This window comes from Canis lupus, unplaced genomic scaffold (assembly GCF_011100685.1).
Source record: "Canis lupus familiaris isolate Mischka breed German Shepherd unplaced genomic scaffold, alternate assembly UU_Cfam_GSD_1.0 chrUn_S1828H2025, whole genome shotgun sequence".
Classification (NCBI taxonomy): domain Eukaryota; kingdom Metazoa; phylum Chordata; class Mammalia; order Carnivora; family Canidae; genus Canis; species Canis lupus.
In genome coordinates, this window is record NW_023330687.1 from 1 (window position 1) to 67,540 (window position 67,540).

At 38.9% G+C, this 67,540-nt stretch overlaps 1 long non-coding RNA gene across 1 annotated transcript; it reads right to left on the reverse strand.

Annotated features, from left to right (window-relative positions):
- Window positions 1–10,237: 10,237 nt before the first annotated feature.
- On the reverse strand, window positions 10,238–39,359 carry LOC119878690. Its single transcript, XR_005387074.1, has 3 exons — window positions 39,141–39,359; window positions 27,087–27,174; window positions 10,238–10,405 (listed from the first exon to the last, which is right to left on the reverse strand). It is a non-coding gene; the product is annotated as an uncharacterized LOC119878690 (long non-coding RNA).
- Window positions 39,360–67,540: the final 28,181 nt, after the last annotated feature.

The following is a 67,540-nucleotide window of genomic DNA, read 5'->3' on the forward strand; positions in this document are numbered from 1 at the left end:
TTATACTCATGCTCACGCTTTAGCCATGACCATGGACTCCTCCAGGTCTCCAGGATCACACCCCAGGCTGCAGGCAGCGCTAAACCACTGCACCGCCGGGCTCCAATAAATTAGGTTTTAACCAAAGACTGTACGAAGAGATATAAAGGGGCGCTATATCATACTTAAAAGGTCTATACAAGAAGATCTAACAATTGTAAATATTTATGCTCCTAATTGGGCAGCCAATTATATTAACCAATTAATAACCAAAGTAAAGAAACACATGTAAGAAACATCAATCTCCTTTTTCTTAAGTACTACAGCAAACACTAGTGATTTGGTTTTTGACACAGACAAGATACGTTTATCTCCACTACAATAAGCAGGAAGATACAAGGCTCATATACTAGCATAGGAACTAGGACCCTGAATATATGACTTCCTACCCATGTCTAGTAAATAAAGCAATAGCTACCTAACATCTTGAGGTTCTGTGGGAAAATGAGAGCTGCAGAGATTATTAATAATCTTGCATTTCTAAGAGGAAATGTAATAAGCTCATTTTTCCTTAAGAGTTCTTCATCTAAACCATCAGAGACTCCTATAAACAAGCCAAATCCTCTGATTTGTCACTGAGGAAAAATAATGGGTTTTTTTTTTTTGGAAAAAGAAATGTTTAAGAATTTTGCTACTCAAGCAATAGGGAAGATTATAAAGAAGAAACAAAAAGCACCTGAAACCTATAATTGTTAATATTTGGTGACTATCCTTGCCCAAATATCCCCATTTATTCATTAATTCAGTAAATGATTTTTGAGTGCCTACTGTGTGCCATGGGACACAAAGCCTATGTCCTCAAGATGTTTATATTCTAGTCATATGCCAGGTGGTAATAGATGCTCTAAAGAAAAGTAAAGAAGGGTATTAGTATCAGAGATGTTATTTTGGGTAGGGTTGTCAGGAAAATCCTTTTTAAAGAGTGACATTTAAGCAGAAGTATGGAGGAGAGGGCAGGAAGATGGAGATGGCAAAGGGGATTGCAAAAGTACGAAAGTTGTGAGGTGACATGGCATTCGGCACATCCAAGGAATAGTGAAGACAAGTGTAGCTGGAGTGTCCTGAGGGAAGGGAGAGAATGACCTGAGATTAGAGAAGCTACAGGGGCCAGATTCTACTCTGAGTGAGATGGAAAGTACTATCATGTACTATCATGTACTCAGAGAGTACTATCCTGACAGTACTCATCAGAGAAGGATCTGATTTAGCTTTTCAAATAATCACTCGGGCTGTGTGCAGAGTGCCGCATGAAGGCAAGCATGGAAGAGGGAAATGAGAAAGAAGATTCTAAAGGGAATCCAGGGGAAGAGCTGATGTTTGGACTTGGGTGGGAGCGGTGGAAGTAGTATACACAGACCTATACATAGACATATATGTCAATTATTATTATTTTTTTATATGTCAATTATTTTACATGAATGGGACCATGTATATGCTGAATGTGTTCTTTAAACTTTTCTTGTGTACTCCTTTTTCTTTTATTTTCCTGTTCCCTAGTCCTCCGTCCCACGCTCCACACTCCTCCCTTCCAGTAACCAATGTAAGAAGCCAGCCATTTATGCAACCTTTCACATTTCTCTCCATTTCAGAAATCATCCATGGAGGACTGTTGTTTAATGTCTTGCTTTATGAAAACTGAACTATATTATCTTATTTTACTGTGTGAATTGCTAATACCTTTGCTTACTTTTCTATTTGGTTAGTTGTCTTTTTCTTACTTGGTAGGCACATTATAAGTATTGATTCTTTTTTGTGTTTTGTTTTCCTTTATCATATGAATTCCATAACCCTGACCTCCAAGCTCCTATGTGATCACCTCCTCCCTAGAATGACCTAGAACCCTAGATGGTAGAAGCTTCCTGGGGCTACTGATCTCTGGTTATTCTAACGCTCCCTTCTTTGTCTTCTCATCATTCCCATCACTGAGTAAACCAATTCCCTACTTTAAATTTCCTATATTTTCTTGGTTGAGCCCCGATACTCTTCAATAGTATTTATCCTGTGCCTCGATCAGAGGAAAAGCTAAAATATTTTTTTAAGCAATGATTATCATGGACGGCCTCCCACACTTCAGCAAATTAGTGGGAACTGTTCATTCTTACTTATTCAACACCCCATGCATCATAATCAACCAAACAGTGTTGACTGAGTATCACTCAATCACCACCTCGAAAAATACAGTGTCAAGTTTCCCCATCACCACAATGCTGGTACCATCTTCTTAGGGGCCAAAAGGCAGACCACCCCAGGATGGATAGCTACTTTGAGTTAAAATGCAATCAAAATGTAGAAGATTCAGGAAAAGTTCATCTCCCCCACAACTGACTAAAAATACTTTAGATAGACACCCTGCTCCAGGAAGAGAGCTATCATCAGAGCTAACTACAGTACACTACAAACTAGATACCATAGACAGGAAAGAACATAGCAGGGCCTGTTTGATCAAAGTCCTTTCTGTCCCACTGTTTCTGAGTGATAAACAACAGTTTACCAAACATCAATCCTCTTATGTCTTCCTGAGAATTGCATTCCTTCCCTTTGAAGTACCAGATCCCTATCTCTTTTTTCTTAGTTCAGAATGACTTATATATACCTCCCTTGGTTTGACTATCTTTGGTATTTCCGACTGTGTGGATTCTCCATATGTAGGAAATTAAATTTTATTTTCTTCTATTAATCTGTCTCATGTCAAGTTGATTTTAACCCACCTAGAATAACCTACTAGGGAACAGAAAATTCTTGCTCCATAACACCTCATTAATAGATTCTGAGGATTCCAGATTTAGTTCAAAATTTCTCTGTCCTCCTTCATTGCCATTCAGAAACATTTTTTCACCTAGGACTCTACTGAACATATTGGTTATTAAGGTTTTTTTTTTCTCCTTTGACCTTCATGGTTTCTACCACCCAAACTCAACTGTCAACATTTATTAAGTGACTGAGCAAGTATCTAGTGAGAGTCCAATATCTGCCAAGTACTATGCAAAACACAAGCCAGGTCCACCAAGAGATAGTACTTCAGGGATCTCAGCAATTTGGCAATTATAATGCAATGTGATAAAGGATATTTTGAGATGACTGATGTCTCAGTCATAAAGCAAAAACGGCAGAATTTTGAGATGACTCCCTAGATCCCCTACCCTTGGTCTACACACACAGTATGATCCCTTCCCGCTTAAGTATGGGCAGAATTTGTGAATATGATGGGAAAGTCACTTCCATGGTGATTTAATGTTACATAAGCTCCTATTTTAGCAGATTCCCTGCTGGCCCTGAAGTGCCACAACACCGTGTTGTAGAGGGCCACATGGTAAGGACTTGAGTTGAGAGTAGGTCCCAACCTACAGCTATGAAAGAAATAGGAACTTCAGTTCGACAGCTGCAAGGAAACAAATTCTTCCAACAAGCTAAGGAAGCCTGGAAGCCTAATTTCCCTGGTCAAGTCTCCAGATGAAGACACAGCTGGCCAACATCCTGATCTTAGCCTTAGTTCCTGAGCAGAGTGTCCAGGATACCTAAGGCACAAAAACTGTGAGAAAAGAAATTTTGTTGTTTTAAGCTGCTACATTTGTGGTGATTTGTTACAAAGCACTACATAAAGAAAACAAACTTCACAGGGGTAAGAGGAGGATATTAGTAGTACACACAGGAAAAGACCTAACCAGTCTATGGTCAGGGATGGCTTTTTCAGAAAGACCTAACACTGAGACCTGAAGACTTTGGGAGTTAGTTTAAGCAAACAGGAGGGGAATGGGGAGGGGATGGATAGAGAGGTATTCCAGATAGAGAATCCAGGAAGTGTGGTGGGGTAGAGGGAGGGGGAGAAAGAGGGAAAGAGGGAGAAAGAGAAACACAGACCATAAACTCTTCTTTGAACCTCTGGTAGTTTGCTAATTACCTTGAATCTAAACCATACTTAAACCACATTCTTTAGGACTCTTCACACTAGGTTTTTACCCTGCCCAACCACTCCCATCCCATTCTATGCTTTAGCCCAAAACCTTCATTGGTGCTAGGAAAGATCTGTGCATTTATTTTGCAACTCCTATCCCAGAAATTGCCATATTAAATATCCTAGGTGCAGAAAACAGCTTCTTTGACTCAACAACAGGTCTGCCTCATGTGTTTCACATAACAAGTGCTTTATCATCTCCAGGATGCTATCATATAGTACTTCCTTAGTCTCTACCCAAGACCCCATGCCTCACTCCCAACAACAGTGCACTTTGTAATACCCGTGTGCACCTCTGTTCACAGTATCCCTGGCTACATAGTCTCTTCTTCGACTTTTCCAAGGTTAGGGCCATGTCCGGTTGATGCTTTGTCTTGTTTTCGCGTGTTATCATATCGTTAACTGCTGCCTGGCTGCTTTACTTTCTTGTGAGAAAGCCTTAATGACATCTGAGCTATTCAAAGAAGAATGAAAGCTCTCACCCAGAGCCCCCAGACCACTCTTCAGATCTTCCTTTTTCATGGGGTATTTTTATGGTTTGGAGATATGGACAATGGGCTAGGAATTCATTTGTTTTGTTATCAGTCAAGTGTAAGTATAGCTAAGTTTTCCTGAGTGTGTATGACATGCCCAGCATTGTGTAAAATATTTTCCATGGATTACCTTGTCCCGTGCTCACAGCAGACCTACAGATATGTGTAGTAATATTTTCCTCACTATAGAGACAGGGTAACTAAAGCCTGGTAGGTAGCAAAGCAGGGATGCCAGCTTCAGCACACTGTTTGTCTAGAGCCCAGGGGTTCAACCACTATTCCATGATGTTTCTTCAGTCTCAACCTGATCATTACCCCCTCCCAGAGGTCAGCCATGATCACAGAGGCAACCAAATAATGTTGGGACTAGGAAGCTGTCCCCTCCCCAGAGGGTTATATATTCTGCAACAGAGCTGGGACCTGAATTGAGACTGCTTGGATTTTTCCACAGTTCTGCCATTGATCAACTTTGTGATCTTAATCCCTTAGCCTCAGTTACTTCATCTGTAAAATGGAGTCCATAATAACCATCTCACAGGGTAGCCATAAGAATTCAATAAGATGATGCACATAAAGTGTTTATTCCCAGAACTGGCAGTTTGTAAGCACTCAGGAAAAATGTGATTACTATTATTCTGGTCCTCAAGGGAAGTAAAGCAGATACAAATACTTCACTTAATGCACTTCCTACTGGTTGAAAAAGCAAAATCCCTCGAATCAGGCATTTCTTTCTTTTTTTAATTTATTTATTCATGAGAGACAGAGAGGAAGACAGAGGCAGAAGCAGGCTCCATGCAGGAAGCCTGACGCAGGACTCAATCCCAGGTCTCCAGGATCACACCCTGGGCTGAAGGTAGATGCTCAACCGCTGAGCCACCCAGGGATCCCCCTAAGCACATATGGTGAAAATTGAAATGTTCCTTTGAAACACTATCTTAACATTATTTAAATTATTAATAATAGCCAGAGGGAAGGCAGACTATAAATGAGTATCATTATGTTTCTGATTTTGAATGGTGAACATTAAATTACATTGTTGTAAACTGAAATATTTCAGTTGATTCCCAAATTCCCAATAACTCTTCAATAGGGTAAAGAGGATGGTGTTTAAGAGAGAGGCTCAAAAAGCAGCTGCAAACCCAATATATCAGAGAGGAACAGTATATTCAGGACAGGAGGTGGGACTGGCTCTTTCACTATTTTCACTGTAGCTAATGAAAGGTAAACCCCAAAATGTTCAGAGCTCTAGGACTTTTCAGATAAACACTGGAAATGGTGAGTATGATTCATGTCCAAGATTGATTTACTGAAAAATACAGATGTGGAGAGAAAATTTCAGCATTTTAATCTTTGCTAAATATGGTCTCCTTGAAATACAGTGGGGAAGGTCTCAACTGCAAGCCAAGAGATGTGGGCTCCAGTGCTGGCTCCTCCTTAACTAGCTGTGTGGTCTTGGCAAGCTGCACCATCTCACTAGGCTTAGCATCCTTATCTTTAAAAAAGAGAAGATGAGGAGCCCTGACTGCAGGACCCGACACACTCCCTCTAGCTTGAATATTCAATGGAATAAAGGACTTAGTATCTTTATTTATTTTTGGTGTTTCTTATTTTTAAAGTGGATGATCACCTTTGAAAGCATAAATCTTAAATAAAATAAAATATGGATTTGAGGCACCTTAGAAAGGCATCTTGATGGCCACTGGCTGGAAAAAAATAGATTGCAACCAGCAGCTGGGGTCAATACAAAATTAAATGACACAGCAAGAGTATTCAAATATTTTCCGAGGCATAGAAGGCATAGAAATAGACCTTTCAGAATTTTCATTTTTAAAATCATAACTATTTCAAAAGGTGCACGGTTAGTAACCATGTAAAAAATAATGTGTAGCATGTTATAAATAAAACATATCTTACATGGAAACCTCAATTATAGAAAGTAAAGGCTACTTATGAATTATTTTCAGACATTCAAGTTAAACTATAATTGATAACAGCCCAAATTTCCAATTAACTTATGTTTCAAAATAGTATACCATTTTTAAAATAGGCTTCAATATCATACTTCTGTAATTCCTCTGGATATTCTTGCTTCAGAGAGCTGTGCAGGGATCCCTGGGTGGCGCAGCGGTTTAGCGCCTGCCTTTGGCCCAGGGCGCGATCCTGGAGACCTGGGATCGAATCCCACGTCGGGCTCCCGGTGCATGGAGCCTGCTTCTCCCTCTGCCTGTGTCTCTGACTCTCTCTCTCTCTCTGTGTGTGACTATCATAAATAAATAAAAAATAAAAAATAAAAATAAAAAATTTTAGACAGAGAGCTGTGCAAATCCAGAGAAACAGACTAACCCTTCATACCCCAGTTTCACACATGAAATGGGAATATTAACAGCAATGCCGTACACAGTCCCTCAAACCTTCAGAGAAGAGTAATATGTTCCACTAAGCTAGACTGGAAGCCGGCATTGGAAGGACTTGTCAATGGTCTAGTGGAAAGCCATTTCAAAACTGATGAAATAGCATTTCCCTTGGTAACTCATGGGAATTTTACTGGTATCCTACAAAATCTCTGACTCCTGGTTTATGAATCAAATTTTTATTTTCTGTTGCTGTTGACAGTGTTATGTCTTTTGTTTTACTTTTGTTTTGGTCTTCCTTCTCCCAGAAACTATGATTTATGAGCAGATGTGTTAGTTTGCAAGCATATCTTGAAGCTATAACTTTCTTACCACTTTCTTTCTGTCAGAAGATGATCTAATCCTTGAGTCAAACTGTATTACAAACACCTAATCTTATTCTGGTCCTGATGAAATCAAACACTTCGGAAATATGTCTCAAGTCCTTAGATCTGTCCTCTCTGCATTCCTCAAGATACATAAACTAAATTGCCAAACTTCTACCAAGAGAGTTGGTAAACAAGAGAAGAAAGGTAGTCAACAAGTGAGAGGGTAAGCAAATCAAAGAGAGTCTACACAAGGAGAACACACAGACACAAGCACATGCATATGTACACATGGATACTTACCTATGTTTTGTTTGTTTTTTTTTACCAAATGCCACATTTAGGAAGTATCAGGAAATTATATATAGGTTATATCCATGGTACATATGGGATTACTATTCTGCAGTTACCCTCAGTAAATGGTAATTGTGTGTCTTCTAGGTGGTCTTGACAAAACTGATCTCTGAATGGAAGGAGCTGTCTTCCAACATGGGTGATCTGCTGCTTTGGAGCTTTTACTTTGATTGCTCTGAGAAGTTTAATAGTCATTTAGTCAACCCTCAAGTACTCACTGAGCAAGCTCTAACTAAATACATTGTGATTTGAGTGCTGAGATTAGTGAGATATTGCTCCAGGGAAATTGAGGTTTTGAGTGTTTCTAGGGCAACAGTTCATCTCTCCCAGCAGCAAGTCTGTTGATAATAAAGGGATGGGAATATTGAAACCCTTTTAAATTAAAGAAACACCATATTTGAAGATTAAAGTCAATGGAGAGATGCAAGCAAACATACACTAATGATAGAAAGAAATACGCTGTTTAAGTAATGACATAGTTACTCAGAACAGAAATTGAGAAAAATTCACTTGATTAAATGTTTGGGTAATTTTGGTTTGGTTTTGCCCATTACTTTCTGAGGTTTTTCAATAGAGTTTCATTATTGATCTGCCTATAGCTACCTAGGCTAGCTCTGTTGCTAGCCCTGATAGCATCAGAGAGGATTCTGGGGGCAGAGCTGTAAAGTATTTAAGCAAATATATAGAACAAAGGCACTATTTCTTTGCCTTTCTTTTTCTGTTTCGTATCATTCCACCATTCTTCTTAGAAATTAATTTGCTCTCTATTATTTAATCTCCATTATTGGTAAGCCTAGAAAACAGACATTCTTCTTTAAAAGAATATTCTCAATTATAGTATTTTCTCTTTTGAAGTCTGCAAAGGCTCAGATCAGGAACCAGCAATCTCTTAGAAATGAGTGTCCTTTTTCTACTTTGTTACTCATATTCCTGGTGATCAGGGGGTAGAGAAGTGGAAGACACAAGTAGCTTTGATGTCCTTAAAGGGAGGACAAAGGAAGTCTTTCCATCTTCAGGAATCCTGTTGCTTAATGCTATATGAAGTAGAGAAGATCAAATTGTTACAACTTACATAATATTTCATTAATTGATGATACTTCAGAGAGAGCAGATATTCAAAAGGCTTTACAGAATAAAGAGGGATGCTACAGAAGGAAATCTGGGAAGAAAATTAAAGGCAACAAATCACATAACCTATCAGCCACCAGATTAGTAATCTCCCTGGATGGGTAGTTTGTTTGTTGGTTTACTGCTTGTTTTGGTGGGAAGGGTTTAGACTATAGAGATTATGGTTTTAAGTGCCCCATATATTCAATTCAAGTAAAAAGGATAAGCTCATTTAACACTTGTCCTTGAGCCTTCAATGATAAGAAAGTTCTCAGGAAGTTTGTATCCAGGAGAAAATATAGATTCAAAGGTTTCACGGTAGGGAGAGTACTTAGTACTTTAGTATATCAGTTTACCCTACCTTCTTTTTAACAAATTTACATTGTAGGTACATCATGATCTCCTTCTAACATCCACCAAGAGGCAAACCTTTTTTTTTTTTTTTCACCAAAGTAGCTACAGATACAGAAGTGCTTTATTTTAATAGGGTAATTTGAAAAACAGTTCCCTAAAGAATCAGAGTTTAATCTTTATATACATAGAAAAAGTGAATGGAAATTTCCAAACAGTACATTGTGTGACTGGTGACCTCTGTAACATGTATATGCTTGTTTTTCTCTTTAGAACAAATGTGTTACTTTAATATCTACTCACTAATGAGACCTGTCAATGTTTCCAACTGACAAACAGCCAATGCAGAAGGATTAGGAAGAGCACGGATTAAGAATTTCCTTGGAGGCAGAAAGAAAAATTATCATGCATGGTGTGGTTAAAAGCAACCCTTCTGGAGCCTTAAGTTTTTCGGGAAAGGGAGAGTCCCCAGGGCTTTACAAAATAAATTTAAAAAATCAAAGCCCTCCACTTGCTTTACCTATCTGAGTACCTAGGCCTCTTAAAGCCAAGGAAACAGAAATATCATTTTCTAAATTTTCTCTGATCCAATCACTCTTTTTAGAACCTCATTTTTTCTCTTCATTGTTCTAGAGCATTGCCATTATGCTTCTCCTGTATTTGAGCAAACAAGAACATATGAGAGAGGACTAGGCAAGTTAAAAACTATAAGTCTGTCTGTCTATCTATCTATCTATCTATCTATCTATCTATCTATCTATCTATTTTACTTACTTCAATTTGCCAATATATAGTACATCATTAGTTTCATATGTAGTTTTTTTTTATTGGTGTTCAATTTACTAACATACAAGAATAACCCCCAGTGCCCGTCACCCATTCACTCCACCCCCGCCCTCCTCCCCTTCTACAACACCCCTAGTTCGTTTCCCAGAGTTAGCAGTCTTTACGTTCTATCTCCCTTTCTGATATTGCCCACACATTTCTTCTCCCTTCCCTTATATTCCCTTTCAGTATTATTTATATTCCCCAAATGAATGAGAACATATAATGTTTGTCCTTCTCCGACTGACTGACTTCACTCAGCATAATACCCTCCAGTTCCATCCACGTTGAAGCAAATGGTGGGTATTTGTCATTTCTAATAGCTGAGTAATATTCCATTGTATACATAAACCACATCTTCTTTATCCATTCATCTTTCGTTGGACACCGAGGCTCCTTCCACAGTTTGGCTATCGTGGCCATTGCTGCTATAAACATCGGGGTGCAGGTGTCCCGGCGTTTCATTGCATTCATATGTAGTTTTTAATAATTCACAGTTGCATATAACCCCCAGTGCTCATACAAGCCCTTTAAAAAAAGATGACAACTCAGTAAAGATTACTGGATTATGTTCTTTAGTAAATCTATTTCTTGGCTATTTCCTAAAAAGAAAAGGTCACACCCAAGGACCATGTTAGAATAAATTTATTTGAAAGCACTCCTTATCAGCTGCCAATTAAAAATATTCTCAAGCAGCAAAGAATTTAATCAACATAGACCTTCTGAGACCCAGGCCTGAGATGATGAAAGGAATGAATAAAGTTAAGAAGCTTTTACTTGTAACTTTTCATTCTGGCAGATTAAACAACTAAGTCTCTTTTCCCTAAATTATTAATAGTTCCAGGTAAGGTGGGATTAGTCAGAGGATATTTTTCATATAATTCCCAAACTCTGGCACAGGATTAGCAACATCCTTCTAATTCTTTAATTTAAAGAATGGTGGGAAGGAGGGGGGAATAAAATCATTTAGTTATACACTGTAAACAGTCTAGCAGATAAAGAGTTTTTGTAGGGATATTTGTTTTGGGTGAAATAAATTGGCACTGATGCATAGAAACTGATTTGAGGGAAAAGGGATACCAAAGAAGACACACTCCAAGAATATAAATTAAAAAGTAATATAAGGAAAAGGTTTAGTGACTGGGGCAGTAAATCATTATTTATTCATGGCCATTTATTGATATTCTACTTCCAACAACATGCTACAAATAATACTAAAATCTTTATTTTCAGAGACACATTTATTTATCTCAAAGGCTTAAGGAACTATTCATTCCATTTAATACACTTTTCCAATATATTTGGTGTAAGATTCTAAATAGAGCAAATATAGTATAATTTTCCCATTCTTATCCCTACTATGTTTTCATTTTTTCTAGAGGCATTTGGAGGATCCTAAGACAGAATATTTGAGGTTCCACGTCCACATTAGACAACTGATTTGACAAACTCTTAAGCTGTGAAGATCATTTTACAGTTTTTATAAATTCATCCTTGCCAATATGCTGGAGCAGAGTCATTATGCATTGTAAGAACTAATTATTAAAACTTTCAAGAGGTTTTCAAGCCAATTGACATCCCAGGGGTAGTCTGAAACTGGCCCCATGTAGGAGTATTTACATCATGTTAATTGTCAAATGCTATGAATCAGGACTTCTCTAACCCCATTTCCAGAGCTAGTTAATAAATATTTACCAGTAAGTATAAGTACACCGTTGGTCCGAGCTATTTGTTGACTTTTTCATAATATGCCAAGGAAAATAAAGCCTATCATATAATACAACTTTGACCAAAAAAACCTTCTAAAATATTTTATGTTTATTTTTTGTATTAATAATTTTAAAATTTCAGGAATTGGTACTACTAAACTTAAAAACATGGGCTAGTCAAATCACATTAGATTCGGCTTCTCTGTTTTTATTTTAAAGTTGGAAATGATGTCCTTCAAAGATATATATTCATTTTACTCAGACACAGTAAGTTAGTGAATTTCTCCATTCACTCTAGTCTCTTCCTGCTGTCCCACCTGTTCTGAGGAGTTAACTCTGCTGATACAGCAATTTGACATCCGAAGAACACATTATTTTATAAGTAACTATATAAATGAAATATGTATATTTACATAGTCATTTGACATTACTCTGCTGAAGTAAGACAAAAAAATCAGAAGGCAATGGTCAAATCAATAGAAATTAGAATAAACAATTAAAATGCAAAAAAAACCTTAGGACGAGACAGCTTCCCAGGCCCAACATTATTGGATAACTGTGCCGACCAGGGAGGACTTCCAAGACAGAGGAAGGACCAGATTGAGACCTAAAGCAACACCATGCTTTACTAAATAAGACCTGAACTCTTGGCAGTTTCTAATAGGCAACCAACACATATTTATACTGTTTGCACATCAACTTATTACAGTGTTCTCCATCTAAATTGCCATAGGAAAAATAAGGTTGTTTCATTCATTTCGGCTTCAGTTTCACATCTGGGCAAAGCACAATGCTGGTAAAGACAGCTTTTATTTTCCTGGTGAAAAATGGACCCTGGGTCTCTGCATAGGAAGTATTTAGCGCCTTTGTGGCAGTGTTCAGTTTAAGCCAGACTCCAAATGAGAGAGTCATCTGTGTTTAAACATGGAAAGGGTTCACAGTAAGGGAAGAGATCTTAAACTTTTCTCTTTTCCTGGGTGTGGCTCTTGCTTAGTATCCCTGAGGAAATGAGCTGTTAAGGGATGTGCTGCTCTGTGCATCACAGCTCTGAAAGGAGATACCTTCAAACCACCAAAGTAAACCCTCCTTTGTGGATAATTTACTAGGCTGATTAGAGCACATTTCATCACTGACCAACAGAACAGAAACAACTACGAAAGTGAAGGCTCATTCCAGAAACATCTCTGACCAAAGTTTTCTCGAGCTTTAACTTCATGGTTTATATTTAATCATTTCAGCATTTTGCTAGTTAAACAATTCTGATATGAAATGTGAATCCCAGAAAGTGCGGTTTCATTCCACATAGCAGGAAAATTAGTAACTCCTTTTTCTCTGCCACTTGTTATCGATTCGAAAAGATCTTTCCAAATCCCCACTATTTATTCTGTTCATTAAATTGTCTTATTCCATGGTTTTTCCAGAAACTTTACCACAGTTCTAATATCTCTTTGTAAATGTTGTCTCATTTGAAATAACTGCATTAAACAAATATTCTAAACTCACTACCAAATTAGGGCAGCAGATTCAGACTCGAGCCCTCCAGATCACTTGTCTACAATCCATATGACACATAAGAACAAAGTCTTCCAGGGGCACCTTGGTGGTTCAATGGCTCAGGTCATGATCCAGGGTCCCGGGATCGAGTCCCACATTGGGCTCCCCACAGGAGGAGCTTCTCCCTCTGCCTATGTCTCTGCCTCTCTGTCTCTCATGAATAAATAAATAGAATCTTAAAAAGGAAAAAGAACAGACTTCTAGTTCAGGCAGGGCAAGCCCTCCAGATCGCTGAACTGTTTGTTACCTCTTTGATTCACATCATCACCATTACTTACAGATTTTCTCTAAATTTGTATTAAAGAAATCAAGTATCTTTGTAAAACTGTATAATGTAGACATTATAACAGTACTAATTTTCTTTATTAAAACCCCACCTCAGTGACTTTAACTCTGAAAAGTTAAATGACAAATGTTTTTTCTTAGAACGTACCAGGTATCAGAGGTATTGCTGTTTTCGTGCAACAGTGATATTCATGAACTTGATCAATGTGTCATCATTTAAGAATCCATAAGAATAGCATATAAGCTGGTTGGTGTGGATCTGGCTGTGTCCACCACTTTTTCTTGTCTGGGAGGGCAACTGGGCAAATGCTGAATTCTCTCTACAGTGAACAGCAGGTGACCAGTAGGGACAGAAATGCAAGGGTTCCCTGACCATGTCCCATTGATTCTGAATAATTTGAGGCCACGTATTATAACACTAGAACTTAAGAGTGTCAAAGTATGAGGTGGTCTAGTCCAGACTGAATCCTAATCAAGTAAATCTCTGAATGGCGCCAAGCAGAACCACCCCTTTCTGTCCTTTTTCCCAGGGATGGAAGAACTGGTGGTGGTCTTGGAAAGCACTCCAGCTCCAGCTTTAGCTCTAGTCCTAGACTCTAGGTCTATCCCTCTTATCTACGGAACCATTTTTAAACTGCTAGGAAACTCTGGTAGACCATATGGTAGACCATATACCTATATGAACTGCATATTTATATAATCACTCTCTGGATGTGTTTAGATTCTTTACTATGAAAAAGGCATTGCAAATCTCATATAGCCATCTGATGCCAGGTTAGTTCCCTGTTAGATTCCAGGAGTTTTATTAAGCAAAGGAAGAAGCCCTTCACAGTTGATCTTACCTTCACATGCTGGCATATAGTTCTAGGTATCGATATATCCCCACAGACATAAACAACAGTTAAGTCTAGCAAAATATTATATGATGCACAGTCTTTCTTCATGTTGGCAGCAATAGTTTGGATACTGAGAATACAGTTGTGGGGTTTTTCCTCCTGTTGTGTTACACATTTTGTCAGCAATCTGAAAATCACTATATTAACACATTTGAACTGCTTAATCAATGCTAGTAAGTTGGCACAGTCAGCCTTTTCCCTCACTACTTATACTTAATATTCTTTTTGGGTGTGTTTTTGAACGGAACAAAGAAGGATAATTCTTCCTGTTTTTCTATTTTCCTTTTCCATCTCCCTGTCCTTTGGCTGCTATTTTACAAAACACTCTAATTTATAAAAGAATGGTCTCTTACAATGAAGTACAGGAATTTTAAACCCCTTAATTGCACTGTGTGTTTCAAATCTTAAAACTGAATTCTAAGTTAGTGCTCAACATTCTAAATCAACATTCCAGGAAAAATTTTTTAATCTTGCAATGATGCAAAGTATCAAGTTGAAAATCAACCACAAGAAGACATAACATTTCCACACAATCTAGGGTTTGGTTTTTGTGTGTGTGTGTGTGTTCAGGTGCCTACAAGAACACTAGGGAAAGAATGTAGGCCATTTTCAGGTCACTTCAGCTTTCATTGTGCAAGATACAATCAATTAAAAAGAATTATTTTTAAAAAAGAAATTCTAGCCTAGATTTTCATTTAGTGAGATATAGCATGTATATAAATATGTCAGTTTATGTCTAATTTTCCCCAAATTTATGATATTATACTTTTAATTTACGGGCTAAAAGTGGAAAAAGATTCACATTGTTTGTATTTGCTTTTGCCTGATTAATGGCAGTTATATCAGAAGGCCCTGGCCAACATTTGGGGAAAGCAGCCAAGTACACACAGACAAGCCAAAAGTCACTAAAGATGAGCAAGTCACAATGCACTGTCTGTGGTGGCACCGGATACCTGCATAAAATAATTCCTCAAAATAAGAGAAAATTCACTTAAGAGAAATGCAGCTTTTTTTTAAATAAACTTTCCTCTGGTAATTGATATCTTTTTAGGAAATCCCATAAATATCCTGCTGGACATTCATGATTGTTTGGGCAGCTCATGAGGGCCATAAGTAACAGGGAGACACAGTTTTGGTTACCTCTGTCCCACACAAAGACAAATTGGGACCCTTAAATAATGCCTTGCTTTCAAATTAATGTAAAATGTTATTACATTAACCCAGTAATCAATTAAGCTATTTTTAAGAAATAATAGATTTTTTACAATAACCAGGCTTTAGTTGAATAAGCTGAGCTGAAGTGTGGCTATACTTCCAATAATACTTGGATGAATTTAACCATTTACAACTTAATAAAAATAGATGAGGGGGGATCCCTGGGTGGCGCAGCGGTTTGGCGCCTGCCTTTGGCCCAGGGCGCAATCCTGGAAACCCGAGATCGAATCCCACGTCAGGCTCCTGGTGCATGGAGCCTGCTTCTCCCTCTGCCTGTGTCTCTGCCTCTCTCTCTCTCTCTGTGTGTGACTATCATAAATAAATAAAATTAAAAAAAATAGATGAGGGACATCTGGGTGGCTCAGTAGTTGAGTATCTGACTTTGGATCAGGTCATGATCCTGGGGTCCTAGGATGGAGTTCCGCATCAGGTTCCCCATAGGGAGCCTGCTTCTCCCTCTGCCTATGTCTCTGCCTCTCTCTGTGGGTCTCTCATGAATAAATAGATAAAATCTTTAAAAAAATACAGATAGATGAGATTACATCAGAGCACATGGCAAAATATTTTCTTTTATGTAGTCTGTTTTAAAATATGTTAACTCAGTCTTTGGAATTTTAAAGACATTTTTATATCTTCTATAATATAATCATTTATATGTGCACTAATACAACCATCACATTGGCACATACTCACTAGACTCTTTCTAAAGTTAGGGTTATGAATTAAAATTATTGCATTTGACCACATTAGTTGAGACAGCTCTACTTTCAGCACTTGAGCCAAAGGATCAGGAATGGCCACACAACAGAGGCAATGACTTAGGTCAACACCTCACTGACCTTGACTCACAAGTATCTCTGACTTTATCGCCCCTCCGGTTCCATTGTCTCTGTTTAATTCCAACCTTCATTAATTATAAAATGGTCCATGACAGTAACCTCCTCTCTAGCTTCTGGGCCTCCAAACTACCCTACACTGCATAGGAATGTGGCCATTTGACACCTGTCCTTACAGCTTTGGAAATTGTTCAAATGTCAATAGCCCTTAAAGTTCAAACTCTAGTAAGTCAACAATTTTCTGTTGAGCAAATCAATTGATAAACCAACCTCTTCACAATTTGTCTCCAACCTATCTCTTTGGCCTTATGTCTAACTATCCATATGCACTCCCAAATACCCTAAACTGTAGTTTTTAGCACAATGGCAAATTATAGACTATGTAATCAGGCTCCCTGGGTTCTAATCTCAATAGTAACACCTTCAAGATGTGTTAGTGGGAGACCAAATACTTAATTTTTTGAAATTTCAGTTCTCCCATCTGTACCATTGGGATCAAAAGGTTGTTATCGATTAAATGACACACACTAATACTCAATAAAGAGTAGCTAGTAATAAACACAGCAAACAAACACTTAATCCATGCCTTTACCCCAACATTTCTGGCCGATGTGTCCTCCCACCTGGCATCCTTTTCTCAATGAACTCGTATATGTCCCTCAAAGATTAGTTCAAATGGCATCTGCCTTTGAAAGCCTTCTTTTACCATTTCACTTGGGAAAAGGTAGCTTTGCCCACTGCAATACACTTACAGCATTTTGTGAATATTGTATTTACAACCTGCATCTTCATAAATCTCTATATATGTGTTCTTCCTATACTGTAAGATCTGCATGGAAAACAATAATATCTTTACATCCCCATACTCTGTTATGGGTAAACTGTACCATCCCTCACCCAAGAAAGATATAGTGAAGTCCTAATACCCAGTACCTCAAAATGTGGCCTATTTGAAAACAGAGTTGTTGCAGATGTCATTAGTTAAGATCATACTGGAGTAGAGTGGAGCCCTAATCCAAAACAAATGATATCCTTTTAAGAAGACAGCAACGTGAAGAGACAGAGTCACAAGCACCGTATGAAGCCAGAGGCAGAGATTGGAGTGATATATATCTCAAGCCAAAGAGTGCTAAGAATTGCTGGCCTTCATCAGAACCTATGAAGAGGCAAAGAATTCTGCCCCAGATCCTTCAGAAGGACTGTGGCCCTACCAATACATTGATTTCAGACTTCTAACCTCCAGAATTGCAAGACAATAAAGTCCTGTTGTTGTAAGCCACCAGTTTATGGTACTTCATTATAACGGCCCTAGGAAACCAATACATAGTCCCAGATTCAGGGGGAAAAACTAACATATTTGTGTTAAAGAAGCAAACGACTTTAAGAATTTTACTTAATCAATTGGGACTCATATAGAAAAATAGGAGTGTACACAGACGGCTAGATTTTTTTTTTGAAAAAATAATTATTTTATTTAAGTTAAAATAGGGAGACTTTGGCTTCAACCCAAGATGATCAGGGTTTCGATACAGTTTTGCACAGGCCCCAAAGACCCCACAACTGTTATTATGCCATGACAGGAAATTTGTAAAACGTTTCTGGTAGAAGGTTTCTTGTTGTTGTGTACATAAGAAGTGCTCTGTGTGCACCCTCAGCCCCAGCCAAATACTACTTCATTAAAAGACAAAACAAACATAAACAACTGAGAAGCACAGAAAGGCAGAAAGTGCCTGAGAAGAGAAGGCTCTGGGCTGAGGACACACGGATGAGGCTGTAGCATCTGTCCTGGCTGAGTTACATGTCTGTAAGGGAGGACACAGGTGCAGGAACATGAGCAAGGCTGATGGAAGAGAAAGAAACCCACGGAGGGGCCTGAGCAAAGTTCGAGAGGAAGCCTCTCTTGCTCTGATCTGAAAGCAGGAGCCCCTCCCGGACTCCTAAGATATGACTTTGTCCCCATCACCTTTGAGTTCTGAACCCCACAGAGATCCAGCCACAGCCTCCCCAACCCCCCACCCAGGCCCCTGGCCTCAGGCCAAGGCACTGGGATGCACCCCTCCCCTGCCCTAAATTCTGGCTTTTAGAATCTGTAAGTATGTGATTTCCTATTTAAGTGTCATATTTAACTTCCTTCCCCACCTAAAAATTTAAGGTTATTGATTCTTTTTAAGATTTTTTTTTATTCATGGGATCCCCGGGTGGCTCAGTGGTTGAGCATCTGCCTTTGGCCCAAGGCATGATCCTGGAGGCCCAGGATAGAGTCCCACATCGGGCTCCCTGCATGGAGCCTGCTTCTCCCTCTGCCTTTGTCTCTGCCTCAAAGAGACACACACACACAGAGAAAGAGGTTACTGATTATTGATTCTTAATACTTAGAAAATGTTGACATATTCCTCCTTGCCCTGTACCTACACTGACTGCTCATAAAATGGAACCTATTATTATTCATCAAAGCAATGACATAAAAGTTTTTCAACGGGTGATTTATAAAAAAAAATGGCATACTTATTCATATTTATATGAGAGCAATAGTCCAAGGACATTGTGTCTGAGACTCCAGAAAGTTTTCTTCCAAAGCATTTTTATTAACAACATGTTAGCTCTCAGGGATCTATTAATTTATTATAATGTAGTTATACTGATAGGCATCTTACCTAAAAACATTCATTTACATGGAAATAACAGTGTAAAGACAGATAAAAGTAATCTTATATTCTAGGCCAGAATTAAGGTCTACTCTCTACATTAGTAATTGCAGCTAAGAAGGAAGGGGAAAAAATCTAGAATTTGGAAGGAAAAATGTAATTTCAGTCACTGTGGTTAGAAGGGACATTTACTGTATAATTGAAAATTCTAAAGTACACAAGGAAGGCAAAATGCCATAATTATTTGGTGCCTAAAATAACATGTTATTATAAAGTAAAGCAATTTCATTTTTGGAGCATGGAAAATCCAAAACTATGAAAACTATGCTTTCTGAGATCTCTATGAGCCTTAACTTCAAAAACATGCAGTGAAGGTACTAAATCTTTCATGAAAAAGAAAGCTCTGGACTGAGTCAAACATCTAGTATCTGACACCTACATTTAATGTTGCCTCTAAAGAGATGTCTTATCTTTTACTGTTCAGGTCCTCGAGAACCAGGCCTCACAATGAAGGAAGCCAGTAGAGTCACAGTTTTGTTCTCCAGCTTGTGGAACTCCTATGAGTGCACACATTTGATCCAGTCATCTAATAATCCAACGGTCATTCAATAATCATGAGTTATGCCTTACCCTAGGCCCCCACTGATTTGCTGTTGACAGCTTTAATTTTTTTTTCTTAAGCTCACTATTCTCATCTGTCAGCAAGGATAATGATGGTATCTGCTTCCTAGGATTTGTTGTGGTAATTAAATAAGAGATGGCTCATAGTGCTTCACATAGAGCCTGGCATATGATAATTACCCAATACAAGTTAACTGCTGTCTTTATCATCATTACTGGAATACGTTATAAAACTAGTAAGCAAGTTGAAGGTAGGACTGTGTCTATTACTTAACGGACACCCACACTTAACAGCTGAGGCCAGTGAATGCTAAAGTAAATCTTCGTGCCAATTCCAGCCCAAAGCCTACTTCCGTAAATGTTTATTGGAACACAGCCCCTCCTGCTCTTTTATATGGTGTCTATGTCTACATTACCCAGCAGATGTACATAGTTGTAAAGAAAAGGACTGGATAGGCTACAGATTCTGAACAATTTATTACTTGGCTCTTTAAAAAATAAGTGTGTTAATCCTGCACTAGAGCTTTGCCACTTACTATGTGGTCCTCAGTTCATTAAAACTACAGACACTGGGATCCCTGGGTGGCTCAGCGGTTTAGCACCTGCCTTCCGCCTAGGGGGTGAGCCTGGAGGCCTGGGATCGATTCCCGCATCAGGCTTCCTGCATGGAGCCTGCTTCTTCCTCTGCCTGTGTCTCTGCCTCTCTGTGTCTCTCATGTATAAATAAATAAAATCTTAAAAAAAAGAAATACTGACACTTAGGCTCCCTTGACCTACTGAATCAGAAACTAGACATTTTCACAAAATCTTCAAATGATTTACAAACTATTAGGGGTTGAGAAGCAGTGGTCTAGGTCAGAGGTTAGCAAACTTTCTGTAAAGAGCTAGACAGTAAATATTTAAGCCTTTGTTTCAGGACAATTATATCTGCTCAACTCTGCCTTCCTATCTCAAAAACAGTCACAAAAAATATGTAAATAAATGGGCATGGTTCCACATCAATAAAACCATGTATGGAACCTCAAGTTTCAATTTTATAAAATTTTCATGTATCACAAAATATTCTTCTAATTTTTTTCAACCATTTAAAAATGTTGAAACCTTCCCTTCACTTGTGTACCATACAAAAACAGGCAGCAGGGCAGACCAGGTGGCTCAGTGGTTTAGTGCCGCCTTCAGCCCGGGGCATGATCCTGGAGACCCGGGATTGAGTCCCACGTCAGGCTCCCTGAATGGAGCCTGCTTCTCCCTCTGCCTGTGTCTCTGCCTCTCTCTCTATGTCTCTCATGAATGAATGAATGAATGAATGAATGAATGAATGAATGAATAAATAAATAACTAAATAAATAATATTATTAAAAAAAATAAACCAGGCAGCAGTTAGGATCTGGCCTGTAGATCAGAGTCAGTAGTCTTAGTCTAGGCTAATGCCACATCACTGTTTAGCCAACATGTTACCCCTCCTCCCATACTCTTCCCAGGACTCTAAACACCTATGTCTATTTTCTGACACATGTGACTTTATAGAAGTTATCTTCTACTTATCTAACTCTTCCTAAAAAAACATTTCTGTTCCTCCTTTATGACTTCTAACTTCTAATATAAAGTTCCTGTCAAATGATGTGATGGTGTAACTGTTTCCTTTTCATCGGCAGAATAGAACATACCAGAGAAGATGAACTAGGAAGCTATAGGTGGATAGACAGACAGGTGGACAGATAAGATACCTGCCTCCAAAGGAATAGGAAACTGATCACAATGAAAAACTCTGCCTCTAAATTCAACCAACTATGCTGAGCATTTCTAAATATATAGTCAGGATTCGTGTCTATTTGATCCACAATATCCTTCTCCTTGACCCTTCAAGAAGGCTGAAGCTCTTGGAAAGTAACATAGGAAGTCTGCACATCTTGCCCTTCCCCTTCCAGAGGCTAGTGGATCACAAACAACTGAGAAGAAACTGCCAGAGACGGTTCTCACTCCAGAAAAAGAAAGAGCTTTGCCCCACTCTCAGGGCTCTGGGACACACTGGTGGGAGAGAGATGGCTAGAGGAGGGGATCCACACCTGCCTTTTATTGAAGCCAGTATTCTTTGTTCCTGCTTATACTGAGATGATAAATCAGTTTCAGAAAAGAAGCTTAGTTCACAGAAACCTTTATGTTCAAAGTTTATTGAAGCTAAGCTCAATAAATGGTAGATAAGATGACTTTGTTAAGTAAACACATTAATAATTTAGGTTTAGCAATTTAAGAAACATGAAAGTACTCGAGATTCATCAGAAGCACAAACTATACGAACTATCTGCACACTCTTAGAGGAAACATAGACATATACACATACACTTAGGATATATATATATGCACTATATATATATGACATTTTTAAATCTAAACGAATGTGTTAGAATACATTCTGACTCCTGGTCTCAGCTACTATCACATCTTTTGTTGTTTAACCTTACTCAGTTTTATCTTTCTACCATCATCCAATTTTCCCTCTCCTTTCTAGGATAGTTTATTCTGTGAAAAAGACTGAGATAAAAACCTGTCTACATAGCCTGATAAACCTTTTTTTTTTCCTGATAAACCTTTTAAATGTAAATCATTCACTAATGAAGTGGTTGCCCTACTGTATTAATTAGGAAGATTTCAGCTACAAGAAACAGAAAATCCTGACCTAACTAGCTGATGTCTTAAGAAATTGATCATTTCGGGATCCCTGGGTGGTGCAGCAGTTAAGTGCCTGCCTTTGGCCCAGGGCGCAATCCTGGAGACCCGGGATCGAATCCCACGTCGGGCTCCCGGTGCATGGAGCCTGCTTCTCTCTCTGCCTCTCTCTCTCTCTCTGTGACTATCATAAATAAATAAAAATTTTAAAAAAATTTTAAAAAAAAGAAATTGATCATTTCATGTGAGAAATTCAGCAGTTAGGCAGCTACAGGGTTGCTTAATTCAGTGCCTCGACAACATCATCAAGGATCTTTCCATTTTTCTAGATTGCATTATTCAGGATATAGGCTTATCCTTATGTTAACTACCTTACACCATATGTGACAAAATGATATCCAGTAAAAATGCTGTCTTTTTGTGTCTCTTTAATTATGACAAAGTTTTTCCTTGAGCTCCCAGAATATTCCACTTCATAGCTCATTGACCAGAAATGCATCATACCTGTTTCTAAACTATGAGCAGCCAAGAACAATGAGATTACCATAATTGTGCTGAATGGGGAAAATATGCAGCCAAGAATATTTTATCTGGCAAGGCTGTCATTTAGAATAGGAAGAGAGAAAAAGAGTGTCCCAGACAAACAAAAACTAAAGGAGTTCATAGACCACTAAGCCAGCCCTGCAAGAAATATTAAGAGGAACTGAGTGGAGAAAAAAGATCAAAAGTAACAAAGACGGGCAGCCTTGGTGGTCCAGCAGTTTAGCACTGCCTGCAGCCCGGGGTGTGATCCTGGATCTCCAGGATTAAGTCCCACGTCGGCCTCCCTGCATGGAGCCTGCTTCTCCCTCTGCCTGTGTCTCTGCCTCCCTGCCTCTCTGCCTCTCTGCCTCTCTCTCTCTCTGAATAAATAAATAAATAATCTTTTTCAAAAAGCAACAGACTAGAAAGGAACATCACCAGAAACACCAACTTTACAGGTAACACAGTGGCATGAAATTCATATCTTTCAATAAGCAATCTGAATGTATATGGACTAAATTTCCAATCAAAAGACATAGGGTATCAGAATAGATTTTTTAAAAAGGCACATCTATATGCTACCTACAAGAGACTCATTTTAGACCTAAAGACACCCCCATATTGAAACTAAGGTGATGGAGCACCACTTATCATGCTAATGGATGGCAAAACAAAGCCAGAGTTGCCAAACTTATATCAAACTAGATTTTAAAACGAAGACAGTAACAAGTGTTTGAATGATACACTAGACCAGATGGACTTAACAGGTATATATACTCAGGACATTTCATCCCAAAGCAGAATACGCATTCTTTTATATACAATGGAGTATTACTCAGAATGAAATCTTGCCATTTGCAACAATGTGGATGGAGCTCGGGCATATTATGCTAAGTGAAATAAGTCAGTAAGAAAAAGACAAATGCTATATGATTTCACACTCATATGTGGAATTTAAGAAACAAAACAGATGAACATATGGGAAAGGGGGGAAAAAAGAGAGAAGGCAACAAACTATAAGAGACCTAATGACAGAGAACAAACTGAGGGCTGCTGGAGGGAGATGAGCAGGGGATGGGCTAGATGGGTGGTGAGGACACTTGTCAGGATGAGCACTGGGTGTTGTATGCAAGTGATGAATTACTGAATTCTACTCCTGAAACCAATATTACAAATGTATGTTAACTAGAACATAAATACAATTAAAAAAAGATTACCATAATTGGATTAGGAAAGCATATGGCCATATGAAAGAGATTAAATTATCTGAATGAAAATCAGCATTAGAAAGAAGTGGGGAGGGGTGCAGGAGCTATACTCAGTAGTCACACAATACTCAATACTACAATCAATAAGAGGTATCCTGTTCATCAGCCTTTGAAGGTAGCCAATTAATTTGCAGTAATTAATTTACTAACTGGGAGATTCTGACTGTGACTATACAATTTTATTACTGGAGTAATGAAGATATCTGAAGCAGCCTAAATGTAATTACAGAATAAAGGCACATACCACAATCTAAGAATAGTTATAGAATTTGGCAAAACCTGGTCCTAACACCTTTCACTAAACCAATGTTCATCAAGTACTCAAGCAGTTGGAATTTGTAACTGCCACTCAGGCCCCAGCCAACTTTCCCCACGATGTGATCAGTTCCAATTAATATAATACATTTTATATAATAATAATAATAATAATAATAATAATAATAAATAATATTTTATAAAGTGTATTTAATACACTTTGATTTGTGTATCATTCTGTATTCAAGTATGACGAATACTTGAATACAAAGTTTACTTTATTTTATTTTTTTAAATTTTTTTTATTTATTTATGATAGTCACACAGAGAGGAGAGAGGCTGAGACACAGGCAGAGGGAGAAGCAGGCTCCATGCACCGGGAGCCCGACGTGGGATTCGATCCCGGGTCTCCAGGATCACGCCCTGGGCCAAAGGCAGGCGCCAAACCGCTGCGCCACCCAGGGATCCCCAACGTTTACTTTAAAACAAGCAAAGAACAAAAAAGCAAAGTTGAATTTAAAACAATTAAAACATTCTAATGTGACCCAGAAGCTATAAATTTGTGAATGTTGGCGTGGGGTGGGGGGTGGTGTTCTCTTACAGCTTCACTTCAGGGGGCTGCAAGTGGGCAGAAACAAGGCTTGGTCATTCATAGCCGATAGATGATAGAAAACTGAAATGGAAAGAGAAGTCTGTGTATTCTGTTCCTTCTGTCCCTCCCTGTCCACCCACAGTGTCCACCTAGCGGCACAAGTACAGAAACTTGGTTTCCGTAAGCCAAGAGGAAGAGCAGAACGCTGTTTCTGAGACCCAGTGGATGGAGGAGGGGCCATGGCACACAATTCCTATTTACTTTTTCAACTATTTCTTCAAACTAAGAAAAAACCCTATTCTAAATCTAACCTATTCTAAAATTATCTTAAGTTTTGCAAAAATGAGAAAGCATCTCAAACAAATTCCCTTTCATAATTTGAAACCACAAGTTAGAAACTGATGTCTGTTAATAGATATCAGTACTTCATGTGTTTCAGACACAGCTATCTTACCTTCCAGTTATGTTTTGCTCTTTCTTATACGAATGTACTAATGCAGCCAAGTAATTTAGGATGGGATCAACTCTAGTGGACTTCACAAGCAGGTTTAGTTTTGTTGGACAGCTACTTCTTTTAAGTGTTCTGTTGCTAAAAATGTGACAGAGTTACTGTTTCTCCCATGAGTGTTCTGAAGACATATTTAAACATTTCAACCTGTAAGAATCTGCTTAATTCCTCTGCAGAATATTAAAGGGAAAAGAAGTTACTCTTTGACCAGGAAAGTTTAAGGCATTTAAATATGATCAGATATTCAGAAATAAAATAGTACATTCCATGAACAAACTAGGAAATCACAACACAGATACATTCATTGTACATGAACAGCTCAGAAACTTAGTATAAAAGAAAAGAAATATTAAGTGATATTATTAAGGTAAGCTAACCAGAATAAGAAAATAACACCAATACCACATTAATTCTATTGGTTTTTCTTGCACAGAACAGAGGAAAAACAACGATAAAAATTGGACATATTAAATTTCTCCATTCTTTCCACTTAAGGGTAAAGTCTAGATTGAAAATGTCCTAATAATTTCCTTTTATATTATTATTATTATTATTTTAATAATATTTATTATTATTTATATGGAGCCCAATGCAGAACCTGAACTCATGACCCTAAGATCATGATTTGAGCTGATACCAAGAGTCAGACACTTGATCAACTGAGCCACCCAGGTGCTCTGAGAATGTTTTGAGAATTTAATGGATAATTATTTCTCTTAAATCCAAATTTTTCCTTAATAGATTTTTAGAGAACCATATGTTCCTCAATAGTACTCAGTTTTGGCTTATGAATAAGATGAAAAACATTTGAGGGATAATGGCTTTTATGTATGGACCTGGGTGTGCATTTTTTTTTTACAAAACTTTGTTTTTTTTAATATATATACACAGTACAAGGCTGAAGCACCTTTGACTTTTCTCTCAAAATTTACGTTTGTATGAAAACACAGCCCACTGCAGTAACAATTTGGTGGGTGTGAACATATGTATACATAGAGCTCTGTACATTTTCCCCCACGGAGTAATAAAAAGGTACCTTCAGTTTGTTGATGCACTTTAGAGGAGAGCTTTTCCAGGGAAAAGCATTTGGGTGAGGCTTTAGTACTGTTGCTTTGTGTGCTCTTAGCACACACACACGTGTGTGTGTGTGTGTGTGTGTGTGTGTATATCCATCAACTGTTTATAATGGAAGTGTATCCAGAATAAGGATAAAACTACTGATTGGATTCTTAAACGATATAACTACTGCCTCAGAGTCTTAGAAAAACTGTTGCTCAGAAGCTGCCAGGATTCTAAGAAATCAACCAGGAAATCTAGAAGCAAATGTGCAGAACTTTTATTAAAAGTCCACTACCTAATCTAAGGTGATTTGAGTACATCTATAGGTGTTTATGAGATTTTATCACATATCACTATGGTTCATAAAACACATTATTTATACAAACAATAACCACAGAAGTCCAACTCTCTAAACTTTCAAGTTACCCCTCAGTAAAGCAATCAATTACTTTGATTTAGTACAATGCTCTGGGTTTTTCCTGGATGGCAAAGCCTAGATATTGGGAAAGAAGCTAAAGACACGGCCAAGATTCAGACCTTATCCTTTCTCCCTAAAAGGCATTTAAATAGTACCTACCTGTTGCAGACAGATATGTTGGTTTATGTAGATTTTCTTCTATATCAAGTGTTAGCACCTTGCAGTACAAAAGATCATTTTGGTCTTCCTAAAAAACAAGGGAAAAATTGAGCAAAGGCATTCCCCATATGTGTGCTTTACTCAGTTACTTTTGCCACTTTGGCTTTGGACTTTTTGGAGTGGAAGGTGAAATCTAGATGAAAATCAGACCCTTTTCGTACCCCATGAACTCTTAACTCCTTTTCTTTTAAGTCCAGTACAAAACCTACTTTATTTCTTAAAGTCCCTTCCAGTCCTGTGTAATCCATGATCCCATGAAGACTTCTACAGACCCTGACCACAGCAAATTCAAATTATTTGATAAGAAGACACACTTCAGCTAAATGGGACTTTCGTGCTGCTCTTTGGAATAATCTCTGGGACCCGGTCTTGTTATTGTTGTTTCTTTTTTTTTTTTTAATTGATGTTCAATTTACTAACATACAGAATAACACCCAGTGCCCGTCACCCATTCACTCCCACCCCCCGCCCTCCTCCCCTTCTACCACGCCTAGTTCGTTTCCCAGAGTTAGCAGTCTTTACCTTATGTCTCCCTTTCTGATATTTCCCACACATTTCTTCTCCCTTCCCTTATTTTCCCTTTCACTATTATTTATATTCCCCAAATGAATGAGAACATATAATGTTTGTCCTTCTCCGACTGACTTACTTCACTCAGCATAATACCCTCCAGTTCCATCCACGTTGAAGCAAATGGTGGGTATTTGTCATTTCTAATGGCTGAGTAATATTCCATTGTATACATAAACCACATCTTCTGTATCCATTCATCTTTCGACGGACACCGAGGCTCCTTCCACAGTTTGGCTATCGTGGCCATTGCTGCTATAAACATCGGGGTGCAGGTGTCCCGGCGTTTCATTGCATTTGTATCTTTGGGGTAAATCGCCAACAGTGCAATTGCTGGGTCGTAGGGCAGGTATATTTTTAACTGTTTGAGGAACCTCCACACAGTTTTCCAGAGTGGCTGCACCAGTTCACATTCCCACCAACAGTGTAAGAGGGTTCCCTTTTCTCCGCATCCTCTCCAACATTTGTTGTTTCCTGCCTTGTTAATTTTCCCCATTCTCACTGGTGTGAGGTGGTATCTCGTAGTTTTGATTTGTATTTCCCTGATGGCAAGTGATGCAGAGCATTTTCTCATATGCATGTTGGCCATGTCTATGTCTTCCTCTGTGAGATTTCTGTTCATGTCTTTTGCCCATTTCATGATTGGATTGTTTGTTTCTTTGGTGTTGAGTTTAAGAAGTTCTTTATAGATCTTGGAAACTAGCCCTTTATCTGATATGTCATTTGCAAATATCTTCTCCCATTCTGTAGGTTGTCTTTGAGTTTTGTTGACTGTATCCTTTGCTGTGCAAAAGCTTCTTATCTTGATGAAGTCCCAATAGTTCATTTTTGCTTTTGTTTCTTTTGCCTTCGTGGATGTATCTTGCAAGAAGTTACTATGGCCGAGTTCAAAAAGGGTGTTGCCTGTGTTCTTCTCTAGGATTTTGATGGAATCTTGTCTCACATTTAGATCTTTCATCCATTTTGAGTTTATCTTTGTGTATGGTGAAAGAGAGTGGTCTAGTTTCATTCTTCTGCATGTGGATGTCCAATTTTCCCAGCACCATTTATTGAAGAGACTGTCTTTCTTCCAATGGATAGTCTTTCCTCCTTTATCGAATATTAGTTGCCCATAAAGTTCAGGGTCCACTTCTGGATTCTCTATTCTGTTCCACTGATCTATGTGTCTGTTTTTGTGCCAGTACCACACTGTCTTGATGACCACAGCTTTGTAGTACAACCTGAAATCTGGCATTGTGATGCCCCCAGATATGGTTTTCTTTTTTAAAATTCCCCTGGCTATTCGGGGTCTTTTCTGATTCCACACAAATCTTAAAATAATTTGTTCTAACTCTCTGAAGAAAGTCCATGGTATTTTGATAGGGATTGCATTAAACGTGTATATTGCCCTGGGTAACATTGACATTTTCACAATATTAATTCTGCCAATCCATGAGCATGGAATATTTTTCCATCTCTTTGTGTCTTCCTCAATTTCTTTCAGAAGTGTTCTATAGTTTTGAGGGTATAGATCCTTTACCTCTTTGGTTAGGTTTATTCCTAGGTATCTTATGCTTTTGGGTGCAATTGTAAATGGGATTGACTCCTTAATTTCTCTTTCTTCAGTCTCATTGTTAGTGTATAGAAATGCCACTGACTTCTGGGCATTGATTTTGTATCCTGCCACGCTACCGAATTGCTGTATGAGTTCTAGCAATCTTGGGGTGGAGACTTTTGGGTTTTCTATGTAGAGTATCATGTCATCGGCGAAGAGGGAGAGTTTGACTTCTTCTTTGCCAATTTGAATGCCTTTAATGTCTTTTTGTTGTCTGATTGCTGAGGCTAGGACTTCCAGTACTATGTTGAACAGCAGTGGTGAGAGTGGACATCCCTGTCTTGTTCCTGATCTTAGGGGAAAGGCTCCCAGTGCTTCCCCATTGAGAATGATATTTGCTGTGGGCTTTTCATAGATGGCTTTTAAGATGTCGAGGAATGTTCCCTCTATCCCTACACTCTGAAGAGTTTTGATCAGGAATGGATGCTGTATTTTGTCAAATGCTTTCTCTGCATCCAATGAGAGGATCATATGGTTCTTGGTTTTTCTCTTGCTGATATGATGAATCACATTGATTGTTTTACGGGTGTTGAACCAGCCTTGTGTCCCAGGGATAAATCCTACTTGGTCATGGTGAATAATTTTCTTAATGTATTGTTGGATCCTATTGGCCAGTATTCTGTTGAGAATTTTTGCATCCATGTTCATCAGGGATATTGGTCTGTAATTCTCCTTTTTGGCGGGGTCTTTGTCTGGCTTTGGAATTAAGGTGATGCTGGCTTCATAGAACGAATTTGGAAGTACTCCATCTCTTTCTATCTTTCCAAACAGCTTTAGGAGAATAGGTATGATTTCTTCTTTAAACGTTTGATAAAATTCTCCTGGGAAGCCATCTGGCCCTGGACTCTTGTGTCTTGGGAGGTTTTTGATGACTGCTTCAATTTCCTCCCTGGTTATTGGCCTGTTCAGGTTTTCTATTTCTTCCTGTTCCAGTTTTGGTAGTTTGTGGCTTTCCAGGAATGCGTCCATTTCTTCTAGATTGCCTAATTTATTGGCGTATAGCTGTTCATAATATGTTTTTAAAATCGTTTGTATTTCCTTGGTGTTGGTAGTGATCTCTCCTTTCTCATTCATGATTTTATTAATTTGAGTCTTCTCTCTCTTCTTTTTAATAAGGCTGGCTAATGGTTTATCTATATTATTAATTCTTTCAAAGAACCAACTCCTGGTTCTGTTGATCTGTTCCACAGTTCTTCTGGTCTCGATTTCGTTGAGTTCTGCTCAAATCTTTATTAACTCCCTTCTTCTCTTGGGTGTAGGATCTATTTGCTGTTTTTTCTCTAGCTCCTTTATGTGTAAGGTTAGCTTTTGTATTTGAGTTCTTTCCAGTTTTTGAATGGATGCTTGTATTGCGATGTATTTCCCCCTTAGGACTGCTTTTGCTGCATCCCAAAGATTTTGAACAGTTGTATCTTCATTCTCATTAGTTTCCACGAATCTTTTTAATTCTTCCTTCATTTCCTGGTTGACCCTTTTATCTTTTAGCAGGATGGTCCTTAACCTCCATGTGTTTGAGGTCCTTCCAAACTTCTTGTTGTGATTTAGTTCTAATTTCAAGGCATTATGGTACGAGAATATGCAGGGGACAATCCCAATCTTTTGGTATCGGTTCAGACCCGATTTGTGACCCAATATGTGGTCTATTCTGGAGAAAGTTCCATGTGCGCTTGAGAAGAATGTGTATTCAGTTGAGTTTGGATGTAAAGTTCTGTAGATATCTGTGAAATCCATCTGGTCCAGTGTATCATTTAAAGCTCTCGTTTCTTTGGAGATGTTTTGCTTAGAAGACCTATCGAGTATAGAAAGAGCTAGATTGAAGTCACCAAGTATAAGTGTATTATTATCTAAGTATTTCTTCACTTTGGTTAATAATTGATTTATATATTTGGCAGCTCCCACATTCGGAGCATATATATTGAGGATTGTTAAGTCCTCTTGTTGAATAGATCCTTTAAGTATGATATAGTGTCCCTCTTCATCTCTCACTACAGTCTTTGGGGTAAATTTTAGTTTATCTGATATAAGGATGGCTACCCCTGCTTTCTTTTGAGGACCATTCGAATGGTAAATGGTTCTCCAACCTTTTATTTTCAGGCTGTAGGTGTCCTTCTGTCTAAAATGAGTCTCTTCAAGAAATCCCTGACTTTTATGGGGAGGAGTATTAGGGTAACAGCAGACCTCTCCACAGAGACCTGGCAGGCCAGAAAGGGCTGGCAGGATATATTCAGGGTCCTAAAGGAGAAGAACATGCAACCAAGAATACTTTATCCAGCAAGGCTCTCATTCAAAATGGAAGGAGAGATAAAGAGCTTCCAAGACAGGCAGCAACTAAAAGAATATGTGACCTCCAAACCAGCTCTGCAAGAAATTTTAAGGGGGCCTCTTAAAATTCCCCTTTAAGAAGAAGTTCAGTGGAACAGTCCACAAAAACAAAGACTGAATAGATATCATGATGACACTAAACTCATATCTCTCAATAGTAACTCTGAATGTGAACGGGCTTAATGACCCCATCAAAAGGCGCAGGGTTTCAGACTGGATAAAAAAGCAGGACCCATCTATTTGCTATCTACAAGAGACTCATTTTAGACAGAAGGACACCTACAGCCTGAAAATAAAAGGTTGGAGAACCATTTACCATTCGAATGGTCCTCAAAAGAAAGCAGGGGTAGCCATCCTTATATCAGATAAACTAAAATTTACCCCAAAGACTGTAGTGAGAGATGAAGAGGGACACTATATCATACTTAAAGGATCTATTCAACAAGAGGACTTAACAATCCTCAATATATATGCTCCGAATGTGGGAGCTGCCAAATATATAAATCAATTATTAACCAAAGTGAAGAAATACTTAGATAATAATACACTTATACTTGGTGACTTCAATCTAGCTCTTTCTATACTTGATAGGTCTTCTAAGCACAACATCTCCAAAGAAACGAGAGCTTTAAATGATACACTGGACCAGATGGATTTCACAGATATCTACAGAACTTTACATCCAAACTCAACTGAATACACATTCTTCTCAAGCGCACATGGAACTTTCTCCAGAATAGACCACATATTGGGTCACAAATCGGGTCTGAACCGATACCAAAAGATTGGGATTGTCCCCTGCATATTCTCGGACCATAATGCCTTGAAATTAGAACTAAATCACAACAAGAAGTTTGGAAGGACCTCAAACACATGGAGGTTAAGGACCATCCTGCTAAAAGATAAAAGGGTCAACCAGGAAATTAAGGAAGAATTAAAAAGATTCATGGAAACTAATGAGAATGAAGATACAACCGTTCAAAATCTTTGGGATGCAGCAAAAGCAGTCCTAAGGGGGAAATACATCGCAATACAAGCATCCATTCAAAAACTGGAAAGAACTCAAATACAAAAGCTAACCTTACACATAAAGGAGCTAGAGAAAAAACAGCAAATAGATCCTACACCCAAGAGAAGAAGGGAGATAATAAAGATTCGAGCAGAACTCAACGAAATCGAGACCAGAAGAACTGTGGAACAGATCAACAGAACCAGGAGTTGGTTCTTTGAAAGAATTAATAAGATAGATAAACCATTAGCCAGCCTTATTAAAAAGAAGAGAGAGAAGACTCAAATTAATAAAATCATGAATGAGAAAGGAGAGATCACTACCAACACCAAGGAAATACAAACGATTTTAAAAACATATTATGAACAGCTCTACGCCAATAAATTAGGCAATCTAGAAGAAATGGACGCATTCCTGGAAAGCCACAAACTACCAAAACTGGAACAGGAAGAAATAGAAAACCTGAACAGGCCAATAACCAGGGAGGAAATTGAAGCAGTCATCAAAAACCTCCCAAGACACAAGAGTCCAGGGCCAGATGGCTTCCCAGGAGAATTTTATCAAACGTTTAAAGAAGAAATCATACCTATTCTCCTAAAGCTGTTTGGAAAGATAGAAAGAGATGGAGTACTTCCAAATTCGTTCTATGAAGCCAGCATCACCTTAATTCCAAAGCCAGACAAAGACCCCGCCAAAAAGGAGAATTACAGACCAATATCCCTGATGAACATGGATGCAAAAATTCTCAACAAGATACTGGCCAATAGGATCCAACAGTACATTAAGAAAATTATTCACCATGACCAAGTAGGATTTATCCCTGGGACACAAGGCTGGTTCAACACCCGTAAAACAATCAATGTGATTCATCATATCAGCAAGAGAAAAACCAAGAACCATATGATCCTCTCATTGGATGCAGAGAAAGCATTTGACAAAATACAGCATCCATTCCTGATCAAAACTCTTCAAAGTGTAGGGATAGAGGGAACATTCCTCGACATCTTAAAAGCCATCTATGAAAAGCCCACAGCAAATATCATTCTCAATGGGGAAGCACTGGGAGCCTTTCCCCTAAGATCAGGAACAAGACAGGGATGTCCACTCTCACCACTGCTATTCAACATAGTACTGGAAGTCCTAGCCTCAGCAATCAGACAACAAAAAGACATTAAAGGCATTCAAATTGGCAAAGAAGAAGTCAAACTCTCTCTCTTCGCCGATGACATGATACTCTACATAGAAAACCCAAAAGTCTCCACCCCAAGATTGCTAGAACTCATACAGCAATTCGGTAGCGTGGCAGGATACAAAATCAATGCCCAGAAGTCAGTGGCATTTCTATACACTAACAATGAGACAGAAGAAAGAGAAATTAAGGAGTCAATCCCATTTACAATTGCACCCAAAAGCATAAGATACCTAGGAATAAACCTCACCAAAGAGGTAAAGGATCTATACCCTCAAAACTATAGAACACTTCTGAAAGAAATTGAGGAAGACACAAAGAGATGGAAAAATATTCCATGCTCATGGATTGGCAGAATTAATATTGTGAAAATGTCAATGTTACCCAGGGCAATATACACGTTTAATGCAATCCCTATCAAAATACCATGGACTTTCTTCAGAGAGTTAGAACAAATTATTTTAAGATTTGTGTGGAATCAGAAAAGACCCCGAATAGCCAGGGGAATTTTAAAAAAGAAAACCATATCTGGGGGCATCACAATGCCAGATTTCAGGTTGTACTACAAAGCTGTGGTCATCAAGACAGTGTGGTACTGGCACAAAAACAGACACATAGATCAGTGGAACAGAATAGAGAATCCAGAAGTGGACCCTGAACTTTATGGGCAACTAATATTCGATAAAGGAGGAAAGACTATCCATTGGAAGAAAGACAGTCTCTTCAATAAATGGTGCTGGGAAAATTGGACATCCACATGCAGAAGAATGAAACTAGACCACTCCCTTTCACCATACACAAAGATAAACTCAAAATGGATGAAAGATCTAAATGTGAGACAAGATTCCATCAAAATCCTAGAGAAGAACACAGGCAACACCCTTTTTGAACTCGGCCATAGTAACTTCTTGCAAGATACATCCACAAAGGCAAAAGAAACAAAAGCAAAAATGAACTATTGGGACTTCATCAAGATAAGAAGCTTTTGCACAGCAAAGGATACAGTCAACAAAACTCAAAGACAACCTACAGAATGGGAGAAGATATTTGCAAATGACATATCAGATAAAGGGCTAGTTTCCAAGATCTATAAAGAACTTATTAAACTCAATACCAAAGAAACAAACAATCCAATCATGAAATGGGCAAAAGACATGAACAGAAATCTCACAGAGGAAGACATAGACATGGCCAACATGCACATGAGAAAATGCTCTGCATCACTTGCCATCAGGGAAATACAAATCAAAACTACAATGAGATACCACCTCACACCAGTGAGAATGGGGAAAATTAACAAGGCAGGAAACAACAAATGTTGGAGAGGATGCGGAGAAAAGGGAACCCTCCTACACTGTTGGTGGGAATGTGAACTGGTGCAGCCACTCTGGAAAACTGTGTGGAGGTTCCTCAAACAGTTAAAAATATACCTGCCCTACGACCCAGCAATTGCACTGTTGGGGATTTACCCCAAAGATACAAATGCAATGAAACGCCGGGACACCTGCACCCCGATGTTTATAGCAGCAATGGCCACGATAGCCAAACTGTGGAAGGAGCCTCGGTGTCCAACGAAAGATGAATGGATAAAGAAGATGTGGTTTATGTATACAATGGAATATTACTCAGCTATTAGAAATGACAAATACCCACCATTTGCTTCAACATGGATGGAACTGGAGGGTATTATGCTGAGTGAAGTAAGTCAGTCGGAGAAGGACAAACATTATATGTTCTCATTCATTTGGGGAATATAAATAATAGTGAAAGGGAAAACAAGGGAAGGGAGAAGAAATGTGTGGGAAATATCAGAAAGGGAGACAGAACGTAAAGACTGCTAACTCTGGGAAACGAACTAGGGGTGGTAGAAGGGGAGGAGGGCGGGGGGTGGGAGTGAATGGGTGACGGGCACTGGGTGTTATTCTGTATGTTAGTAAATTGAACACCAATAAAAAAATAAAAAAAAAAAAAAAAAAAAAAAAAAAAAAAAAAAAAAAATAAAATGAGTCTCTTGTAGACAGCAAATAGATGGGTCCTGCTTTTTTATCCAGTCTGAAACCCTGCGCCTTTTGATGGGGTCATTAAGCCCGTTCACATTCAGAGTTACTATTGAGAGATATGAGTTTACTGTCATCATGATATCTATTCAGTCTTTGTTTTTGTGGACTGTTCCACTGAACTTCTTCTTAAAGGGGAATTTTAAGAGGCCCCCTTAAAATTTCTTGCAGAGCTGGTTTGGAGGTCACATATTCTTTTAGTTGCTGCCTGTCTTGGAAGCTCTTTATCTCTCCTTCCATTTTGAATGAGAGCCTTGCTGGATAAAGTATTCTTGGTTGCATGTTCTTCTCATTTAGGACCCTGAATATATCCTGCCAGCCCTTTCTGGCCTGCCAGGTCTCTGTGGAGAGGTCTGCTGTTACCCTAATACTCCTCCCCATAAAAGTCAGGGATTTCTTGTCTCTTGCTGCTTTAAGGATCTTCTCTTTATCTTTGGAATTTGCAAGCTTCACAATTAAATGTCGAGGTGTTGAATGGTTTTTATTGATTTTAGGGGGGGATCTCTCTATTTCCTGGATCTGAATGCCTGTTTCCCTTCCCAGATTAGGAAAGTTTTCAGCTAGAATTTGTTCAAATACATATTCTGGCCCTCTGTCCCTTTCGGCGCCCTCGGGAACCCCAATTAAACGTAGGTTTTTCTTCCTCAGGCTGTCGTTTATTTCCCTTAATCTATCTTCATGGTCTTTTAATTGTTTGTCTCTTTTTTCCTCAGTTTCCCTCTTTGCTATCAACTTGTCTTCTAGGTCACTCACTCGTTCTTCCACCTCGTTAACCCTCGTCGTTAGGACTTCTAGTTTGGATTGCATCTCATTCAATTGATTTTTAATTTCTGCCTGATTAGCTCTAAATTCTGCAGTCATGAAGTCTCTTGAGTCCTTTATACTTTTTTCTAGAGCCACCAGTAGCTGTATAATAGTGCTTCTGAATTGGCTTTCTGACATTGAATTGTAATCCAGATTTTTGTAACTCTGTGGGAGAGAGGACTGTTTCTGATTCTTTCTTTTGAGGTGAGGTTTTCCTTCTAGTCATTTTGCTCAGTGCAGAGTGGCCAAAAGCAAGTTGTATTGGGAAAAAGAGAAAAAGAGAGGAGAGAAAGAAGGAAAGAAAAGAGAAAGAGAAAAAAAAAAGGGAAGAAAAAGAAAAAAAACGAAAAAAAAAAAAGAAGAAAAAGAGAAAGAAAAAGGAGAAAAAAAGGGGGTGGGGGAAGGAAACAAATCAAAAAGCAAAACAAAACAAAAACAAAAACAAAAACAAACAAACAAAAAAAGAACCACCGGGGAGTATCTTCTGATTCTGTGTTCTTTAAGTCCCTTGGCTTCTCCTGGAAGTTGTCAGTCTAGCTGGTGTTCTGGGGGAGGGGCCTGTTGTGCTGATTTTCAGGTGTTAGCAGTTGGGGGAGCTGCTGTGCCCCTGCCTGGTGCAGGGCTCAGTGGGGGTTGTTTACCCCGTGAGGCCGCAGGAGGAACAGCCCCAGTGGCGGGGCAGCTCTGGAAACCTGGATTCAGCTCCGGCAGGAACTCCGTCTGCAGGGCCTGGAGGCTCCGGGGCGGGGCCGCTGCTCTGCTCAGCTGGGGCAGGAGCGTCCTTGCTGTCCTGGGCCCTCCGGGCCTCTGCCTGTCCCGGGGGAGGCCGGATCCTGGGCTGTGTCCCGGCGCCCTGTGCTCCGGAGCCTGCGCTGTTGGATTCGCGCTCCCGGGCCGCGCAGCCCCCTCCGCGGAGCTGCCGCCCAAGCCCCTCCGAGCTGCTCCTGGTCCCGCCGGGTCCTGCCGTGCGCGCTGCAGCCCTTAGGGAGCTCGGCGCACTCTCCTGGGCGCGCAGTTGCTGTTACTGTCCCGGGGAGCCCGAGGGCATCCCCGCCCTCCTGGGTCCTGCTCCACCTCCCTGCGAGCCCCTTTCCCCCGGGAAGGTCGGTGCAGCTCCTGCGTCTCCGGGACGGGGCTCTCCTGTCCTGGGGACACTCGCCCCGGCCTCAGTCCGGCTCCTCGCGGGGCCCCTCCCCCTTGGAGGCCTTTGTTTCTTTACTTCTTTTTCCCCGTCTTCCTACCTTGATAGAAGCGCGAACTCTTCTCACTGCAGCATTCCAGCTGGTCTCTCTTTAAATCTCAGGCCGAATTCATAGATTTTCAGGATAATTTGAAGGTTTTCTAGGTAGTTTGGTGGAGACAGGTGATTTGGAGACCCTACTCTTCCGCCATCTTGCTCCTCCTGTCGTTATTGTTGTTTCTTGTCTGTTTTTATTTAGGGTTGTATTTATTTCTTTGAGAGAGACGCAGAGACAGTGACAGAGAGCACAAGCTCAGGAGAGGGAGAAGCAGACTCCCCACTGAGCAAGGAGCCTGATGCGGGGCTCCATTTCAGGACCCTGGGATCATGACCTGAGCCAAAGGCAAAGGCTTAACCCACTGGGTCACCCAGGTGTCTTCTCTTGTGGTTGTTGTTGTTGATCATCCTGTCTTTAGGAATTTTCTCCACATTTGGCCACACCAATCTGACTTCCCCACCTAACCCACCACCCATGCCATCTCGTGAGCGGCTTTAACCGACAAAAAGGAAAATCCTGAAAGACATCAAACTCCTAAAAGAAAGGGGAATTGTTAGGGACACTCCCAGAGCTGCAGCCCACCCCTGACTTGTGATGGTATTTGAGGGCACTGAAACCAAGGGTAGAGCAGAACACACAGTTGTGTGGTAAAGCTCAGCAGTAATGACCAACTGGTGTTTGGCCAGAAATTCAGTTTCCCTCCTCTTCTCCTAAACACCATTAACTTTTTTTCTTTTGTTTCTTTTAAGGATTTTATTTATTTATTTATTTATTTATTTATTTATTTATTTATTCATTCATTCATTCATTCATTCATTCATGAGACACAGAGAGACAGAAGCAGGCCCCAGGCAGGGGCCCGAAGCGGGACTCGATCCCGAGGCTCTAGGGTCACGCCCTGGGCTGCAGGCCACGCTAAACCGTGAGCCACCCGGGCTGCCCACATTTTTTCTTTAATGGGATGGATTTGGCAGGTGAATTCACTCCATCTAAATACGAATGCCCTGTCTCGATTCATTCTTATAGCTGAACTTTTAAAAAGTCTCTGCCAAAACCAAACCGCCATCGCTGTACCCTCCTCCACCTCCCGCGGAACATCCTGTCATCCAATTGTATGAAAACCCTCTCCTCGTGGGGCTGCAGAGACGCACCTGATCCCACCTTCCCCCTCGTCGCGCCCACAGGAAGGCAGGGCCGGGAGCCGCACGTACCTCGCGCCGCAGGCCCCGGGCAGGGGGGGCGCGAGCCGGGGAGCCCGCGCGCTGCTCCACAGAGAGCCGTCCTCCGTCCGTCGTGCGGCCAAGGGCCCCGAACAGTGGCCGGGCAGGAGCCGGCGGCAGAGGAGCGGCCCTGGCGGGGTGTTTTCAGGCAGGCTTCCAGCACGCGGCCCCGGGATCTCGGAGGCCGCCCGGAAGCCCTGGTCTCTCTCCCGGGGAGTCCCTGCCGCCGCGCCCCGCACGCGCCGGCAGCTGCAGGCGCCCGACGGCCCCGCCCGCCTCTCGACTTGCGCGTGCGCAGTCGCTCCTCGGAGCCGGCGGGCGCCGGAGCCGCTCGAGGCCTGTGGGAGCGGAGCTGCTTCCGCTCAGGCGGGCGTCCCCGGGCCTGCAGCTGGTCCCGCGGAGCCTGCAGCCGCGCTCGCCTTCGACGTGCGGGAGGAAGCAAGCTCGAAGCCGGCGCTTTCCCGCCTGCGGCCGGAAGCCTCTGCCTGGACGCAGATTTGTGGTCGGTGCGGCCGCGGGCCTAGCCGTGGGGTTCACGTGCTGTTGCACACCCCAGCCGCTCTCGCAGTGGGCGGCCGCGCGGGGAGAGCTCGCCGTCCGGGGGTCTCCCTGCCAGGCTCCCCCTTCACGGACCGTCCGGCCCCCCGGGACCCCCTGGAAGGCGGCTCGGACAGAGGCCCCGGAGAACAGGAGGAAAGGCTGGAGAACTTGCTGCCCCCCCCTGCCGGGCCCCAGGGGAAGGTGCCGTCCAGCCTGGCAGGCGGGGGGCAGAGGCCGGGGGTCACCCCAGCGCCGCGGGGCCGGCTGTGCGGGCGCCCAAGTCCCGGAGGAGCCTGCAGCAGCAGCCTAGGAGAAGCTTTCTCAGCTGACGAAAGAAACGATTTTTGGAGCCAGAAAGGAAACACTACGGGTCCATAGGGGCTGTCGTTTTTAGGTGCTCATCTCCTTCGGGGCAGCCCGGGGCCCAGCGGTTTTGCGCCGCCTGCAGCCGGGGGGTGACCCTGGGGACCCCGATCGAGCCCTGCATGGGCTCCCTGCCTGGAGCCGGCTTCTCCCTCTGCCTGTGCCTCTGCCTCTCTTTCTCGCTCTCTCTCTCTCTTGCCTCTCATGAATGAATAAATAAAATCTTCAAAAAATAAAATGAATTATCATCCCCTTCAAACAGTATTATGCTAATTCGCATAGGTGGATTTTCCATTTCCCTGTCTCATTCTTTGTGCCAAAAATTGCGTTCAATTTACTTCTACATATGTTTTTAAAAACACTGCCAAACATTACTATTTTTTATTTTTTAAATTTTTTGCTATTGTTTCTGTAGACACATGGTTAACTGTATGTTTTTTTTTTTCCCTTAAGATTTTATTTATTTATTTGAGAGGGAACGAGAGAGAGCACCTGCCCACGTGTCAGATGCGGGCCGAATCCCAGGGCCCCAGTATCATGACCTGAGTGGAAGGCAGATGTTTAAGGGACTGAGCCGCCCGGGCGCCCTATGGTTAACTTTTTCAGAAATTGCCAGACTAGGGATCCCTGGATGGCGCAGCGGTTTAGCGCCTGCCTTTGGCCCAGGGCGTGATCCTGGAGACCCGGGATCAAATCCCACGTCGGGCTCCCGGTGCATGGAGCTGCTTCTGCCTCTGCGTGTCTCTCTCTCTCTGTGACTATCATAAATAAATTTAAAAAAAGAAATTTCCAGACTATTATACAAAGTGATTTCAGTGTTTTGCATTCCTACCAGAGATATAGGAGACTTCCACTGTTCTCTACATCCTTGTCAATAATTGGATTTCTCAGCCTTTTTATTTTAACCTTTTAAATGGTTCCATACTGGTATTTTATAATTTTGGTTTGCATTTTCTTAATGCTTGATGATGTTGAGTATCTTTCCAGGAGCTTGTTAGCCAGAGTGTCTTCTTTTATGAAGTGTCTTTCTTTTGCTCACTTCTTAATTGAAAAGTTTCTCCTGTTATTGTGTTATACAAGTTCTTTGTATATTTTGTGGCTATGTGTCTGGATCTACCTTTAGTCAGATGTATGTTTTGCAAATATTTTCTCTCATTTTGTGGCTGCCTTTTCATTTTCAGTAGTGTCCTTTGACAAGTAAAATTTTTGGTTTTGGTGGAGTCCAATTAACAAAATTTTCATTTATGGGCTTATTATTATGTCTTGCCTAAGAAATCTCTGCCTAAATCAAGGTTACAAAGATCTTCCCTTATATTTTCTTTTAAAAGATTTAGCTCCTATGTTTATTTTTAATTATTTTTCAGGTATGGTGTAATGAGAAGGCTGAGGTCCATTTGTGTGTGTGTGTGTGTGTGTGTGTGTGTATCCAATTATTCTAGCATAGTTTACTAAAAAGACAATCTTTCCCCAAGCCTTAAATTTTTGACATCTTTGTTGAAAAATCAATTGGTTATGTAATTGATGTATTTCTGGATTGTCATTTCTGTTCCATTTATCTGAATGTCTATTCTCTGCCATTACTATAGTGCCTTGGTACTTTAACTTTGTAATCTTGAAATCAAATGGAATAAATCCTCCAACTTTATTATTTTTAAAAAATCACTTGCAAATTCTAGATCACTTGAATTTCCCTATGAGTTATATAATAACCTTGTCAATTTCTCTTTACTCTCATTTATGAAAGATATTTTGCTGAATATAGAATTTAGATTTTTTTTCTGTCAACATTTTATTTTTATTTTGTATTTTATTTTTTTTCTGTCAATATTTTATAGAGATAAGCCTCTTTTCTTTGGTTTGAATGATTTCTGACAAAAAGTCTGCTGTTTTGTTTATCTTTGTGTCTCTGCATGCAATGTGTCTGTTTTCTTGATGCTTTTAGGATTCCCTCTTTAACACTCTTTTGTCAGCTTGATTACAATAAGACTTGGAGAGATTTGATTTATGTTTATTTTACTTAGGCTTCATTTTGTCTTTTGGTTCTGAAAGTTTATAACTTATTAAATTTGAAAAAAAGTTGGACTATTATGTCATCAAGTATTTTTTTCTCTTCCTTTCCTTATCTACTGAAATTCCAGTTGCACAAGTGTCAAATCATTTGTTATTGTCTCAGAACGTCACTAAAGACTAATTTTTCTTCAGCCTTTGTCATTTTTCTGGGCTTCGTCCTAGGCATTTCTATCACTATCCAATATACATATTGGATTGTGCTGTTTTAAAGTTCTTGTCTGTTAATTAATTTGATTATATTTTTAATTTTGGGTCTGTTTCATTGATTGACTTTTCTCCAAGTTATGGGTCCCATTTTTCTGCTTCTTCATATATGCAGTGGTTTTAGTGATGTGGGACATCATGGTTTTATGTTCTTGAGTACTGCATTTGTTACATCTTTTTGGGTGAATTTAGAATACCTTTAATGCTCATTTAGCCCCACTTTTAAGATGAGGCTTCTCTGGGCTCTCCACTAAATGTACCATGTATTCATGAAGGTCTCTTTACTTGGGTTTATGGGAACTTGAATGATTCTCAGACCTTTACAATCTCCAGGAATTAATTGTTCAGCTCACTGGTAACTGTTCTGTTCTCTGAAATTATTCAGATCCAGTGATGTGTCTGCAAATTCATTTTCAGCCAAAGACTTGATGCAACTTCCATGAAAATATCCTGAGCACTTCTGCATAGCTCCCTCCTCTTAGGTAGTCTGCCTCACAAATTCTAATTGCCTTGGCTCCCCCAAATGATGATTTCTATCTCCTCAATTCATTCATATACACAAGTTTTGTTAGAATTCCCCTTCCTGAACTTCAGTAGAAATTCTTCTAGGCAGAAGGTCTAGACAAAGGTAGAGTTCACCTCATTCCTTTCTCTTTCCTCCAAGATTATTCTCCTATACTGCCTACCATCAAGTTTCTTAAAGTAGTTACTTCCTAAACTATGTCCAGTTTTCTAGTTGTTTATGGATGGAGGGTAATTGCAAATCCTTGTTGTCTCTTGTGTGTGGCCAAATTCTGACAACACTTAGCAGGAAGGTTGGTTTTAGAAAATCCTGAAATTTAGTGTCTCTGACATAAACATAATAGAACTAAATGTAAATTCAGCTGTTCAGAGAAAAGTTAGCTGCCTTTGTTATTTAATCTCACAAGTCTTCCAGAATCTGAGTCCTTTTACTAGCAGGAAAAAATACAGTAACACTGTATTTTTTTTTGTATAGATGCCAAATAAGATTAATTCAACTTGAATTCAAAATACTTTGGGGAAAAATCTATTAAACGCTAGTCACAACTGTTTCTCCCCTCTACAGAGTCTTCTCTAACTTTCTCTCCCATACAACTGGCTTCTGGGTCCATGCCAGCATGGTGGGTATAAAGAGGTCCACATGCTGTCTTCTGGAATTTTCCTTTCCTTCTCTAATCACTGGATGGCCCATCAGAGTGCCTACTGAGGTATGACTGGTCTGGCTTATTCTGTGGTGTCATGTCTGTTAATGCCTCTGGATCTTGTCATCACCCCACAGTGGCTCTTTTACATTTTTCTGATTGTCTCAAATCTGTGATTCTTGCTGGAGACCCAAAAGCTATCAGCTGATTTTCCTCATGATGCCACAGTATGCAGAATTCTTTGAAAGAGGCAGGCTTCAGATACTTCCTCAGACATTGCTTTTCTGCCCGGGGATTATATAACACCAACAAAAGGCAGAATATAAGGCTTTGCAAAGGAGTGTACAGCATTCTCTCTTCCCTCTCCCCAGGGCATTAGTTCCCAAGTAGGTGGGTAGATCACTAATACCTATACTCAAAAAAATAATAATAATACCTATACTCTTCTTCTCCTCTTTCTCTCCTTTCCAAATCCTATGCTTCTTAGTAAAGGAAACTTTCCTCCCTGTCATAAGGAAACTCTGTTTGCGATATGGTCTCTGTTCTTTATACTATGTTTTCTTATGAATGCAATACTATAGAAATTGAATGAATCAAGGCCACCACTTTTGATTGTTAAGAGAAGCTTTTGAAATTGAAAAACACATGTTCTTTAACAAAGCATGGCTTCCTGACTAAACGTTTGCAATGGACTAAAAGAGGACTCAAAAAGGAATAAAAAGACTCTTTGTTCTGTACCTACTCTCATTCTGAAGCAGTATCATTGATTTAATAGGATCACGGTATTGGATTCTCTGCGGCCCAGGTTACATCCTACATTCTTGAGAGTTCAGAAATCCGCTTTTGCTGCACCTAATGAGTAGATGTGTGTCTCAGGCTTGGGACAAACTTGCAAGGACCAAGATCTGGAGGCATGAAGATCAATCCCAACACTTCAACTTCTTTGAAACATTAAATGCACCAAACTGTTCTTTAGTTCTTTGACAAAGGTAAGGGAAACAAAATGTGATTGTTATAAATCGTGCATTGTCACCCATAATAACCTTTTACCTGAAGGACGATACTGTCAGAATTTACTGACATAACTTGTATAACCACATTTAGTCTTTATATGTTTTGGTCTTGTATTTATACTTCTATATCAGAAGCTGGCAGGAAAAAATCTCTTTACAAGAATACTGGGAGATCATTTTTTATGAGCTCGTTTAAAAGAACTTCACATGATCTGTTAATCTAAGAAATTATTAAGAGACTTTGGAAGAGGTCCCCGCCCATTAAATATTTAATGACTTGCACCAAATAACAGTCGCTGAGACAAGAACTGCCAAAATCACATTCCTCTAATGACATATGATCAAGAATGTAGTACAAAAAGAATTCACAGCACAAAACCATCTAGGAACAATTTTACACTAAATGTTAACAATCCCATGTGTTAAATGCACAGACCATTTTGAGAATTGGTAATCATTTCAAAAACAAGGGCTCAGTATCCAGTATCATGCTTCACTAGTCTTCATTGATACATGTTCATAGATGTAAAACTTCTAGCCACATTGAACAGATTTATTGAGATCTAACTTACATCACTTTGTGGGGAAAGGTGGTGGAAAGAGCAGAAATTGCTGCTAGTGTCAATAACCAGGGTCTCGACTAGGGCCACTGTAATCAAATATATGGCCTCATTTATCATATGTTGCAGATACGGTAGTTTCCATGAAGAGAGATATCACATCATTTTTTCCCCTAAAATATGAGGTGGAAAACAACTTTAGTTATTTCCATTTGGTAAGGGAGGATTGCTTGATAATTTAAGAACAGATTTGAGATGTGTCTCTTTATCCTGAAATCCTGAAATGTTTTATCCCAACATTGCAATTATCCTCATGGCCAGAAATAAACAAACAAATAAACCTTATGGGATTCCCAAACATCAAAAGATCCCAAAATGCCATTTCAGTATTTTTATGCAAATCATTGCTCATAGCACTATAAATGTGATTTTAGTAGATTAATTAACATAAAGTTGTTCTTTTTTTCCCCAAAATAATTGACCAAGCTCCTTCGAACTTCTTTAGTGAGAGATACAAGAAAAGAAGAATGAGCTGTTATTTAAAACTTTTCCAGCTACTTATTTTATGTATTTTAAAGCTGCCTAGATTTATAAATAGTAAGGTTACTTCTTTCTTTTGTTTTGAGCATGTAATTTGCTAGTTCTCAATCCTTCAAGGGGAGAAATGCTTCCTAAACCAAGATGCAGGCTGACACATGCAACTGCTCTGTGCAGGTCACCTGTTAGTAAGGTAAGAATTACTAAGAAGATGGCACTTTTAATTATTTTTAATAGGATAGAGAGTTTGGGGTTGCCAGTTTGTGTGAGTGAGCAGTCAAGAGAGGAGTCTCCCTTTTCCCAGTCACTCTCACTTGTCCCTTTTGTCCTTTGCACTAATGATATGCAGTGTCATCTGTCTTCCATGATGAATGCTGGTGGTCTAGTGAGCTCGTCATTTGATGTGCCCAGGAGGCTTTTTTTTTTTTTTTTTACAAAGGGATCAGAATGAAAAGTGGCTCAATTAAAAACACGTGGGTTAAAGCAGAGAGCTTGTAAAACTCACACATTTGTATATATGCATGCAACATCCATTTCCTTTGCACCTGAATCATATAACTGGACATTCGGTCACCCTTCACAGCTAACTCTTTATGACCTGACACAACCACAACGGTGATGCAGTCTGATACTCTGCACTGAAACAAGACTTAAAGACACCTGAGAAACAATCTGGATGCAAAATATGTCATGATGGTTATAATCATCCTCAAATGTCTATAACAAAAAAATCAATGTCTTTAACTAGTAGCTTTTACTAATCCTTCAAACATTCATAGAAAAGCCATCTTTCTTTCCTCATTTATATTTACCTGTACATTAATTCAACTTAATTTGCTCATACAATTACAATAAGGAGGATAAATTTTGGCCGCAGGCAGTGCGAAGACTAGAGAAGAGCTTCACTGAGATGCTGGAGAACAGCCTCATGACCTGAAAGTTCGTGTGGGGTGGACTTCAGTCACTGGTACAGAGAAGGGACAGAGTTCATCAGTTAACCCAGGGTGTTGGCTAAAGAGTTCATCTTAGGGGGCATCCAAACATCAAAAGATCCTAAAATGCTGTTTCAGTATTTTTATGCAAATCATTACTCATAACACTATAAATGTGGTTTTAGATTAATTAAGTTGTACTTTTTTCCTCCAGATAATTGACCTAGCTCAATTATGTTTGAAAATGTTCGGGATCCCTGGGTGGTGCAGCGGTTTGGCACCTGCCTTTGGCCCGGGGTGTGATCCTGGAGACCCGGGATCAAATCCCACGTCGGGCTCCCAGTGTATGGAGCCTGCTTCTCCCTCTGCCTATGTCTCTGCCTCTCTCTCTCTCTCTCTCTCTCTCTCTCTGACTATCATAAATAAATAAAAATTAAAAAAAAAGAAAATGTTGAATGCCTGTAAGTTATATGTCAAGAGATGAGGATACGCTACTGAATTAAGCCATACTTGGTATCAGTGCAGAATTTAATCTTGAATCTTTATTTTTTAAGATTTTTATTTATTTATTCATGAGAGACACAGAGAGAGAGATGCAAAGACATAGAAAGAGGGAGAAGCAGGCTCCCCACAAGAAGCCTGATGTAGGACTCGATCCCAGGACCCTGGGATCACACCCTGTGCCCAAGGCAGACGCTCAACCACTGAGCCACCCAGTTGCCCCTGATCTTGAATCTTTAACATAACCATGATGGTCTGCCTCTCATAGAACTTAAAAAAAATTAATACAGTAGCATTACCTTGAATTTCTTAAGATGTAGTCCTAATACTAATACTTCACATTGATAGTTTATATTTGTATCTGAATTTTAAAGAAAATTGCATTTAATATTATAGATTCAGTAGCCTAAACTATTTTCTTATATTATACATGAAGAATGAATGAATTATAAAGAATAAATAAAAAAGGAGGAGTCAAAAAAAGGAATGAGTTCGCTGACCTCTGGCATCATCATGAGACAAACCCCGCTGGACAGTAAGACTACCTGCCTCCAGAAGGAGAGAGAACATCTCCATGAGTTTGTATAATCAATGATACGTGCTGAATATATATTTATGCATAAGTGTCTTCTCATGATAATGAGGCAGCACCATATCTGGTGGTAAATGGAACATGGAGTACAGTGTCAGCTACAGAAGCTTCATTTTCATCCTTTTTCTCTATATGTCAATTAAAAAAAAAACATGAAACATTGAAGAAAATATTCGTTTTTCAGTGGCTTGCAACTAACATTCTTCCAAGATCTAGGAATCCCGGCAAATGGCTAAGTGGCTTGTGTTGAATTGAAGTTAGCGGAGGAGAGTCTAGCAAGTGGGGCTGGAGTGCTCCACCCCTCCATGCCAAGAAGATCAGCATTTTTCTCTCTGAAGAATAGCCTCCCACATAAGGTTTCCTTTGAAGAAAGAAAATAAGACATATTTTAAACTCCTGAGATATTACCTGTCCTCTTATGGAAGAAAAAATTAAAAATCAGAAAGATTTAGGATTCATTTAAAGCCCACAACTTAGTAGGTCTCAGAGCCGATTCTCAATTCACATATTGTCACATTTTCTCTCCCTCTTTCCCTCGGTGTTATTTCTTGTTATGGAAATAAAGCTGAAGAAAACAATTAGAAAAGACTTGAGCACTGGGTGTTATACTATATACATATCGAACTCCAATAAAAAACATACAAAAATAAAATAAAATAAAAATAAAATAAATAAATAAAATAAAATAAAATAAAATAAAATAAAATGCTGTGTGTTACAAGAAATAAAAAGAAAGAAAAGAATTGTGGAGCATATACTCTATCAGAGGCCATTGCTGAATGTCATCCAAAACTCAGATGGAAAAAAAAAAAAAACTCAGATGGTTTCATCCAAAGCTCAGAGTCTCATCCAGTGTGTTCTCTGAAAGTTTTCCAATGGTTTGCAGGGATTCTTGGTTTTGAAATTTTTTCAGGCTATGTCTGAAAATATGAAGAAGATAAATTAGCAGGGACTGCTGTTGTCTTAAAAAGGAGAGCACGCAGTCCCTGGAGCCCTGACCAGGGTGGTGACCAAACATCAGAAATGTACTGGCTTAAAACAATACCCATGTGTTTCCTGGCAGTTCTGTAGGGCAGGGGTCTGGATGTAGTGTGGCGCAGCGAGGGTCCTTGTTGTAAGAGGGTCTCACAAGGAGTAATCAAGGCATCAGCAGGGCCACGTTCCTTTGAGGTCGTTGGTAGGACTCAGGTCCATGCAGAAGTACCCACCTGCTTTCGGGCTGTCCTCTTGGACACTCACTGGGCTCCTTGGCCACTTACACCCCTTATCACACCTGCCACCTCATTTTCAAGACAGCAAAGGTGCACTGGGTCCTCTGCATACATTCAATCTCTGCTCATTCTTCCTCCTTTCTTCCACCTCCAGCACGAGAAAAATCTCTGTTCTGAAGGGCCTATGGAGATTAAATTCGAACCATCCTGATAATCCAGAATAATCTCTCTTTTTAAGATCAGTAATCTCAATAACATCTTCAAAGCCCCCTTTGCCACGTAAGGAATGCAGATTTTCAACTTCCAGAGATTAGGTCAGAGGCATCTTTGGGATGTCACCACATTGGCTCCTCAGAGAGTCCTTTATTCAAAGCAGGTGGTTGTTTGGACAGCAGAGCACCTATTTTCCAATCACGTTTATTTACTAGAAGTTTTTATATATCAGCCAGCAGGAAACATACATTTTTTAACCCATAAATCCCCAAAGTAGAGTATTTCAACTCATATATTTTAAGAACTGTTACATAGAATAATATATCGAAATCTGACTATCTTAGGCATGAGGGATGATGCCCTGATTCATAATCCTCAAAAAAACATTAGCCTGCAAGCAAAAGTACATTTATAACATCCAAGGATCCTTATCTACATTGTATCGATGGAATCAGTTCTGTACTGAGTCTAATAATTTGAAGAAATGAAGGGGATAAATACAGTTAACAGTAGTTGCTTCGGGTATCAGTTTCTGAACGTCCAGCTTCTTCTATATCCCACGTTTAGGTGCAAGAATTTGTTGTCCAGTGTCTTGCAAAGGGCATTCTTCCAAGGCCTGGAGATCCAGGCAAATGACCCAGTGTCCTCTGTTGGTGGATGGAGCTGGTGTTAATGGAGGAGAGTACAAAGCTTAAAGAATCCATTTGACATGCATAGTACAGAGAAAGAGAGAGAGAGAAAGAGAGAGAGCGAGCGAGCGAGCTCTTTTGTTAAGTAGAATGTAATGAGGATTCTAGATATCTGTAACTGCAGTAGGAATCCCTTCTCTTCCTCCCTCTCTCATAGGGACAAGGCAGTTGTTAGACTGTAGTAATAGTGATAGAGTATGCAGAGTGCAGAGATAATCCTCCCCAATTTGGCATTGACCAGATTACACTGAGAATACTGGGTTCAAGCCTAGAAATCACACGGTGATGGTAATAACTATGGTGGGTTTTAGCAGAGAGCATCATGTTAAGAGAGTTTAAATATGACATTTGAGGAATGATTAAAGTAGCTGGAGAGGGGTAAGGGGAAGACAAAGTTTTGTTTGCCATTTTCTAAAACACTTCCCTGAAAGAAGTGGGACTGAGTGTTTTGAGTCACTTTAAAGGAAGATTTCTGACTAATTAGGTAGAAGTAACAGAAAAACAGATCTTTGCTGTAATTAATGTAAGAAATACTTTTACTACTTTAGAAACGGTTCAACACTGTACAAGCTACCCCAGGGAGTGACTTCCTAGGAACTGGAGATGTTCCAGTAGGTCTGAATAATCTTTGGAGGTCACATTATGGAGCAGCAGTGCTTCTCCAACTTGAATGCACATGATTCTGCATTTCTAAGCACCTAATCTTGATTCAGGTGGCTGCAGATCCTCACACCCCACTTAGAGTAGCAGTGCCATGGAAGGGACGCATGCACAGCATAGCAGAATGAACTGGGTCTCACATTCCTTTCATCCCTGATACTTTATTAAATGCTGTTGGCATATGAGGAATACCATGGTTTTGTTGGTTAGGGAACTTCTACCCTCTTTTTCATTTGTGCCAAAAAATAGGTAAACCTTGTCAAGGGAGGATCCATCAGAGAGGGTGAGATTACTTTGCCTAACAAGGAAGATATTTGGGACTTAAAATGCATTTCTTCACATTCTCCACATTATTTATATCTCCTATGTTGAAGTTTTTGACAGCAAACATTGATCAGAAACAATCTTGTTTCCTTTAGTGTTGTCATTTTATTTTGTGTAACTTCTTCCTGGCCTTATGGAGTATATTTGAAGTCAAACTCTTTGTTAGGATATGTATATTTGGACCGTGCTTATGCCACCTGAAGACCAAATGAATATTGGCAAAATACATGTGGCGGGCACGAAACAGAAATATTATTCAACTTCCAAAGCCTTTTGTTGTTATGTTATTCCTTCTGTGGTCTACTTGTGAAGAGTGGGCCATTAAATCCACAATCATTGCCTATAAAGCAGAAGCATGGGAACTAAACGATATAAGTCTTCTGAACAGAAATGTCTAAGCACTCTATCTTTGCTAACACATGGATTAAAAATCATATATAATCTGACTATAATTAAATCTTGTCTCTAAAATGCAATGCAGTTTCTACATTATGAATGTTCCCTTCAAAGAAGGTAGTGATGGTTTTACCACTATATGATTGATTCCAGTCACTTCTTTTGGTGTTTTGTGGGAAATATCAAAGGAGGATAAAGGTAAGACTTTCACATAATTTTTAAAACCTGTCACAAAACAGAAAAAAAGCTACTTACTTTTTATACTCTAACTGTGAAATGTTCTAGCTTCAAATTAAAGTAAAAAATTTATCATTAGTATAGCTTCATTTTCTTTTCCTACTGCCAATATCCAGGCTAACATTCACTAAAATTCAAAGAAAGAATTGGCACTCATCGGTTCAAGAAAGCGGAAAGGAAAACATTAAACATACTAAGAAATATTCTAATTCTTGGCTTTGTTTCCAAAATGGAAAGGAGGACATAATTTAATGGGTTTGTTCCAGATTACATAGAAAATCATGACAAATTGGTATAGGGAGATAGGCTTCAAGCTCTGTGCTCTGATTAATGAAACCCATTCTCTTATTTTAGGATGATGAAAGGGACAGTGAGTTGAGGGAAATTTAGGTTGACAGATTTGATTTAACATGTTGGGAGAAAATGAAACCATATTTCCTTTGCATTTAGATGTCAATCATTTAAAAATCAATTCCTATAAATAGTTTCTTGTTATCCCATCTCTTCATGTCTGCTTTAAAAGAAGACTGTCACAAAACCAATTTAGAAGAATAATATTCGTATAGGTCTATGTCTCAGGAGCCAAAATGAACTATCAAGAGTGGATTTTGTAGCTGAAGGAATTTAAGTTTTGAACAGTTGGGAAAATAAAATCCCCAACTTGGTTTCAAGATGGATGGGGAGATCTAATTGATTTGGAATCATTAAGACATACATAAAACTATCTTACCACTACATATATGTGTGTGTATAAATATACACATTATGTATTATGTGTGTGTATATATATATACACACACATATATCTGAGGTAGTCTTTACTATGCAATGCTTATGTGACAGCATTGTGTTTGGGGATGGAGTGTGATAGCAAGGGAAGGTTATTTAGGAAGATGAGTTCCAGGAGAATATGGTGGCAGCCTATAGAGATGGGAGGAAGCTAGAACCAGATATTCATAGTGAAGTGCATGAAACAAAGAAAGAAAAGAAGAAAAAATATGTGAAATTAACATTTTTCTATAGAAATTGTTCATGGTTAACAGGACCTGTATTTTGATCCATTTGTCATATCTTTTGAAATAAAAAAACATATTTACATCCACGAAGACAAAAGAAACAAAAGCAAAAATGAACTATTGGGACTTCATCAAGATAAGAAGCTTTTGCACAGCAAAGGATACAGTCAACAAAACTCAAAGACAACCTACAGAATGGGAGAAGATATTTGCAAATGACATATCAGATAAAGGGCTAGTTTCCAAGATCTATAAAGAACTTATTAAACTCAACACCAAAGAAACAAACAATCTAATCATGAAATGGGCAAAAGACATGAACAGAAATCTCACAGAGGAAGACATAGACATGGCCAACATGCATATGAGAAAATGCTCTGCATCACTTGCCATCAGGGAAATACAAATCAAAACTACAATGAGATACCACCTCACACCAGTGAGAATGGGGAAAATTAACAAGGCAGGAAACCACAAATGTTGGAGAGGATGCGGAGAAAAGGGAACCCTCTTACACTGTTGGTGGGAATGTGAACTGGTGCAGCCACTCTGGAAAACTGTGTGGAGGTTCCTCAAACAGTTAAAAATATACCTGCCCTACGACCCAGCAATTGCACTGTTGGCGATTTACCCCAAAGATACAAATGCAATGAAACGCCGGGACACCTGCACCCCGATGTTTCTAGCAGCAATGGCCACGATAGCCAAACTGTGGAAGGAGCCTCGGTGTCCAACGAAAGATGAATGGATAAAGAAGATGTGGTTTATGTATACAATGGAATATTACTCAGCTATTAGAAATGACAAATACCCACTATTTGCTTCAACGTGGATGGAACTGGAGGGTATTATGCTGAGTGAAGTAAGTCAGTCGGAGAAGGACAAACATTATATGTTCTCATTCATGTGGGGAATATAAATAATAGTGAAAGGGAAAATAAGGGAAGGGAGAAGAAATGTGTGGGAAATATCAGAAAGGGAGACAGAACGTAAAGACTGCTAACTCTGGGAAACGAACTAGGGGTGGTAGAAGGGGAGGAGGGCGGGGGGTGGGAGTGAATGGGTGACGGGCACTGGGTGTTATTCTGTATGTTAGTAAATTGAACACCAATAAAAAAAAAAGCATATTTATTCATCAGTTTTGTTTTAAAGGGGGTTCTACATCCTTTTAAAAATGTTATATCAAAGACAGAAAAATATTCACCATTAACATGTAATAAGTTTGTTTTGCTCAGAATAGCATTATTTTACCTCTGCTGTCTCCTATGTTATATATACATGTTATATATACTCCTTACTGTTATATATACATGTAACATGGGTATATATGAACACACACATATTTGTGATTCTGCATTTTACTTCATTTTATGTTTTTCTGTTGTATATGAATATCTCAATATTTTAATTACCTTAAGTTTATATTAAAATAGCATTTAGCTTAAGATCATATCTATTAATCTATCCGATCTATCCATCTGTCATCTATCGAGCTACACATACTGTAAATTTTGTGATTATTTCTGAAATACAGATGTGGATTGTTCTTTAATACTTTAAGATCTTAAATACTTTGAGATTTTTAACAGCAGTCTTTAAAACTAATGGTCATTCACAAAGTAAGATTAAAGCCACTAACTTTGTTAATTAGAATACATATGTAAAAGCTAAAGTGTAGCTTTCAGTAAGTAGCAATCACCTTTCTTCCAAATCATTTTCATTAGAATACCTGTATAAATGGAACTTATAATAAGGAGTCTCAACATGAACTCATATTTTTATTACATTCAAAGGAATACTTTGTGTTTCTTATTTGAATGTCTTGTTCAATAAAATTCCCATTGCGAGGATGCCCATCTTATTATAAAACAAGTGTCAAAATACATATCCCCACGCATTAGCATATTCAACTTGCATAAAAGACACTCCTCTATGTAGATTTCTTAACTCCAATCCCTGGATAGCCCCCTACAGCTACTATTAGTATAAAGCCTAAATTAAAATAGATAAAAGAAACTCTCAAGGAAAAGTATTACATGTACAATCAACTATCATTTTGCAAAATGAGTTTTTAAGAGGGAATTGAATTAACTCCTGATAATAATTTTCTTGTTATTTAATTGTATTAAATGACTCCTCAGTTTGAAGAAAAATTGTGATGAACTATAGCCATTAGTTAAATAATTAGAATCAGAATAAAAGTATCACAAAATAAACAGTGAACTAATTTGTTCACAGATGGGCTCCATTGTATAATGTGTATGTCTCTGTGTGTGATATAAAGATGTCCATTTAGCAAGAAAGTATAATACATGTGTGTATTCCATTGGGGAAGAAGACTTTCTGCTCTAAGGTCCTTATAGCTAGACTTAGAATCAAATTGACAGGAGAAAATCAAATTTAATAGTTACACAAATTGGGAATCCACACAGAAACTGAGATGCCAAAGACAATGAGGCCATTTGAAGTTTATATGAGCTAAGGAGAGGAGAGGGTCTGGGGACACAAAAGGGAGAAAGCTCATTAGCAAGAAGATGAAAGGAGATGTTTGGAAAATAAGGTACCTCTATTATGCAGATGTTTTTTAGGTAAATGGGGAGTCTCTGTTCATAACTCTCTTTCTGGGACTGGCTTTCTTTTCCAAAGTAAATTTAGACAGTTATGAGCTTTTCCTGCATCTGTCGAGTTTTTAATACTCTTAACTTGAAATAACTTTCTGCCAAAGCGGCACAATTAGGGATGTCTCATCCTGCACCCTTTCAATTACATACACAATTAATTACTCATATGTGTAGAAAAACATCAGTTTCCTAACTACATCTGTCATCTAAAATATAAATTACATCCAGAAAGTAGTAAAATTGTCTTCTTGATAAAGGGCAGATGTTACAATTCAAAGACAATGGCCAAGAAAGAATTCTTGAGATGTCTTTGGTGCAAAAGGTGATTTTATTAAAGCACGGGGAGATAAAGAAAATTCCCAAAGAAATTTTTATACATTAAAGTAGAGTTACAGGATCCTGGGGGTTGGGCCTTTGTCCTTAGCCAACTATTAACATGGAGGCAGCTGAGTCCATAGAGGAAGGTCACTCTGCGTGTTGCAGGGATTTGTCAGTGGGTTGTAGGGAGTAAGGAAATTTAATAATTTTCTTCTGCCTTTGTTTCCCACATCATTCTGACCAATCAATAGATGTCATGAAAGCCATGCACTAAAAATCATGCCCTTGGAACAATTGAAGAATTCCCCCAACCTGTTACTGAAAACCCATTTACTCCATTTTAGGAATAATTTTAACTCTTACAGCTATTTATTTTTTCAGCCTACAGGAGACTTGACTAGACATGATTATACTTTTTCACAGGATGAAATGAAAACTGACTGAGAGGTGAGACAGAAAAATTCCGAGAAAGAGAGAGAGAGAGAGAGAATCTCCAAGGCCCAGAAGAATTAGGTAATTTTGTCAGGCAGCCATCAGCAACATTGAACTTAACTATTACAAAAAATAAAATACCCCTAGTTAATAGAAGTGCTTTTCTTCCATTTTCAATGTGCTCTGTACCACATAGATATCTTAGCCACTTACTTTTTTAAGGCAAATTGGAAAGATTCTAAGACTTTTATCCTTCTACAAAAGTAAAGACTTAGGGCTTCTGGGTGGCTCAGTCAGTTAAGCGTTTGCTTTCAGCCCAAGTCATAATCCAGGGTCCTGGGATAGAGTCCTGCATTGGGCACCTTGCTCAGCGGGGGATGCAGAGGGTTGTCTGCTTCTCCCTCTGCCCCTCTGTCCCTCCTCCCTGCTCATGCATGTGCTCTCTCTTGCTTCTCTCTCTCTTTCTCTCTCTCTCTCAAATAAATGAATAAATCTTTTTTAAAAATTGCAGTTAAATTTTCAGCTCTCATCTTTTTCATAGAACTCAGGTAAATGATTTTTGAGAATTACTTTGATCTATTAAGAAAGATGAATTAGGAAAGTTCCAGGTCTGCTTTCTTACCCAAATGCATCAAATCTTGTATTAACATATGAAACAATGATACACTTTGTGTTTATTTACTTTTGAAAACTTTTTTTGTATAAGACAATAATTTATTTTTTGTATAAGACAATGTACCAATTTATGGGTCATAATAGTATACAATTGAGACAGGATCCTTTCTTGGACATACAGGCAAGTAGTTGATCAAGGAAAAAGGTGTAAGGATATTGCCCAAATTTCTGCCCCAGAAGATCCTGAGGTAGAATTTTTTTTTAATGTGGATATAGTGGTCACACAATGTTATATTAGTTTCATATGTACAAGTTAGTGATTTGACAAGCTTATACACTACACTACGCTCCCCACAAGCGTAGCTACCATCTGTCTCATTACATTGCTATTACATTATCACTGACTGCGTTCCTTATGCTGTGCCTTTTATTCTTGTGAGTCATTCATTACATAACTGGAAGCCTGGATAACCCACTCCCCTTCACCTATATTGCCCATCCTCCCTACTCCCCTTTGGCAACCACCAGTTTGTTCTCTGTATTTATACATCTGTTTCTGCTTTTTATTTTTTTATTCATTTTTTAGATTCCACTTAATGAATGAAATTATATGGTATTTGTCTTTTTAGTCTTATTTCAGTTAACATAATACTTTCTAGGCCCATCCGTGTTGTCTCAAATGATGCAATCTTATCCTTTTTTATGGCTAGTAATATTCCATTGTGTCTGTCCATCTGTCTGCTTTTTGATAGCTAGATGATAGCTAGATAATAGCTAGCTAGCTAGCTAGCTAGATGATAGATCACATTTTCCTTATCCACTCATCAACACCCAGGTTGCTTCCATATCTTGGCTATTGTAAGTAATGCTGCAATAAACATAGCAGTCCATATATTTGGACTCTTTGTTACTCAAATATATATGATGCATTGGAGGAGAGAGGAGATTGAGTGAATATTTCTGAGTGATATTTACCGAACAGTAATTGAATCTCTTATACAGTCTGAAGAGACCATGTTGGATGCATCCCTCAGGTGTACAAGAAGACATATTCTGAGCAATAAGATTGATTGACAATCTTTACTTTTGACACCTATCCTCAGGATACTGCCAGCCAAATATTGAACATGGTGAAGATACAAGATCCAGGCCATTTCTACTAAAATAACACTCCATAAAGAGCCAAATTTTGTTCAGGGACTTCCACAGATCTTGCCAAAACTTTCTCAGAGTCATCTTGCAGTCTGATGCTCTTCCCATTCTCTTCTTCCACCCTTCCCTTCTTTCAATAATTCCTGCTCAGCATTGTGTTCTGAAGATATCCCTTGCCTTCATCTGATTCTTGAACCTAATTCTTCACAGACATCCCTAGCTATACTGTATAGGAAGAGCTCATTAAAAACTTTTCACTTACTGAAACCCATGTGAATGTGAAATTAGAAAAAAATTCTCAAATTTTAAGCATTGAGGAGTAAATTTTGGAGGAGCACTGGAATATTATTCTTGCATTACTAATGCTGACTGAAGTGAGTCTGTTCAAAATTACTGATTGTGAAAAAAATCAGGAGGGGAAACATTCAATGCATAAGGAAGTCATGGATTCCACGAGATTTCCTAGTCTATTGGATATGGACTTAGGGGAAAAGTCAGAGATGGTTTCTGGATTGAGAATCATAGCTTCCATCTGATAATATAAGGGATTTGAAAAGAAAAAAAGGGAAACCATATATGCATCTGTGTGTGTGTGTGTGTGTGTGTGTGTTGTGTATGCATTTTAACTAACATTGATTTCACTCGTTATTAGAGGCCTTTTTTTTTTTAGAGGCCCTTTAAGTGCATGAATTGACATAATTTGGATGTGCTGCACTAGTCACCAAATGAAATTAAGTGTATTGTTAAAAGTAAAGCACTAAGCTGGAGAAGGTCAAAACAACAAAACAGCTTGGGGATAAGGGAAACAGATGAACAGTATTTATAAGCTGACTTCTTCATCATAAATTAATCTAGATAGTCATAAAGGGTAATTATCTGTCATAAAAAAGGAAGTTGGAAATTAGCACCAAGGACACTGTAAATGTCTATACTTATTTTACAAACTCAAAAGTAATTTCATATTTAGAAATTGCATCAATGCAGCAACTTACTCTATAAATTGAAAAAAAAAAACCACACACTACTGATGTAGATTTCGTTTCCTGCCATGAAATGAACTGTTTTACATGTCAGTCATACTTTAGAAAAATTAAATTTATTTCAATTTTACTGAACTGCTTAGACTCTGGTATTATCCCTGCAACTCTTCATTCTTAAAATAGCATATGAAGAGCTCTCTGGAGGGTAATTAGAGAAGAGTAAGAAAGATGCACATTCTGGGAAAATTAATTCAAGTAATTAGCTTCCAGACAGAATAATGTAGGCATGTTTCTGTCCTGACAGCCTTTGCTCATACACATGCACAGTGACCATAGCTTTAAACAAAATATATACATATTTTATTTTCATATTTCAGTTTTATATTACAAATTTCATTTTAAAAATTAATGAATTCATATCATTTCACCTGGCTTCTGTATCATAACCTATTTGCTGTTACAATTATCCCTCAGCAGTTATCCCTGCTGTTACAATTATCCACCTATGTCATCGCCCCTTCTTCTGCCTGAATATGCACTAAGCCCTATTGCTTCATTTTTATTCATGGACTCTTTCCCAACAAGTATCCTCTTCTTTTCCTGATTCCGTAATTTCTTTTTTCCCCTTAAAAGTCATTTTCTGTGTCATTTGGGTCACCAGAATGTAGGCATTGAGACAAAGTTAGGAATGTGAAAGGGATTCGGTGAGCAATTCCCATGAAGGGTAGAAGTGCAAGAAAGTCAGATTGAACAAAATAAGCCTTCGGGGGATGATAGGGATTGGCAATCTGTGAAAGGACAGGGAAGAGGAATCAGAAATGGGCAGGGGTGAGCCTTCATCATTATGTCCGTCTGACAATGTCTTGGTCACTTCAACGTGGAGCCATTCAACAGAGCAGATTGTCAGAAAAATCGTGCATAGGACAGAATTCAGACTCAGGGATGCCTGGTGTGACCCTGGAATTGGCTGGAACACGGAGGTGAAGTCTCAGTGTGCTTCCAGCTGGAGACAGTCAACCAACTATACTCCTGTAACAGCACAGATTTTTTTTGAAAGGCAATAAAAGTAGCAAATGACCTTGAATATCATAGAACACCCTTTGTGCCACATGAATCAACTTGTTTATAAACATTCAGGGATCCTCTCCTACAAACTTGTCTGGGTCTTTTTTCCTGAAGAGATACTTAGAAGACAGAAATTAGTGGGTTGAACTACAGCCCCTCATTGCAGGTGATTTCTGGGACACAACTCGTACTCATTATTCTCATTATTGTCTTCCTCCACTTTCCAGGCTTAATTACTCTTATCATTTAGACCTCTGCTGGTCTCAATGGATTGCCTGATATTGTGACCGAAATCTTCTTTCTAGAAGGGTCTGAGACCCTGTTAACCATAGTTTACACAGGCCACATTGTTATACCTCCCACTCATAGTCCCATTTGGATAAGGGATTACTAAGAGGTCCCCAAGTGAATGACCTGTGTTCTACATACAATCTTCTCTGACCCAATAACGTGATAGCAGCCTAACTGTTCTTGCTCATCTGGATCAATTGCCTAGGCAAAGTAGGTGGCTCCTCTTTTTTTCATGCTGCTTCAGTGACCAAAGGAATCTAAATTGCTCAGGCAGTAACTGTAAATTTCTAGTTTAAGGAATCTTGACAAAAGTATATTCCCTTTGGGATCAGAACTTCTAATCCTGCAGACTGCAGAGTTATGGGGACAAAAAGTACTTCACTCAGTGACTCATTGGAGTTCATGGTAAATGGAGCTACTCTTGTATCGCTTTCTGGGGATACAGACTCTTGTGTTCTTCCTATTATGGACTTGGTGCCGTATAGAGATTTCATTTTCAGTGTGTATATCACATCCTGTTGTAAGCTTTGTAGTATTTTATATCTGGAAAGAAATAAACCTGCTGTATATTAATATCAACACTTGTCATTTTATTTTATTTTTTTAAAGATTTTATTTATTTATTCATGATAGTCACACAGAGAGAGAGAGAGAGAGGCAGAGACACAGACAGAGGAAGAAGCAAGCCCCATGCAGGGAGCCCGACATGGGATTCGATCCCGGGTCTCCAGGATCACGCCCTGGGCCAAAGGCAGGCACTAAACCACTGCGCCACCCAGGGATCCCAACACTTGTCATTTTAAATGAAAAAGTCCTCATTCTCAAACTCTTATTTAACAAATGAATTATTTTTTAAATTGTTTTTTGGTTGATTCATTTTGATTTATGAAATAACTATCAACTGAGCTATGTTCTAGGTAACTGTATGGAGCAAAAGGTATGATCCTTATCTCTGTGGAGTTTACTATAGATGTAAGCTCTTACATTCTCTGAGATTTATAAATGTTTACATTCAAATCAAATAAATATTGCTTCAATCTTTTCAATAACTGGTTCATCTCCTAGTCTAATATGCCTGAAATGTTGTTTCTTTAGAAACTTGTGGAAAAATAAAATACATTAAATATTACAGGAACGTGTACCCTAAACAAGTATGTTAACAAAATCAGATATGTTTATTTTAATTTGTATGCTCCAGTTCTTTAATATGTTACCATGTATGAGGAATCTCTTAGAATTATAGTAGTGTTTCCAAAACATTTCTCTATGGAGGATTTATTTTTTAAAGCAATAGTTAGCAGTAGTATTCAATAACATCCCAAATTTTTAAAATTCTTCTCTAGAGTCTCCCTCTCTCTCTCTCTCTCTCTCTCTCTCTATCATCTTTCTTTTTTTAAGATTTGATTTATTTATTCATGAGAGACACAGAGAGAGAGCAAGAGAGGCAGACACAGGCAGAGGGAGAAGCAGGCTCCATGAAGGGAGCCCAATGTGGGACTCGATCCTGGGACTCCAGGATCATGCCCTGGACCGAAGGTGGTGCTAAAACACTGAGCCACCCAGGCTGCCCTATATATCATCTTCCTGTCTATGATCTATCCATGTAGAATCTAGCATCTATCTATTATTTACCTTTATATATTTATTTTCTAATCTACCTAAATCCTCCTTTCACCTATAACATATAGTTCTAAAATGACTTTCCTCAATTCATCCAGTTATACCAATATATTCATCAAATATCTTTTTTGTTATTAATTTTACATATAAATTTGCATACTTTGTATATTTCTCTTCTGATCCATATACTTCTCTCTTTTGGTACTTTTCTCTTTTGGTACCATTTGCAAATACTTTTGTTGTTTCTCCTTTATATTTAACTGAAAATTATACTGTGGCTAATCTTCCACTGTAAACAGTTTTATTTTTGCTTGTTTTCATAACTGACTTCTTGTCACTATAGTTCCTAATTGATGTTATAACTTTTTTAAAGATTTTATTCATTTTGAGAGAGAGAGAGAGAGAACAAGAGAGCACACACATTATCAGGGGGAGGAGCAGAGGCAGAGGGAGAAAGAGAATCTCAAGCAGACTCCATGCTGAGTGTGGAGCCCGAGGTGGGACTCACTCCCCAATCATGAAATCATGACCTGAGCCAAGATCAAGAGTCAAATGCTCAACTGACTGAGCCACCTAGGTGCCCCTCAAAGTTGTAGAATTTTTGTTAGTCAATTTAAAATATCTTATTGAGGGGGCACCTGGGTGGCACAGTCAGTTAAGCCTGGGGCTCTTGGTTTCAGCTCAGGTGGTGACCTAAGGTTTCTGTGATGGAGCCCACTGTCAAGCTCCAAGCTCAGCAAGGAGTCTGCTTGAAGTTCTCTCCCCTCCTTCTGCCCCTCATGCTGTGCTCTCTCCCTTTCTCTCTAAAATAATAAATAAATATTTTTTTAAAATCTTGGATTTATTAATTCATATTGGTTGAAATTTATTAAGAAACCTGAAGAAATTTATGAACATGAGTAATGAGCCATCTCCTCCAGGAACATAAATTTTTTTCCCTTCTTTAAACCCTTAAAATACTTGTATTTTAATTATGCTGCCAATGACCAATGTACTATTTGATAACATTTATTTGAGATTTCTCTATAAATATACATAGGGGAGATGATTTTACAAGTTTTAAAAAGTTATCTTAATTAGATTCGGGAAAGTCTTTTATGATGTATTTTATTTATTTTAGAGAGAAAGAGAGAGAGCATGAGTGGGAGTGGCAGAGGGAGTGGAGAGAAAATCTAGAGGATTCCATGTTGAGTATAGACCTCAACTCAGGGCTCAATCCCGTGACCCTGAGCTCATGACCTGAGCTAAACCAAGTCACAGCCTTAACCGACCACACCACCCAGGTGCCCCAGATTTGGGGACCACCTTAATCATAACAGTTTAAAGTGTCTTTACAAAAAAGAAATTATTTGCATTTTTAACTCAATAACTGACATATTTTATCTTAGATGACAAAATTGCATATATATGTAAGAGACAAGGTTATTTGGCAACAAGATTATGTTTAAGATTGATGGGTACATGGGCGGCCTGGGGGGGCTCAGTGGTTTAGTACCGCCTTCAGCCCAGGGTGTGATCCTGGAGACCAGGATGGAGTCCCACGTTGGGCTCCCTGCATGGAGATTGCTTTTCCCTTTGCCTGTTCTCTGCCTCTCTCTCTCTCTCTCTCTGTCTCATGAATAATAAATAAAATCTTAAAAAAAGATTGATGGGTACAAATACAAAATATTTATGTATTTGACTTAAATATACTAAAATGATGTAAATACTTTTTATCTAGCCAATATTTTTGAAATGTCTTTCAAACATTTTAAAGATACAAAAATATTTTTTAAAAATTAAAGGAACTCTCTTTTTTTTTTGTCACTACGTTATGTATTACTAGAATTAAGCATAAGCCTATTTTTATTTTTTTTTGTGAGGGGAGGGCTTTAGATAAATTTTAAGTACTTTAAAAATATTTTTCCAAGCAAAGAATGAATGATTTTTTTTATATTAGGAGTTTAAAAATCTGTACCACAGACAACGTAGGATAATAAAAGATAAATGCCTTGGATGTTAATGAGGTCATCCAGGTTTTTGTTGTTACAACCCCTTTGTGAATCTGACACCACTGATTTAATCACCCTATATATAAAATTAAAGCATCTATGATTCACATCAATTACTGGACATTCGTCATTGTTTGGGAAATTTACTCCATTTTCAGTTAATTTGGCTCTGAGGAGACAAGAGCTTAACTTTTTTTTATAAATTTATTTTTTATTAGTGTTCAATTGCCAATATACAGAATAACACCCAGTGCTCATCCTATCAAGGGCCCAACACAGTGCCCGACACCCAGTCACTCCCACCCCCCACCCACCCTCCTTTCCACCACCCCTAGTTCTTTCCCAGAATTAGGAGTCTTTCATGTTCTGTCTCCCTTTCTGATATTTTCCCACTCATTTTTTTCTCCTTTCCCCTTTATTTCCCTTTCACTATATTTTATATTCCCAAATGAATGAGACCATATAATGTTTGTCCTTCTCTGATTGAATTATTTCACTCAGCATAATACCCTGCAGTTCCATCCACGTCGAAGCAAATGGTGGGTATTTGTCATTTCTGATGGCTGAGGAATATTCCATTGTATACATAAACCACATCTTCTTTATCCATTCATCTTTCAATGGACACCGAGGCTCCTTCCACAGTTTGGCTATTGGGACATTGCTGCTAGAACATCACGGGTGCAGGTGTCCTGGTGTTTCATTCATCTGTATTTTGGGGTAAATCCCCAAAAGTGAAAATTTCTGAGTCATAGGGCAGGTCTATTTTTAACTCATTGAGGAACCTCCACACAGTTTTACAGAGTGGCTGCACCAGTTCACATTCCCACCAACAGCGCAAGACCACTTCCCTCTTCATCCACAACTTCTCTAACATTGTGGTTTCCTGCTTTGTTAATTTTTCTCCCATTCTCACTGGTTGTGAGGAGGTATCTCGTTGTTTTGATTTGTATTTCCCTGATGGCCAGGATGCGAGCATTCCTCATGTGCTTGTGGCCATGTCTAGGTATACCTCTGTGAGATTTCTGTTCATGTCTTTTGCCCATTTTATGATTGGATTGTTTGTCTCTTTGCTGTTGAATTTAATAAGTTCTTTATAGATCTTGGGAACTAGCCTTTTATCTGATTCGTCATTTGCAAATATCTTCTTCCATTCTGTAGGTTGTCTTTGAGTTTTGTTGACTGTTTGTTTTGCTGTGTTTCTTATCTTGATGAAGATCCAATAGTTCATTTTTGCTTTTGTTTCTCTTGCCTTCATGGATGAATCTTGCAAGAAGTTATTGTGGCCAAGTTCAAAATGGGTGTTGCCTGTGTTCTCCTCTAGGATTTTGATGGAATCTTGTCTCACGTTAAGATCTTTCATCCATCTGAATTTATCTTTGTGTATGGTGCTAGTTTCATTCTTCTGAATCTGGATGTCCAATATTCCCAGCACCATTTATTGAAGAGACTGTCTTTCTTCCAGTGGATAGTCTTTCCTCCCTTGTCAAATATTAATTGGCCATAAAGTTGAGGCTCCACTACTGGATTCTCTATTCTGCTCCATTGATCTATGTGTCTGTTTTTGTGCCAGTTCCACACTGATTTGATGACCACAGCTCTGTAGTCCAACCTGAAATCTGACATTGTGATGCTTCCAGCTATGGTTTTCTTTTTTAAAATTCCCCTGGCTATTCGGGGTCTTTTCTGATTCCACACAAATCTTAAAATAATTTGTTCTAACTCTCTGAAGAAAGTCCATGGTATTTTGATAGAGATTGCAGTAAATGTGTAAATTGCTCTGGGTAGCATTGACATTTTCACAATATTAATTCTTCCAATCCATGGGCATGGACTATTTTTCCATCTCTTTGTGTCTTCCTCAATTCTTTTCAGAAGTGTTCTATAGTTTTTAGGGTATAGATCCTTTACCTCTTTGGTTAGGTTTCTTCCTAGGTATCTTCTGCTTTTGGGTGCAATTGTAAATGGGATGGACTCCTTAATTTATCTTCTTCAGTCTCATTGTTAGTGTATAGAAATGCCACTGACTTCTGGGCATTGATTTTTGTATCCTGCCATGCTGCCAAATTGCTGTATGAGTTCTAGAAATCTTGGGGTGGAGTCTTTTCGGTGTCTTTGCAGAGTATCATGTCATCGGCGAAGAGGGAGAGTTTGATTTCTTCTTTGCCAATTTGAATGCCTTTTATGTCTTTTTGTTGTCTGATTGATGAGGCTAGGACTTCCAGTACTATGTTGAATAGCAGTGGTGAGAGTGGACATCCCTGTCTTGTTCTTGATCTTAGGGGAAAGGCTCCCAGTGGTTCCCCATTGATAGTGATATTTCCTGTGGGCTTTTCCTACATGGCTTTTATGATGTTGAGGAATGTTCCCTCTATCCCTACACTCTGAAGAGTTTTGATCAGGAATGGATGCTGTATTTTGTCAAATGCTTTCTCCGGATCTATTGAGAGGCTCCTATGATTCTTGTTTTTTCACTTGCATATTAGCAAGTGAAATGAATGTGATGAATCACATTGATTGTTTTATGAGTGTTGAACCAGCCTTGCATCCCAGGTATAAATCTTACTTGGTCATGGAAAATAATCATTTTTTTTTAAAGAAGTTCGTCATTTTATTTTATTTATTTTTTTTTTTAAGATTTTATTTATTTATTCATAGACACAGAGAGAGAGAGATGCAGAGATACAGGCAGAGGGAGAAGCAGGCTCCATGCAGGGAGCCCGATGTGAGACTACATCCCGGGTCACCAGGATCACACCCCAGGCTGCAGGAGGCGCCAAATCGCTGTGCCACCAGTACTGCCCGAATAATCTTCTTAATGTATTGTTGTATCCTATTGGCTAGTATCTTGTTGAGAATTTTTGCGCCCATGTTAATCAGGGATATCAGTCTATAATTCTCCTTTTTGGTGGAGTCTTTTTCTGGTTTTGGAATTAAGGTGATGCTGGCCTCATAGAACAAGTTTGGAAATACTTCACCTCTTTCTATCTTTCCAAACAGCTTTAATAGAAAAGGTATGGTTTCTTCTTTAAAGTTTGATAGAATTCCCCAGGGAAGCCATCTGGCCCTGGACTTTTGTGTCTTGGGAGGTTTTTGATGACTGCTTCAATTTCCTCCATGGTTATTGGACTCCATGGTTTTCTATTTCTTCCTGTTCCAGTTTTGGTAGTTTGTGGCTTTTCAGAAATGCATCCATTTCTTCTTCATTGCCTAATGTATTGGCGTATAGCTGTTCATAATATGTTTTTAAAATCGATTGTATTTCCTTGATGTTGGTAGTGATCTCTCCTTTCTCATTCATGATTTTATTAATTTGAGTCTTTTCTCTCTTCTTTTTAATAAGGCTGGCTAAAGGTTTATCTATCTTTTTAATTCTTTCAAAGAACCAACTCCTGGTTTTGTTGATCTGTTCCACAGTTCTTTTGGTCTCTATTTCATTGAATTCTGCTCGAATCTTTATTAACTCTCTTCTTCTGCTGGGGTAGGTTCTATTTGCTCTCTTTTCACTAGCCCCTTTAGGTGTAGGGTTAGCTTTTGTATTTGAGTTCTTTCCAGTGTTTGGATGGTTGCTTGTTCTGTGATGTATTTCCCCCAGGACTGCTTTTGTTGTATCCCAAAGATTTTGAACAGTTTTATCTTCATTTTCATTAGTTTCCATGAATCTTTTTAATTCTTCCTTAATTTCCTGGTCTACCATTTCATCTTTTAGCAAGATGGTCCTTAACCTCCACGTGTTTGAAGTCCTTCCAAACTTCTTCTTGTGACTTAGTTCTAATTTCAAGGCATTATGGTCTGAAAATATGCAGGAAACCATCCCAATCTTTGGTATAGGTTCAGAACTGATTTTTGACCCAGTATGTGGTCTATTCTGGAGAAAGTTCCATGTGCACTTGAGAAGAAGGTGTATGCAGTTGTTGGATATAAAGTGCTGTATATATCTGAAGTCCATCTGGTCGAGTGTACCATTGGAAGCTCTTGTTTCTTTGGAGATGTTTTGCTTAGAAGACCTATTGAGTGTACAAAGCACTAGATAGAAGTCACCAAGTATAAGTGTATTATTATCTAAATATGTCTTAATTTTGGTT